At 36.2% G+C, this 70506-nt stretch overlaps 8 protein-coding genes, 1 non-coding gene and 2 pseudogenes across 10 annotated transcripts in view; 4 read left to right on the top strand and 7 right to left on the bottom strand.

Annotated features, from left to right (window-relative positions):
- Window positions 1-10586: 10586 nt before the first annotated feature.
- On the bottom strand, window positions 10587-15299 carry LOC137726349 (uncharacterized). Its single transcript, XM_068465266.1, has 9 exons — window positions 15040-15299; window positions 14626-14829; window positions 13873-14196; window positions 13389-13611; window positions 12850-12993; window positions 12634-12758; window positions 11782-11986; window positions 11077-11330; window positions 10587-10921 (listed from the first exon to the last, which is right to left on the bottom strand). The coding sequence occupies exons 2-9, from the start codon at window positions 14733-14735 to the stop codon at window positions 10753-10755; spliced, it is 1554 nt and encodes a 517-aa protein (XP_068321367.1). The 5' UTR covers window positions 14736-14829; window positions 15040-15299; the 3' UTR covers window positions 10587-10752.
- A 1477-nt stretch (window positions 15300-16776) lies between these two features.
- Window positions 16777-16861, top strand: TRNAM-CAU (transfer RNA methionine (anticodon CAU)). Its single transcript is given in 2 exon segments — window positions 16777-16814; window positions 16826-16861. It is a non-coding gene; the product is annotated as a tRNA-Met (tRNA).
- A 181-nt stretch (window positions 16862-17042) lies between these two features.
- Window positions 17043-22862, top strand: LOC137724495 (guanine nucleotide-binding protein-like NSN1). The gene is made up of 9 exons (XM_068463238.1): window positions 17043-17157; window positions 17341-17582; window positions 20223-20331; window positions 20444-20617; window positions 20728-20945; window positions 21108-21372; window positions 21548-21727; window positions 21836-22047; window positions 22265-22862. The coding sequence occupies exons 1-9, from the start codon at window positions 17139-17141 to the stop codon at window positions 22643-22645; spliced, it is 1800 nt and encodes a 599-aa protein (XP_068319339.1). The 5' UTR covers window positions 17043-17138; the 3' UTR covers window positions 22646-22862.
- A 67-nt stretch (window positions 22863-22929) lies between these two features.
- LOC137724496 (uncharacterized protein At4g13200, chloroplastic-like) lies at window positions 22930-24481 on the bottom strand. Its single transcript, XM_068463239.1, has 3 exons — window positions 24170-24481; window positions 23767-23921; window positions 22930-23406 (listed from the first exon to the last, which is right to left on the bottom strand). The coding sequence occupies exons 1-3, from the start codon at window positions 24384-24386 to the stop codon at window positions 23170-23172; spliced, it is 609 nt and encodes a 202-aa protein (XP_068319340.1). The 5' UTR covers window positions 24387-24481; the 3' UTR covers window positions 22930-23169.
- A 1362-nt stretch (window positions 24482-25843) lies between these two features.
- On the top strand, window positions 25844-30594 carry LOC137724497 (DEAD-box ATP-dependent RNA helicase 51-like; annotated as a pseudogene).
- A 4147-nt stretch (window positions 30595-34741) lies between these two features.
- Window positions 34742-37960, top strand: LOC137724448 (putative vesicle-associated membrane protein 726). The gene is made up of 5 exons (XM_068463190.1): window positions 34742-35093; window positions 36172-36313; window positions 36408-36528; window positions 37345-37407; window positions 37628-37960. The coding sequence occupies exons 1-5, from the start codon at window positions 34904-34906 to the stop codon at window positions 37769-37771; spliced, it is 660 nt and encodes a 219-aa protein (XP_068319291.1). The 5' UTR covers window positions 34742-34903; the 3' UTR covers window positions 37772-37960.
- Window positions 37961-38106: 146 nt separating this feature from the next.
- On the bottom strand, window positions 38107-40434 carry LOC137724449 (pantoate--beta-alanine ligase-like; annotated as a pseudogene).
- Window positions 40435-40552: 118 nt separating this feature from the next.
- On the bottom strand, window positions 40553-43555 carry LOC137724447 (protein SULFUR DEFICIENCY-INDUCED 1). The gene is made up of 3 exons (XM_068463189.1): window positions 43302-43555; window positions 41231-41599; window positions 40553-41132 (listed from the first exon to the last, which is right to left on the bottom strand). Exons 1-3 carry the CDS (start codon window positions 43419-43421, stop codon window positions 40731-40733), a joined length of 891 nt encoding a protein of 296 aa, XP_068319290.1. The 5' UTR covers window positions 43422-43555; the 3' UTR covers window positions 40553-40730.
- Window positions 43556-53175: 9620 nt separating this feature from the next.
- On the bottom strand, window positions 53176-57404 carry LOC137726668 (uncharacterized). Of its 2 annotated transcripts, none has more exons than XM_068465603.1 (8): window positions 57185-57404; window positions 55778-55858; window positions 55527-55615; window positions 55287-55361; window positions 55011-55120; window positions 54761-54925; window positions 54568-54630; window positions 53176-54176 (listed from the first exon to the last, which is right to left on the bottom strand). In XM_068465603.1, the coding sequence occupies exons 1-8, from the start codon at window positions 57305-57307 to the stop codon at window positions 53506-53508; spliced, it is 1377 nt and encodes a 458-aa protein (XP_068321704.1). In that variant the 5' UTR covers window positions 57308-57404; the 3' UTR covers window positions 53176-53505. The 2 variants fall into 2 exon arrangements, with proteins under 2 accessions (XP_068321704.1, XP_068321705.1); XM_068465604.1 differs by having other exon boundaries at window positions 55017-55120.
- Window positions 57405-58016: 612 nt separating this feature from the next.
- LOC137726669 (F-box/kelch-repeat protein At3g24760) lies at window positions 58017-60717 on the bottom strand. Its single transcript, XM_068465605.1, has 2 exons — window positions 59357-60717; window positions 58017-58381 (listed from the first exon to the last, which is right to left on the bottom strand). Exon 1 carries the CDS (start codon window positions 60567-60569, stop codon window positions 59379-59381), a length of 1191 nt encoding a protein of 396 aa, XP_068321706.1. The 5' UTR covers window positions 60570-60717; the 3' UTR covers window positions 58017-58381; window positions 59357-59378.
- A 9567-nt stretch (window positions 60718-70284) lies between these two features.
- LOC137724781 (uncharacterized) overlaps window positions 70285-70506 on the bottom strand; it is a 1550-nt gene continuing 1328 nt past the window's right edge. Inside the window, exon 3 of the mRNA XM_068463477.1 lies at window positions 70285-70506. This exon is cut by the window's right edge and continues 10 nt beyond it. Coding sequence (XP_068319578.1) covers window positions 70497-70506 — 10 coding nt within the window. The 3' untranslated portion in view covers window positions 70285-70496.

Here is a 70506-nt window from a genome sequence, read left to right as displayed (position 1 = left end):
TCAAGAAATCTTTCTTTGACTTGGCGAACCCTAACAATGGAAAAATATACTGATTTTGTTCTTTGCGTTATTTTTCTTTTCATGAAGAGAATTCGTTTACCCTCCCTTCCATTCTTGCGTGCCTTGCACACTCGAATATTCTTGAGTTTGCTTTACATAAATTGCTAGCCACTATAATTTGTAATTTAAAGCCCAAAATTTGTTTATTACAACAAAAATAAGTCTAAAAATTGGTAAAAACCGTGAATTTACAAGTACTATAAGAGAATGAATAAACTCAAATAATTATATATATATATATATATATATATATGTGTGTGTGTGTGTGTGAATGTATTATTGTACGTACTATGTACTTTTTGAAATTCTTATCAAGACTAAATAATATACCATATCCTCTCACATACATATTGTTCTGTACCACTAATGAATATCGTACTTTTTAAAAAAAAAATGGGCGTTTTGATATAGGCACCTCGTTTTTTAATTTTTTTAGACTAAACATACACTCATTTTGAAAATTTGATCAAACATTTTCCTAAAATTTTGGTTATTAATTTCAGTTTTTCACATAAGTTCAATTTTTCTACAATTTTAGTTTTCCACGACTTCTCCTGGGCATTTCGTTTTCTTTTCCTATTATCCCTATATTTATGCATTTATTATCCATCTCTATGCATTTTTTTTATTGTTTGTTATAATTTTTACTTTTTTTTGTGAATATAGTAGAATATTTATAATAAAAAAATTGTCAAATTTTATTATTTAGAAGACCCAACACATAATAAAGATTTGTTTGATTATATAGCTACGTCTAGTTACCTATAATATGGACACATTTATTTTATAGTGGATTTGATTTTTTGTATTTCTCAGTACATTTGGAATGTAAATGCACCAAAATGGTTATTTGATACAGACATTTGGTCTTGTGGTACATTTGGTCTTTTGGTACAATAGGAATCTAAATGTACCAAAAGGGTTACCTGACAATGGGCACATTTGGTTTTATGATACATTTGAAATTTTGGTACATTTGGTTTCTCTGTATATTTGAAATATAAACGTACCAAAAGGGTTACATAACAATGGATACATTTGGTTTCTTGGTACATTTGAAATCTAAACGTACCAAAAGTCGATACTTTTGTTCTCAAATTTACCATAAGTTTTAATTATATTTTTTATATATCTCTACAGGAAAAAAATATGTATTGAAGACTTTTTATTGAGACAATTTTAATTGAAAGAGTTTTTTTAAATAAGGAATTAGTTAATTAATTTTTTATTTTATTAAAAAATGTCATTTAATGCGTAGAAGGGGATTGACGAAATTAAATTCCTATATTATAGGCAATTAGTTGTTAAACTACCTTATGCCTCTATATAAATGCATTTAAATTAATGACATGAAAATTAAATAAATAGAAAATTATTGAGGTGGCAATTGATCGAAGCACCTGAATCAAATCTTTAAAAGGGATGAATGTTTAATCTAACAACTATAAAAAAGATGGAGGGTATTCTAATTTGAATATTTGATTGAATGTAGAGTGTGAGGCAACCCCTTTTGAACCGAGAGTGGGTGTGTGTAGCAAAATTATGGTCTGGTCTGGAAACAAAATAGGAAAAAGCACACTGAAAGCAAAGCATCGTATTGTCTATCATATATACATATTACACATTGCTTCTTCTCTCATGAGTCGTGAGTCATGACTCATATATTTCAGTGTGTGTATACATATATGGATTACTTTATATATTATTATGGAGCATGATTCTCTCCCCTCTTAATCTCTCTCCTCTTTCCTCTCCTCCTATTTGAACGGTTACAGTTAAGCCACGTTAACATCTTATATTGATTTTTTTTATAGAGATAATAAGACAAAAAACAATGTGTGAGAGGAGGGGAGGGAAAGGGATGAGAATAGGAGGGGAGAGAATCCTACTCCTATTATTATATAAAGAGTACTGAAAGAGGCCAAGGACATATTGTATGCAATGTCTCCCATGATAAGTGATGCATGGGTCCCCACGACCTCGGAAACATGTTCAAGAGAGGGATAGTACGTTAAGGTTATGTTGGCAATTTCATATATGCATACATATATATATAACCAATACGTTTATTTGTACTCCAAGTCCCACCAAAATGCTAGAGCTACCTCCCATTCAGTTCAGATATCAGTAAAGAGAGCTAATGTATAAAGACATATTGCTTCCATGGCCGCTAACTGCTCCACGAAGAAAGTAACCTCTAAATTAACCATCTCTATAATATACGGGGTTTTAGACATAAGGGCTTAAGATGACTTTTAAGCAACTAAAAATTACCCCTCTCTCTCATTAACGTATTTCTTGAAGGACAATACTTTCACTCTTCAAAAAGAGGAAAGTCTTCGTTCTATACTAATGTGACATTATTTTTTATCATACAATAAGGATAGTCGGCATCGGTTCATTTCTCTTTATTATCATGATATCATCTCGATAATGTTGAGAAAAATAAGTGTATAATTGCTATATTAATCAAGAAATTAGTGTATAATTGCTATATTAAACAAGCACAAAATTCATAAATTATCATGCAAAGTAAATACAAGAATTTGGTACATACTAATAAACAAAACACAATGCTAATGCACATGACATTGGATTAGAAAAACATGAAAATATGGTCGAGTTAAGAACTTAATTCTCTCTCCTTAAGACAATTTCCGCCCCTAATCTTCGTTGCTCAGCGTTTGTCTCCCACGATACAACGACCATCTCCTAGAAATAGTAGCATACAAAATCGTAAGACTCTAACGAATCACGATTGTGTTGAACTCTCTCAAGGCTCACTTAATCCTAAGAATGATATGAGACAGAACTTGTATGACTTCACTAATTGATTCACAAATGACTCAATATGATGAGGCCTTTATATAGATGTAGAAGTGACTCTTCAGAATAATTATGTCTTTACTTGACGAGTTGATGGTTGCATCTATAGGCAAAGGTTACACCCATTATCTTTAATGGAACAATCACAACCTTATTCAATGGTCACAACTCATTAATATAATTTATATTCACATGAAATAATTTAGTTCATTTTGAATTAAATTTTTCAATAGATAATTCATTCAATTTTGAAGATTGTTTAGTCATTCATATGTGTTGAACAAATCGATGGTCACAAAAAGAATAAACCATTCCAATTTTGACATTTGTACAATAAAATGATGTCACATTAGTAAGTAATTAAAGAAGCTAGAATGAGAAAGCTAGAGAGATTTGTGGGATTGATTGAGTGAATCATGGGTTAATTTGTTTGACTATAACTATGACATGTCTCCAACAATGGTGGAGTACTTATCCCAAATATGTGATTCATGGCAATTATATATGAATTTGATGTTGTGACTCAATTAAAAGTTTAAAACACAATCAATAAGAGATCTTCTTCTTAATTTTCGACAACTTATGTGCATGAAGGCTGTTAAACTGCAGTCATGTAATTAACTTCCTTCATAAACATATTTACTAGTACTAGATAAAAGTAACTTTTACATCTGAAATTTTTGTGTTCAGTTTTCTCGCTTTGTATAATAAAAATGAGAATGAAAAAAGTGTATATAAAGAAAACTATCTAACGGAAATGACAAAAGCTACTTTTCTAAACATAATGCGGCATCAACAGAGATTGATTGAACATGTTGATACAAACTTCTCATCCACCTTATCAATACAAGGTCAAGTTTCAGCTGTTTCCTATTTCTTAAGCAAAGAAAAGCAAAACCGATTATATATAAATAATTTCTGCGTAAGTAATGCATGCCCTTTCTTTCTTTGGTAAGAATAAGAGATAACACATTCACGAAGAAAACACTTCTATTTAATATCATGCTAATTTCACTGGGAAAAAATAGTCTGCACATGCAAAAAAAAAAATAAAAATAAAAAAAAAATGAAAAAATATTGAAGAATAAACATCAAACAAAAAATGTAAGTTGAGGCCATGTGCTGTGTTGTTGGTGTGTATGGTTCCATGACATCTGGGACCAAAACCCAGAAGTCAATTGAGTGGACGTTTGCAAATGTATTTTAGAAATCAGGTGATGCAAGTTAACAACAACAATAAATCTGCAAAAGTTGATTTCAATATCTCTAAGGGACAAAGACAAGACATCCTTCATATATTAATCCTTCTTTTCATTGAGTTAGGTATAATAGTAGACCTAGGGGTAGCAGCAAACCAAAACCAGTACCACACTGCTACTATTGTTTGCTCGAAATGTCAACAAAGGGAGGTAAGCTCTTAACCCTAATCTAATATCGTTTGTGGGTGTTGCCTTTAGCAGGTTTTGCCAATGACAAGATAATTGATGTGTTGTTACAAAAAAAAAAAAAAAAAAAAAGAAAAACAAAAAGGTAATTGATGTGTATTTTCTTTTTTGAGTAACCATTATTGTTTGTTTCTTGGTAATATTAAGAAAACTCAGGGGCGGATCCAAAAAAATTAGTCTTGGGTGGGCAAAATATGAAAGCTCTTAAGTGACCGTAGACAATAAAGACACTTTGAAATTAAACGGTACTAATATTAGTCATAAAAGAAACAACATTACAACTTATGAACTACAATTATTAATGACGTTTTTTCATATCATGAAAATATCGCATAATGATTTCATTAGCAATACTTGTTCTTGTCTATATTTCTTTGTTGGTGGGTGGATTTTCGCAATGGTGGCACCGGAGAGAATAAGAAAGGAAAGGGGGGAAATTTTGAGTGTGGATGAATGAACGAGGAGAAAGGGATTTGAACAGAGGAAATAGGGAAAAAATGGTTGTTGTCATCGAGTAGGAGAAAGGGATCTGAAATCCCCAAAAACCGACATATAGTTTTTTCCTTTTATAAAATGCACATCTTGACTTAAATCGTTGAATTTTGGTAAAGCAGACCCTCACCAAACTACAAGCACAGAGTAAGGGTGAATTTCTGTTTCAAGTAAATTACGGTACGCAAGCGTCAATCTTCATTTCGCTTATTTGTATATTAGTCTTGTTTATTGTCAATATACATAATTGCAATTTGTTTATTTATTAACATATTAATTTGTATATATATTTCGTTTTATTCTTGCAATATATATATACACACACACACGTGCTTGATTGTCATCCATCATGAATCACTGTATTAAGAAAGTAGTTCATCAGAGAAGTAATTAATAATAATATCAAAAAGCCGACCCAAGGAATTATGAACATGCTTGATCACAAGCCGTGTTTCTTCCTTTTCTGGCAGAAAAAGTTAAGTCATACTTATTGTCGATAAATGAGTATGTCTAAGCTCTACAGGCATACATGGAGTTACAACGATATACATATGTATAATCTGTTAATTAATATAGATTCAACCGTCTAACTAGGAATATATTCACGAGATGACTGAGACAATAACATTGAAATATGGCCTCGGCGACACTCAAAATAATTCCTTTGCGGCATGTAAAAAAGATAGTAAAGATGATGGGTTTTTATGGATGTGACCCAAAGAAATGACATCCTAAAGCCTAAAGCAATTAGAATATTATCTGTATAGTCTGCATGATTTCAATACTTGCACAAACTTTATGTATCTGATACTTTATTTCCCTCCTTTATTTCCTCGCCGCTGCTTAATAGTCAAATAATTAAATTCCAATTCTTAGGTGGGAAGCGAATGTTCAAGATAAACCACCTTTTAGCGTAAGGAATCACTTTAGAAAGCATATTTTAATTGCTTCCTATATGATCACAATTCTTTTCCCACTTACATATATTACTACGAACTGACATGCAGATGCAGTGGACAAATTAATGTCCAATTATTCAATGGATAATTGGTGCCAAACTTGTCTGAAACATGATACATGTTCCCATTGTTTCTTTCTCAATCTTCACGTAACACGTAATGAATCACTTGCCACAAATATGTAAGGAATGAAGGCGATCTTGTAACACTTATAGGCCCTCCTTAACGTCACCATTGTATAGGGAATTAGGGTTTATAATCAGGAGCACACACAGCATCTATCTAACTTCTTATAACGTTATATAATTAGCTGTAGCCCAATACATACATACATACATACATACATATATATATATATATATATGCCCCTTATCCGAAGGACATTTCATTTTTTGGTACAAATAAGGACTAGTTGTGGAGCTCACTTCACATCGAACTTCAATGATTCGAACCTTCTATTTTTCAAGTTGCACTTCATAATCATCTTTGCAAAATATTAGTCAAAACAAAAATGTTTAAGGCATCTAATTATGTTCAAAGAAATTGACAAACACTGTGTTCTAAGGCTGGAATTTCATCATGACAATCAAATGGATAAATAGTTTCGGATTGAGTTAAATTTTTACAAAAACAAACTATGAATGAAAACTAAAGAAATAGATGATTCGAATTTTTAAAGTTCGATATAGAATGAACTCTATAATTAGTCCCCATTTGAAAAAAAATGGAAATCCTATGGATAAAGACTCTCTGTCTCTATATATGTATACAACCAGTTGTAATTAAGGTCATCTATTTGGCCAACTGATTAGCAATGTGGGTCATGTTTAATTTCAAAACAGAAGCCCTACCACTATGCATGCATGGCTTTTGATCAGTATTTTGTTTCTTGAGTTTGGGCCACTAGACTGATTGAATCGAAGTTGACATGTTAAATGGTTGAGTGTGTTTAGTATACATGATCAAGCAACGAACATATATGCAATGCAATGAACCAACGTGAATAATTGATGTACACAGTTTGGCTCAGATTTCCAATAATTCAACTGAGTCAATCACTAATACAATTTCAAACATTGCAAATCAAGAAAAGTAGAAGACGGCGTCGAAGAGAATTTTTCTCTTTTAATAAAGAAAAAAGAGTGGAAATTGAAAATATTAATGATGAGAAACTTTAATAGCATTTTGTGATAATTTTTTCAAACCCTAAGGCTGCATTTTGAAGCTTAGATCGTAGAAGCTTAGCATGAACCTTGAACCCATTGAAAGTCTAGGAGTTGCTTATCCCAAAGAATTTGATGAGTGCCACTTTTTGGTGAATCTTCAAATGCTAACTAGTTAGTAATTTAATACGGTATTAATTCTTATTTGGCTTACTCCACATAGTAATTTCATGATTTGAACTCTTCATTTTTTAGGTCATAATTCATAGATCATCATTTTAAAAACACACTCAAATCAGAATATTGCTTAGTTCTCTAATTGTTATTGTGAAGATTTCATTGTTTTCCGACAATATTGTGATTGATCGTCTATTTATTAGGTTAACCAAAGGGCCTCTGGTTCTTGTGAATTTTGGTTGAGATGCTCTATTAATCATAACCTTAAAAATGATCGTTCAGATTATGAGAAATGTTATGTAATAGGATCAGACGAGTGGTTAGCTTAGCGCCATATCTTGTAGCTAATTAACGCTTTAGCTTTCTTTTTTATACATATGAACATTAATCTTGCTACTCAGTAACCAAACAGTGTTTGGTCAATTCATCTTTGAAGGCAGAGGCTATTTATTTACACTTTATACGTCCGAAACAGTTCCCACACATAATTCTAGGTATGGGGCTACCCCTTTTTTCTCACCTTTAATTGTATAAATAAATACATTATATGTGCCACTCGCCGATAGCTACTTTGTAATTTTCTGTGCTCAGCGGCTTATCTTATTGTTTCCTTTTGATTCAATTTCCTGCAATCCTTATATATAGGGAGTATGATACTTTAACTTTTAGATCATCGCAGTCAAACAATTATAGTCAAATCTGCATAGGATTTTTATATGCAGATCAAGGCCTGTCACATCCTGGCCCGGACGGGACCATTTTCCGAGCCCGACTCCACCGTAGCACGATATTGTCCGCTTTGGGCCCCGACCACGCCCTCACGGTTTTGTTTCTGGGAACTCACACGAGAACTTCCCAGTGGATCACCCATCATGGGAGTGCTTTCGTGCGCTACTCGCTTAACTTCAGAGTTCCCATGGAATCCAAAGTCAGTGAGCTCTCAAAAGGCCTCGTGCTAGGTAGGGATGAGAATATACATATAAAGATCACTCCCCTGAGCGATGTGGGATGTCACAATCCACCCCCCTTAGGGGCCCGACGTCCTCGTCGGCACACCACGGGCAGTGTTAGGCTCTGATACCAAATTGTCACATCCTGGCCCGGGCGGGACCACTTCCCGGCTCCGACTCCACCGTAGCATGATATTGTCCGCTTTGGGTCCCGACCACGCTCTCACGGTTTTGTTCCTGGGAACTCACACGAGAACTTCCCAGTGGGTCACCTATCATGGGAGTGCTCTCGTGCGCTACTCGCTTAACTTCGGAGTTCCCATGGACGATGTGGGATGTGGGAAGTGAGAATATACATATACATATAAGGATCACTTCCCTGGACGATGTGGGATGTCACAATGCCTGTGTAAGAGGCTCGCTGTCGATGGTCTCTTTTACATAAGTCCTACTTTGTAAGTTGCCCAGCACTGGAATGAGATAGCTTCCTGTCCCCCTCAACTTTTACAAAGCAAAAGAAAGACTGGTCAAATATGGAAGCAAAGAGAAGAAGGAAAATATGATATAGGGTATTAGGGTGGCCGCTTAGGCTCAGGCTGTCCTCATTGCAATGCATGTCTCCATGCAAATAATTAACTTCAATATCTCAGTATAATATACTTATTTTGTCTTTGTCGGTGGTAATATTTACCTTATTTATTTAAAAAGATGATAGATTTAAAAAATTAAAATTAAAATTGGGAGAGTGATAATCTTGCTCCTCTCTTTACGTTGCTACGATTTAATTTTCAGAATTCCTTCATGCTCATGTTTGTTAAAGCTAGGTCGCTTACAAACTCTAAAGTGAAATTTTTGGCATTAATCAATGATCAGAGATTGTCAACATATCGATAGCACAACTCTAAATATATTTCTCTTATTTTTCCTCTTCTTGTTTGATTAGATCACTTGCACATCAAGATTCATACATAAACAACGTCAAATAGGTATGTAAGTTTTTTTTTTCACCAGGCAACCAACGTTTTCTTCATAATTGTCCAATCTTTGCTAAGAAAAGGTGATTACTCTATTCTATGATTAAGAGAGATTCATTTGTTTGTTACAATAAAATATAAACAAAAATAATTAAATAAATAAATTAGGTTTTTTAAATTTCATATTGTTCACTGCTCAGTAATGATATTTGTTACCATCAAATTATGAATTTTTAGATTCGACTATCATAAATGACAACTTTGTACGGGTTAGCTCAATACTTTACTTCCTTAGTATAAATATAGTATAAAATAAAATATTCTTACTGTTTTGCTTGGATAGTGACGCTTCCTCAACCCCCTTATTCTTTTTTGTTTTTAATCATGCCTTTTTCTCCTCCCTTGTTGTGTTATTCCATTTTTCTGTGCCCATCTTGTCCACCAGGCCTTCTCAATGAATGAATGTGGCCAGATTATGTATGTTTTTGCAAAAGATTTAGAATCTGGATTGTCTCTCCTTTCCATTCCATATCCATCTCATTCTTCTTTATATTTTGTGATCATAGTTAAATCACGTTAATATTTTATATTGATTTTTTTATAAAAATAATAAGATAAAAAACAATAAAAATATAAAATATTAACGTGACTTAATTATAATCATAGAAATAAAAGGAGATGAAAATAGTATGAGATGAAAAAAGTAGACAATCCAAGTCCCTTTCTAGACCTCAATCCAACAAGGAAAATGCGGCCCCAGTGGCCCATTAGTACGTGGCGGTCTCTCAATGGGGCTCACACACGTCAAACAAAGAAATACCGTCACACATCCCAATGCAATTGACAGTAGCATAACTCAAAGCCAACAATTGCATGGCTTTGAGTGATTGAGTTGTTCCATTTATGCATATGATTTTGTAGATGCAAAGTGCATTATAGTGCAGAGTAAGCGTGGTTTTTCCATTAAGTAACCAATTTTCTCAATAATGTTTTCTCTTCGTAATTAGGTAAAGGCTAAAAGTGGGAAACCCTGCTTTATATAAAGGAGTGGACACCACGAATTGTTTAGTGTCTAATAAGAAGTTTCTAACAAGAAAAAAAGGATTAGGATGTAAAGATGATAGAAGAGATTTTTCAATGTGACCGTCACGTGAGAGGGTACATCACGTGTGCTTATATAAATGGTGGAATATATATGTTAAAAGGTTAATAATTTAAAAATTAAAAATTTTCACCATTTACATAAAAACACGTGATATACTATCCGTGTTCCCATCACAAAGATTATCTTCTGACGATTTAAACTTTTGCTTTTGTGATCTTCTGAAAAGTAAAATCATTATGTGCCAGTCATTTTCCAACTATTTTCTTCATCAACATTAAGGGATATAATCACAATTTCAAAATCCAGGTTAGACATAATAGTTTGCGACATATGGAATATGGCAAGACAAACCCGATCGAGTAATTCTTCAGTATGACAGTCACTTGGCTATTCGATACCAGAAAGATGGATTGAAAGAGAGACCAAAACTTTTGCCAAAATTTAAATTCATTGTAATTCTCAGATTGTTAACAAATGTGGTTTAAGGAGTGCCTCAAATGGCCCCAGACAGATTCGAATTACATTCTTCAGTTTCTTCTAACCAACTCTTCCCTAACAAAAAGGTAAATTGCAATGTACAATGGAAGGGAGTACCGGTGTATCACTTCCATCGTAGAGACTGTCTAATTCCGGTGTAGATAAGTCCTAATGACCTTCCAATCAAGCATTTTAGAAAAAAGGAGAGACCCTTGCTGACGCTGTCAACAATTGCTCTAATAAAAGGCAAACTGATGTCATATAACTCAAGGAATAGGCTGAAGTAATACCTCCTGCAATAGACAAGACAATAACAATGGATGAGAAGGCAAATCATATTCGATTATGTCAAGATTAAATCCGGCAATAGGGTGATGGCCAAAGATATTTGGAATGCAGAAGATGGAAAGAAAATAATAATAATGCGAGGCAAAGGGAAAGAGCGTACCACCCCGTAAGGGCCCTTAATTCTTTTGTTCGCTTTACAGGCATAGAGAATTGACTTATCACAAACTGATGTAATGTTGATGATGCGGTGTCAGATTTTTTCCCGGTAAGCCACTTCCACCAATTATAATTCTCAGTCCAGCTATTGTTTGATTCCTCGATGAGCTGGCTCTGAAATGTCCATAAATCAAATCGATCCTCATACATTGATGCAACTGCCTCCAAATTTTGATACAACCATTGGTACAAAGCTACCTGGTAAAAATGGCATGTCTTGGTGAAAAATTGGGATTTTGTTTCTAAATGTCTAACATCAAACTGAACTATAATACAGTACGTAAAGCCCACAAGCTCTCTACGTACAACCACCTCCGGAATACATAGGCAGCCACTAAAGGAAGTATAGCATGCCCAATCAACAGTTTCCTAATTTGTGACCAGATAACATTTAAAATAAAGTTCCAGAAAAATCGATGTAAGAAACTAAGAATAAAACTATGAGGCCTTTGATAAAAACTCAGTGGTGCAGCATTCAAGATAATAAGCAAGCAAACAGCTTGATTGATGATAAAGCGATCCAGTCCATCTCTGCATCAAACATTAGTATGTGGGCGTGGAAGTGAGAGAGAGAATTAAAAATAATATGCTTAAGAATCAATTGTCATATTTATACTAGTAAGCTACAGATGAAATTGTCAAACTGTACCTCATTTCGTAATCTTTGAAGTGCTCGTGTTGACAATGTACACAATGTCAAAGGCAGGTTATCCATTTCATCTGAGAAATTGCTGTCAACAGAAATAAGCTCCAAATATATGCTTACTATCCCATCTGCTAAACTTATCACCAAATCTTCCAGTATGGAAACTCCGTGTTTCTTAAACAGACTACCGTCATAACAGCATCCCTCCCTGATGAAACAAATGAAGGTACAATAAGTGTCTCAATAAGATGAAAATTAGCAGATTAATATAGAATGCAATGCATGAGAAAGCCATGATGCTAATCCACAATGTAATTATGTAACACAAATGTACTTACTATGATTACAACATGAAATGTAACACAAACATGCCACAGATTTTAACTCTTCATCACCAATAATAAGTACCATCTTGGTAACTGGAGTACATGATGAAATTAAATAAAGTATTATAGTTAACCACACATTAAACACACCTGTCGAAGTCATACAATAGAGCCTAATTGACCTATTTCTCGTTACTAATACTACCTAGTTTCTATTCCTCAGTGAGCCTATCAATTATATGGCAATTGCTTTACAGCAATGTGTTTCTTGGAGCCATATTATGAATTTATGACCCATGTATTAAGAAATTCAAAACTTTCGTATCCAATTATGCTAAGAGTAGTAAGCTTCAAGTGCTTGTTTCCATTGACAATAGAAGATACGATTTTGCATAGTTAGAGAATCTAAGTTTGCAGAAGAAATCTGAAACACCAACAAGAGAATTCAAACATGGCAGAAGCCAGAAGATTAGTAGACCAGTTCTCGAGAAACACAGCCAAGATAAAAGACGATCATAATTGAATTTACCTGAGAGAACCGAAGCTGAGAAAGCACATTAGTTCTGCATAAAGGTCTTCCTTGCCTGAGTTCCTGATGTTCTGTAAAACAGTATTGTCTCCATCTAACTTTCCATCCATCAGCGTGACAAGTGCCTGGCCAGAATGCATAGCAGAATAAGAGAATTTATCTAAATGTGTAAGTTGCGGAAAAAACATAGAGGGCAAGATTTTCCATCCAACATACCTTGGTAGGCTTGCTGTTTAAAAGATGAAGTTCTGTTTCTAACCAGCTCATGCAGACAGGCTGACACGACTTTCGTATAACATCAGAAAAATCCGTCAAGCACTCATCCAATTTAGAAATTCCAGAATTTGAGATATTAATCACCTATAAAACAAGTTTTAGAGAAATATTATCAGAAGACTGAAAAATAATTCAGGCAGTTCAAAGAACTATATAATTATAATCTGTTTTATTACAGCATTCAATGCGGAATGTACCAAGTAGCTCCTTCATAAAAGCATGTTTTTAGTAGTGCAAGGAAAGTTCTCATAGATGTATCTGTTTGACTCAGTTAATCAAATGCAAAGAAAATATATCAAAAATATAAATGAATTTAATTGAATAACCTCTGAGAAAATGGAAAAGAAGAAAACTTTATCCCATAGCACTTTCAAAACCGCAACTGTGTTTATTCAATTAAACGAGATGCCATATTTGTCTTAAAAAAGAAGGGGGAAAAACAAAGTATAGCAAAGCAGGAGAAAAGAGATAGCACTGACCTCTTCCTCAATTCGCAGAAATGATGCCCAGAGCAATCTTAATCTTGGACCATCAGCAACAGCATTCAAACTTAAAGGTCGCTTTGCAGTGTATCCTTCACGTTGAAGGACCCTGTCTCCCAAATTACCCCCAAGTTCAAAAGCTTGGAGTGAATCTGAAAGTTTCCTTTTCACTGAATCCAAGGCATAACCTGAATTTTCTGGATCATCATTCTTTCTCCCACTGCAATTAGAGAAAATACACCTCAGCTAACTAAAATAAGCCAAATAAAAAAAACCATAAGCATTGCAGCTTCAGTTTTAGACAAGAAACTTGTCATTCATTTTGAAGAAACATAATTGAATGCCAATATATTTTGTACTTGATAGCACTTCCTCCCCTTGAGAATAAGGTTGGAAGGTAACTTCCAGGGTTAATTTAACAAGAAATATTTTAAATGGACGAAGACTTCAACCTCCAAAACTTGGACATGCTTACCCTTACCTACCAGAAGCGGTTGAGGTTTCACAGCCCACATTGTCTTTGGAAATGTCCTTTTGAAAAGTTGGACTAGAGCTACGACCAGGAATTACTCCAGCCATATATGTGAGAAATACACTGGCTGTCAGAAGCACTTGATCAGCAATAGGTACCCAATCAGAGGCTTTTGCACCATCAGAGCCTACCAAAGACCCCAAGCAAGCACATTTCGAGGAAGCCTCAGAAAAAGGACCAACTTTCACATTTGAAATGCCAGGAGCAGTGAACTCACACATTCTCCAGGTCGGAAAAGGAACTGTCTTGCAGCTTCCATACGAATACTTCCTACTGCAACAAATATAGTAGAGGGGTGAGAATCATAATATGAAACATAACCCCCGAAGTGTTAAGCCAAAATTGACGTCAACACAATTTCTATACTTTTCTGGGAGACATTAGAAATCATTAACTGTCACATAAGCCCAAAATAGCTGCAGGGCAAATCTTACTCAACAACTGGATGCAGAGGGAGAAAATAAGTAGAGAGAATCCCATTCCAACCTAAACTGTAGCATGGAGTCACTAGAAAGACATTACTTTCCCACCATAAACGTGTACAAAGTAATATGTGACTATCATTCAATAAAGACCATTGTTAACCCACAATTCACAATTTGTTCTTGCTTGGTGCACTAACCCCTATTCTCCAAACAACATAATGCAAATTACAATACTATAAGCATAAATGTAAGAAACAATTAAACACCACGAGTATACCTTTGCGCTTTCTTCAGACGTGAACTCCAGTGTACAAAGCCTTTCTCTGCAACATAAGTTCTCTGCATCTGCAGCTTCATACATAAAGGTGAAGCCAGACATTCCGCCATTCGAATCAAAATTTGCTCTCCCCTCAATCAGCACATTGTAATAATAAAACCAGCCGATGAGAAAATTCGAGAATTTCAGCTACCTCATCAAATTCTGCAGATAACACCAGCATACAATCACTTTCCATTGTTTCCAAACTCAAAAATAACATTGACCAATTAATCAGCTAGCATATTTACTCATAAACCCAACAGATATAAGAGCATAAACCAATGTCGAACTGCTATACAACATCCCAAGCCTCAAACTTTACGTACACACATATATATACAATCGAAAATTACAATCAATTCGAGCGCTTACCCAGTACAATACATGAATTTATGAATCCGGAACTCCAGAATTGTAGAGGAGCAATGGGGGAATTAGGGTTAGGGTTTGGGAATCTGGGAGATGAATTGGGGGGCTTTGAGAAAGGAAGAAGATGGCGAAGGCAAATGGTCGTTGGATATAATATTGGAGTTGTTAACGGCTCAAATTCAGAGGGAACCAACCTAAACAAAATCAAAGTACTATAAACTCCGTCGCTGATTGGTCAGCGCTTCTATGCCTTACACTTTCCTTTCTTTTGGAGGGCAGATTGTCAATCTGCGCTCCGTTTGAGTGTTATTTTCATTTCTTTTTATTTATGCGGTTATGGTTATGTTATGTTAATATTTTATATTTATATTATTTTTTGTCTTATTATGTTTATAAAAAATCAATATAAAATATTAACGTGTCTTAACCGTGATCGTATAAAATAGGAGAGAATGGAAAGGATACCCAAACAGGAGGGCAAACAATATGCCTTCCTTTCTTTTTCCTCCTTTTGCTTGTTTTCTTTTTCTTTTCTGTTGAATTTGTATTTTATTATTTAATTTCTAGTCTTTTCTCTCTATCTGCATTTACAAATGCAATAGACAGATATTCTCTTTGAATCTTGCGGTCTAGAGTCGATGAATCGAAAATCTAACTCATTCATTTTAAATTTTACAACCCGTATTAACCTATTTATTTGGTCCACCTCACACAAACTAAGAGTCTATTTCTTTTTCTCATTCTTTTGAATGATCCAGATTTTTCAGTTCATCAGTTTCGGACTGCGAGATTTGAAAATAATCTGAATTCCATTGGATGATGGATCCAACTCTTTTTTTTAATACATTTTAAGCTGGATTCTTTTGTACTTAGGTGATCATAAACTAGCAAATGAAGCAAGATACTAGTAGTTTGATCATTAGATAACAATAACTACTACGAGATAACCTATAAATTGAGTTAAATGTACTACTCAACCTGATCGTTTCAAATATTTTGTTCTCCGTATGAGATATTGGAGCATGCCTTCCGCTTGGGCTTCACACTATGGGTTCGCAACAAATTTTAATCAAGCATCGTGGATCGGCAATTTTTATATGTCATGAGGCTAAATTGTTTTTATAATATTTTTTACTTTTTTTTTTTTTGTCATCTGGAAATCGTTTTTATCAAATTTAGACTAAATGTGGCATTTAGGCCTTAACTGAAGATGACATTAGTTTTTATAAGACAAGTTGAATATACTAATCATACTCATACTCATACTCAAAGATATTGTTCCATGGTTTCTTTTTTTTTTTTATAAGGTACACCACATTAAATATTGTTTCATATGTTAAAGTATTTTCTCACTTCTAATCCTACTATTTTAAGAAAGATTGGAATTGGTAAGTTTTCTTTTTCAGGAATCATTCTCATACTCCTAAGTTCGTAACAAAATTTTCCTTTCTCCTTTTAACATATGTTTTTTTTATAATACAACGATATATTTTACACTAAAGCGATGGAAGAGTTCGGCTAAGTAACACAATGGGCAATCTAATTTGGTATCGAATTAGCCATCTACGAAATTTGAACCTAAGAGACCTCTCAATTACAAGTGAAGAGGAATACTACTAAATCATTGAGTGGCTCTTTTTAACCTACGTTAAAATTAGCGTCTTATCCATTTCAAATGAGATCCTTTGTTAAAATGAGGCCAAGAGTTATATTTCATAAAAACCAAAGTTTGACAACATCGGGGTGGTGGCGCAGTTGGCTAGCGCGTAGGTCTCATAGCTTCTGAGTGATCCTGAGGTCGAGAGTTCGAGCCTCTCTCACCCCAAATTATTTTTATGCTTTCAGTTATTCTAGTTGGGCCTAGACCCGGTCCAACTCTGGGCTCCACACTCAGTTAGAAAATCTTTCGGGTCGGCCCAAAGTCTCCAACAACTCCACTGCGACCCAAATTAGATAAACCCTAAACCGCATCAGGGCTCCGTCTTCTTTCACTTTCCGCCTAAACCCTAAACCGATTCAGGGCCTCGCTCTCTCTCTCTCTCTCTCTCTCCTCTCCTTTCTCTCTCTACACCCTCTATATTTCATTTGAAGGACACCCAACGATGGTGAAGAAAAGCAAAAGTAAGCCTCTTAATTTCACTACAAATCTCTCATTTTTGTTAAATTTTGTATTTTTTTTTTTTTTGGATTAATCGGAATTTGAATAGAGTAAGCCGCAATTTTATTATTTTTGTTAATTTTTTTGATAAATTTGTTTTGTATTTGTTTTCTGGAATTAATTGGAATTGGATTAATTGGTTGCAGAGAGCAAGAGTAAGAGAGTGACGTTGAGGAAGAAGTACAAGGTGATAAGGAAGGTGAAGGAGCACCACAAAAAGAAGGCCAAGGACGCCAAGAAGCTCGGCTTCAAGAACAAGAAGGTCGAGAAGGACCCGGGTATCCCTAATGACTGGCCCTTCAAGGAGCAGGAGCTCAAGGCTCTCGAAGTCCGTCGGGCTAAATATATCGAAGAAGAAGAGCAAAAGAAGGCTGCCCGCAAAGAAAGGGTACGGCTTTAGTTTATTTGTCAAGCGTTACCCATGTTTTCTGTTTTTGTGATTGATTGTTGTTTGAATTATTTTGAGTTATGATTTACGAATTAGAGTTTCTCGAGTTTTTGAGCAGTTGGATGTGAAATATAATTTCTCCCTTTTAGACCATCTCTAATGGTGACCTAAAACCTAAAAATATTTAGCCCAAAAAATTTAGATTTTAGCCCAGAAACAGCTTTTCTACTCCAACCCTTCTGGCTTAAAATTTTAGCCCCAGATTATCAAAGAATGAATTAAATTTTTTTTTTTTAAATTAACTTTTTTTTAAAAAAAATTTATGTTGACTATTCTAAATTAATTTTATGAACATTTTAACCTAAAAATATTTAAATTCCGATAAATTTTGAAAAATCACTAAATCAATATATGAAAATCAAGATAAACCACATAAACTTAATACCAACGACATTTAATAAACCACATATACTTAAAAAATAAAAAAGACAATTAATAAACCACATAAACTTAAAAAATAAAAAAAAAACAATTAATAAACTACATAAACTTAATACAATCGAAAACTCATAGACTACATAAACTTAATAATGATATTCACCATCTTGACTTGGTGATGGACTTGGGTGATAGTCTTGAGATGAATCATCATCTTGAAATATACTCCTTGTGGCATTCCTTCGTAAAATTTCCTTTTGCTTACCACGTAAGTATCTCTTCCTCTCTGGAGTGTATTTGTCGAGGTTCTCCATTATCAAATTAGTTTCGTACCTTTCTTGCTCCCTATCCCCTTGTTCCTTCATGGCCAAAAGCATTTGGGCCGATTCTTCTTGCCGACGGCACTGGATTTCGTTCATTATTGCCATTTCGCTAGCAAATTGTGCACGTGTCGGATCTTGGGACTTCCTTTTTCTCTTTGCTTCCTTTTGCTTATCTCTACCCGGGGGCCTTGCAAAAGAAGAAGTTGGGGTCATTTGTTCGACACCTTCATTGTCGGTAAAATTCACACCTTCATTGACATTATTTGGGGGTGGGGCTTCATTATGAAATAATCTTCCACATTGTTGGTTCGCATCAGTTCCCCATCTCGGACAATCCTTGAGGATGTTCAAAGCATGATGCAACTTAAAAGCTTGATTTTTTGGTGTAGTTCTTGTCTTGTAAATTGCCATTGCTTTGTCACCCTATGCAACAAATACATAAAAATAATTAGTTGCAAAATACTATTATGTACATTATGAAATAATCTTCCACATTGTTGGTTCGCATCAGTTCCCCACCTCGGACAATCCTTGAGGATGTTCCAAGCATGATGCAACTTAAAAGCTTGATTTTTTGGTGTAGTTCTTGTCTTGTAAATTGTCATTGCTTTGTCACCCTATGCAACAAATACATAAAAATAATTAGTTGCAAAATACTATTATGTACATGACAACTAAAATATCAACAAATAAACTCACAATTTCTGAGGCGCCCCTTCCACTAGGCATGTCAACCATGGCTCTCTCCAAGCTTCCTTTCCACAAAGTGCACGCTTTGTTGATAATCTTCCACCGATCATAAACACCACCAACTTCCCTTCGACCGGCGTTGGAGTTTTCATGGAACTTATCAACGATTTTACCCCATAAAACCTTTCTATTTTGATTGGTGCCGACGGCACCATCTTCACTAATCGAAATCCATGTCAAACATAAAGCAATATCTTCGTCGAAGGTCCAATTACGACCTCTAACATGCTCTTTTGCCATCTTGAAAATTCTAGAAATGAGAATAAATGGTATAAAGAAAAATTAGAAGAATTGTAGGAGAAAAGTGAGTTTTGTGTGGATGTTAATACATAGGTATTTATAGAGTTTTTGGTTGAATTTTAAGTTAAATAATTTTTTTAAATTATTCTAGCCGTTGGATTTAAATTTGGACCGTTAGATCTTTTTTTTTACCGTTATATTTAATTATATTTGATCTAAGCCGTTGGATTCAATAAATACATAAATATAAAACTAAAAAAAAAAAAAATTGAACCTGGACCGTTGGATTAACCAACGACCCAGTTAAATGCACCGTTAGATATAAAAAGTAGCCGTTGGGCTACCTTTTGGAATGATTGCTGAGGGAACAGCCCACGTGGGGCTGTCCGCTGGAGCAGAAGCGCCTGGCGCGTGCGGCGCGTGGGCGAGTGGCGGAAAGGAAACTGGGCTTCACAGCCCGTGTTTCACTCACAACAGGTAGGGCCCATAATGACTTTTGGCCTAAAAACGGGCTGGTATTTGGCCTTCTTTTAAGTTTTGGGTTTTAGGTTTTATTTAGCACATGGGTTGGAGTGGGTTTTGGGGGGGAAAAAAGGGGAATTTTAGGTTATAAGCCATTGTTGGAGATGGTCTTACTGATGCAACTGACATTCAGCTTGGCATTTGAATTTGGGTTTAAAGTTTATAGCATATGATGCAATGATTGCTGAGAATCAATGAGTATACTTTTTCGATAAAGTACCCTTGTTTGTGCATTTGAAGTTTCGATGTTCGAGTTCTGATATAGATGCTGCAATGATGCAATGATTTAGATGCAATCACTTCCGTGAGTTTAGTGCACACTTTTAGCCGTATCTTATTGGTAAGAAAACTCTTTATTCTGATTCAGGCTAAGAAGAGGAAGATGGGGATTTTAGAGGATGAAGATGTCCCCAGTTCAGAGGAAGTGGCAGAAGAAAAGAGTATTGATGATTCCACTGGATTCGGGAATAATAGGGGTATTTTGTTACTTGGTGTTTTATAGAATGTGTTATTGTGGATGGTTCAGCTTGAATATCACCTACCTTTTCTATCCTTAATTGTTCTTAAAACGATTTTCTCTCTGTACAGATAGCTCAGATAGGGCTTTCTACAAGGAGTTGGTTAAAGTTATTGAAGCCTCAGATGTCATTTTGGAAGTCCTTGATGCTCGAGATCCCCTGGGTACTCGATGTATTGATATGGAAAAGATGGTGATGAAATCGGGCCCTAACAAGCATCTCGTCTTACTTCTGAACAAAATTGGTAATACATTTCATGCTCTCCAGTATCTTAAAACATTGATATGCACTTTCATTTATTTTCTTGTTTCTAAACGTTAACCTTTAATATCTGTGATGGTTCTTGGATCTCAGATCTTGTCCCGCGAGAAGCTGCTGAGAAATGGCTGACTTATCTTAGGGAAGAGTTACCAGCTGTTGCCTTTAAGTGCAACACCCAAGAGCAAAGGTCAAACTTAGGGTGGAAATCATCTTCAAAGAAATCAAAACCAAGCAGCCTTCTCCAGACAAGCGACTGCCTGGGAGCTGAAACTCTTCTAAAATTGTTGAAGAACTATTCCAGAAGTCATGAGGTACTTGTATCATCTGTTTTAGGAAGCAATGCCATAATGTCACACACACAGAGGCATATTTTATTTATCCCTCTAAAATTAGGGTTTTCATTGCTGGAATATGAGTAAGTTTGAATAATTTCATCACTTTCCGGTGTAAATGTGAGCTTTTGGCTTTCACAGATCAAGAAATCAATTACTGTGGGTGTTATCGGCCTTCCTAATGTTGGAAAGAGTAGTCTGATTAATAGTTTGAAGAGAAGCCGTGTTGTAAATGTTGGTTCTACTCCAGGATTAACAAGATCACTGCAAGAAGTTCAGTTGGATAATAATGTCAAATTGCTGGACTGCCCTGGTGTTGTAATGCTTAGATCTAAAGAGAGTGATGCCTCTATGGCACTTCGAAACTGCAAAAGAATTGAGAAATTAGAGGATCCAATTGCTCCAGGTATTTACCCATTCTCTGATTCCTCATTTAACCCTCGTAATCTGCTTGACTACCCTAATCATGCATTGGTCTAACATGGAATGATTAGTTGGTCCTAGTGTATATGAAACTTACTTGTATTGCAATCCTTCTTGAATTTAGTTGAGATTTACTCACTTTACCCTTTGTTGAACAGTAAAGGAAATTTTGAAGCTTTGCCCAGAAAGACTTTTGGTGACTCTATACAAGCTCCCAAGTTTCGATTCGGTTGATGACTTTCTGCATAAGGTGGCTACAGTTAGGGGTAAGCTAAAAAAGGGTGGTGTTGTTGATATTGGTGCTGCCGCAAGAATTGTGCTGCACGACTGGAACGAGGGTACGCATTGACCTTTTTTCATTCGACAAGAACTCTGAAATTTTTTTTGTAAAGAAGGTAAATGCTGAAAAAGTTGATAATTGATGCTAAACGTTCAATGTGTTTCAGGTAAAATTCCGTACTACACTATGCCCCCAGTTAGGAATCAAGATCATCCTTCAGAGGCAAACATTGTTTCGCAGCTGGGTAAGGCGTTTAACATTGATGAAGTATACAATGCAGAATCTTCATTCATCGGAAGCCTCAAGTCTGTTAGTGATTTCCATCCTGTCGAAGTTCCTCCCAGTTGCCCGCTCAATTTTGATGAAGATATTGAAGAGGTTTGTGATCTGTGCTAACCATATCACTTATGACTGCTTTTCTGTTATTCAGTTTTTCTGTAGCCAAACTATTGTACATTGAATAGTCTGTGCATGCTGTTTACAGACACGTTCAATAGTCTTCTAGGAAACCGACTGATTCACATTTGATTTTTAAAATCTAGTGGACAATTATCAAATTCTGAATGTAGTTTGATTTTGCATTATCACGCACCAGGTTGATACGGCAGAAGGACCATCAAGTCATGGTGATGGAAGTCCTGAAGATATGGTTGACGGTGACGATGACCAGTCCATGGCATGTGAAGAAGATGATGCTGGCAAACCCAAGGAAAAGAAAGCTACTAGAACTATCAGGCAAAATGAGAAATTGTATACAGCTGAAGGTATTCTCAATCCTAAGCTAAATAAAGCAGAGAGGAAGAAAAAGAAAAAGGCCAAGTCAGCTGCTGCCTCAGTCGACGCTATGGACGCTGACGGTGACTATGACTTTAAAGTGGATTACAAGAACAAGGGATCCGCTATGGATGTTAGGGATGGTCAACTTATAGGAAAGGTTCCGATGTCTGGTACTGGGTTTGATGAACCGAAGGAATAGTCGGGACGGTCAAATATAACTGTAGCATCAAAGGCAGTTGAAGATGCACACCAATTTCAGTCTTGAGCTAGCCTTTTTTTTGTTCCTTTAAAGAGAAATTATTTATGAATACTACTGGTTTTCAGATTTTTGTACGGGCAGTATTTATATCTGCCTAACAATATAAAAGCTTGATTACTTATCTGCATATTTAACCTGGATTCAGCTTGCACGCTCTACAAACAATAACAAAACCTTATCCCACTAAAGATCGTGACTTTCACAGTCACCGTCACTGAAACGAGTTGAATCTGAAATGCGATTGAGATCAAGTCTTACCAAAATCAGATTACAATTTCCCAACGGACGACGTATAAGTAGCTAGCATCAGCATGTGCATTTGCAATCCAAGTTTAAGCCCCTTCTCTAAGGACTACAATAACTTATTATCGAAGTTATAACGAGTGATCTACACCAGATTAAAAACCAACTGTATTGGCTGGAAGGTGTAAGATATGCTAATACAGGAAGATGGATCTCAATCATCAATCGTCACCCAGATCTTGTTCGTCCTTAGTTGTTGAGGGAGCTGGTTCAGACAATGAGGATTGATTCACAGGAGTGACCACAGTCGTGGTGGTTGTCGAAGATACTGCTGTAACGCCGTTGGTGGTTGTGACTGGTGTTATGGATTCTGTAGTTGATGTCACAATTCCTTGTGCCTCCACGGCCTCGCGTGCTGCTTTCTCTTTGGCCTTTTTGGCTCTTTCCAGTACATCTTCCTGTGTATAATTGATAAATTAGCACAGCGACTAATATCCATTATGCTCAATGCAGACTATGTAGTTGTTTTGATTCAATCCCTCACATCACTAGCAATATACAGTTCAACCCAAATCGAGAACCAGCAAGAGAACTTTGTACCGTCCCACGCTATTCACTATAATATGGTGTTGTCTATGCACAATGATCTGCCTTAAACTGAAGTGATTTAGAAATTATCTAAAACAAATTTCACTTTTAGCTTCAATCCATGAATTCTGGAAATGTTGACAGCAAATTTGTAAAGCAGAAAGTTCACAAGGAGGAAGAATTCATCAATGAACTGAACCCTAATAATGCTAACAACTTGAAGTGCTCACCTGAAACTCCTCTACAAGCTTCTGCTGCTCAGCTTGTAGCCTACCAATCGTGCTCAAAAACTCGCCTACGCCCGACTCAATGCGGTCGTTTATAGCTTCAGCTAGAGCTTTCCCCAAGAAAAAGGCATCCAGAACACTCCTGTTATCGCCCTCACCTGCAACATTCAGTTCCTCAAATCTTTGCAAATTCCAATCCAAAATTTACATTTATCCGAAAGAAAGAAAGAAAAAAAAAAAAAAAAAAAAAAAAACTGAGATTTCTGGAGAAGGGTACCCAAAGGTTTGTTCTTTCTTAAATTTAGATAAAAACCCAATTCATACAAATCAACAATTTCCACATCAAGATTCATTCAACAAACACCAAGGAATTTACAAATTGAAGATACAGAGGTAAGAACAATACCAAATCCGGGCCCACCAGGATTTGCACTGCAGTCCAATCTGCTTCTCTGAGACCCAATTCTTCCATAAAGTCCAACGCTTTTAAGCTTCAAATCTGTATGAACACTTGCAGAGCTTGAAGACGACGCAGAGAAAAAGCTGCTGCTTCTGGGTTTAGAAAGCAGGGAAGAAAGTGCTTGCGGGGAAGCAGAAGCAGAAGTTAAAACCCCACTAATCATTTTTTCACTTCAGATTCTCAGAATCTGTCACTTACTCGGTGTTTCTCGCCTTTTCTTGTCGGCTCAACAGAACAAAAATCTTCAGGTTTTGCCGTCTACAGTTGGGTTCGGGTCGGGTTTTCTGTTTGTGTTAATGACGTGGGCCTAAGCTTACACACACGTATGTCGAATGTTCCGGTCCACCCGAACCATGCGTGGTCCATATAAACAAGTGCAGTCTATGCTAAATTAGTGCACCTTGTCCCACACATCTCGCTATCAAAACTTAAGATCTTGAATTTCATGGTGATTTGATTTGACAACACTACAAGCTCAAGGTCATCTGTTTGTGGGATTTTTTGTGTTATAGTATTTGCTATGGTCAGTCGTGCTTTCACACTTTTTGATTGAAAAGATGTATAGATCAACGATTTGTAAGTGCATGAATTGAGATTAAAAGTTAGGTTTTGCCAATTTGGTTGTAACATAGCATAATTTGTCACCTGGACCGTTGATGTGTATCGCACAGAAAAATCCACTTAAAAAACTTATTCCTTGTAGAATTCTCATTGTGTTTTGGAGAAGTGTAAGCATATAATCAATTGATATCGTTTGACATTTTACTCAATAACGTTATAAGATAAGTGATTCTATTACTCTATCGACAACCCAATTTCTCTTGCCACCTATATTTCACTTTTCAGTTTCTTTGGACACTCTAATATCTTTGGAAACAAACCAAACCCAACTTTTGAAAAAACTATGATTTCATTTTGCAGGCTATACGTTTTTTTGAATACAACGTTATATTTAAACCAAGATGTAAGAAATTTAGAGAAAAACATAAGTTGATTCTAAATGAGTTCAATCAAAGAGTCAGAACCAAACCAATCTATTCATCTTCAATCACTTTTCTTATGAGCAAGTAACAAATATTATAAATCGTTAAGGTAACTGTTATTGGTACTCCAAAAATCTCATTATACACTCTTTACGAGTATATTTTTCTTTCTAATTATAGAAAATTTGAAGTGCCAAATGAGATTTTTGGAGTGATAATGACAATTCTCTATGTTAATAAGAGCATGATGGCATTTGTTATGTGACGATTGATTATCAAAGTTGACTGTCTCAACATTTGCTTGCATTTGATGATCGGTTGTATGAAAGAAAAATTACAATTCAACACGTTTTTAAACCTTTCCCATCATTTTTCTTAGTACATGGTTATTTTCGTTTAATTTATTTATTCTGATGACGAGAATTAAAGAAGAAAGTTTTTTAAAAAGAGAGTTTTAACAAAATACTCCCGATACTAAATAATAGTCACTACACCTTTATTTGTCATTTTTTATTAAAAAAACTAAATTTTTTTTTAAACTTTTTGTAAGTTTTCGTATTTAAAAGTCACCTCCCTAATTTAATTGAGTTGGCTTGGCCCTCACTCAATCATAGTCAAAACCCCAGACTTCCCCGTGGATGGTAGTCAGAAGCCTAAACCTCCGCTTGCTAGTACAATCCAGACCGGAAACCCTAAATTGCCAAATTCTATAGAACCAGTGGCCATGGAAGGCGCAATGCTTGCTCGGAGGAACAACCGGAAGAGAAAGAGAGCGAAGAAACTGTCGGAATCGACTGGTACGATTGAAGAATCAGAGCCTCAAAACCGTAAGGAGGACCAAGAAGAAGAAGACAAAGGGGAAGATGAGAAGACGAAGAGAATGAAGGTAGAGGAAACAGCGGGAAAAGAGGAAAACGAAGGCGTAGAAGCAGCGAAGGAGGAGAAGAAGACGAAGGTTAAGAGAGGTGGAGGGTCTGGGATTATGACCACAGAGTCTTTTGGATCACTGAATTTGTCTTCCAACACTTTTAAGGCCGTTCAAGATATGAAATTTCAGCACATGACTCAGGTAAAGAGTTAAATTCCGGGGTCGAATTCAATGATTTTATTAGCTCCTTATTCATTCATGGATTGACATTGCCATGCTTCTAATATCAAGGCTTTTTTGGGGTAGAATTTGTGTAACTTAGTGTATATTTTTCGGGTGAAATTGGCTTAACGCAATTTACAAGTAAATTCAACTGCTGCAGATTCAAGCCAGAACAATCCCACCACTATTGATCGGAAAAGATATACTGGGAGCTGCAAGGACAGGATCTGAGAAAACTTTTGCTTTTCTAGTACCAGCTGTGGAGTTGCTATATCACACAAAGTTTACTCCTCGTAATGGAACCGCTGTTGTTGTCATTTGCCCTACACGGGAACTTGCGATTCAGGTGAAACAAACCCCGGAACATTCTTTCTTTGTTATTGGTTTGATATGTTACAGGGGTCGGTCTTATTTCACTGGCTCCAATTGAAGATCATTTTTTTATGCCTGTTACATATCTAGGTTGAACATAAAGGCCTGCCTGTATTTGAGTGATAATTCCATTCTGCAGAGCAGTTTTGTAAAATTGGCTTGTTAATGGAGTTCCTCTATATTAGCGGGCTGAAATATGGCTTGGTATTCATATTTGCATGATATGAAAGTTAACATGCTCAATAATTTAAGAAATTCACTTCTTAGAAAGAAGTCCGAAAACGGAAATGTTTATGTAAAATTTTATGCTTCACAAAACCAAAGAAATTGTGCTTTATTAGTCGATGTGCTGTCGCATTATGAGTTTTACGATAAATCATCTTGATTCTTCCCTGAATATTTTCATCTCAATAATTCAGACCCACGCTGTGGCAGAGCACCTCCTCAAGTATCACTCACAGACTGTCGACTTGGTTATTGGTGGTGCAAATCGGAGAAGAGAAGCAGAAATTCTTGTAAAAGGAGTAAATCTATTGGTTGCAACCCCTGGCCGACTTGTTGACCATCTCCAGAATACCAAGGGATTTCTATATAAGAACTTGAAGGTTCCTCACATCTCTTCTATGGAAATATTGTTGTAGTCTATCAAATAATATTGTTGTAGTCTATCAAAATTATTTGTATCTGGTTATTTTGTAAAGTGGGGCTAATTTCTGCCGATGGATTTCTCATTGAAAGATGATTCTACGCACGATTTCCTTAACTCTCTAATATTCTGCAGCGGTTAATATTCCCTTTACTGAAAACTTGTTAGTAGTTTCTGACCCTTTTCTCAATTTTGGTTGTTATGATAGATATAAAATTTAGCCTCTTGGTCTGGTTGGACTAAACATGTTTTATTGAGATGTAAGTTTGCATCCCGACATCATAACAATTGACCATCCCTGGTTTCATTGTTCTATTGGACTTGCAGTGCCTTGTCATTGATGAAACCGACAGGATTTTGGAAGATAATTTTGAAGAAGAAATGCGACAGATTATCAGACGTCTACCCCAGGTACACTATACGATTCGGCATTCTAACTAGCGTTACAAATACTCAACACTGAACAATAGATGCATCCAGCTTGCAACATATTCTTATTTTCTTTTGTTAGATAGAGATAAGAATGTAGTGAAGTGTGTATGATTATATTCAGCATTCAGCTTTGATGCGTTATTTTTGTTGTTTTAGTTGCAATTCAAAATGGATTTTACATGGTTATTCCCTTGACTTATTAAGTAGCTATTGAATGTGCAGGAAAGGCAGACAGCTTTATTTTCAGCAACCCAAACCAAGAAGGTTTGTGCATTATATTCATGTCCTTATCTTATAATAGTCAATCTTTTGCTTTCTGCATTGTGTTTATCTATTTTAGCACGAATTAGTAGGCTGCACATCGACCAGTTGTTCAGTTATTTTTCTTGCACTGAGTTTACTCATGTGTGCGCGCCCATATGCTACATGAATTGCTTTGTTCTGATAATACTTTTCTTGTTAAACCTGTAGGTTGAAAATCTTGCTAGATTGTCACTGAAAGATCCTTTTTTGATTGATGTGGATGAAGGGAGGACTAAGGTAGGAATCCAGATGGTTTCATGTATTCTTTTAGTAATTTACTTGTGTTAATATCTGTCATGCATTTAAATCTACTTATATGTATTTAATACATTCTTTGTTTATTTTGATATAGCTCTAAATCTTTAAAGTCTAACAAGATTATGTGCACTGTAGGTCACTAATGAAGGGCTAAAACAAGGCTATGTTATTGTGCCCAGCGATAAGAGATTTATTCTCTTCTTGTAACAAGATTATATACTTTTCTGAAGACCACTCGTTCTAAGAAAGTGATTGTCTTCTTCTCTTCTTGTAACTCAGTTAAATTCCACTCTGAACTTCTTAAATACATTAATGTGGAGTGCTTTGATATCCATGGAAAGCAAAAGCAACAGAAGAGGACAAAAACTTTCTTTGACTTTTGCAAAGCAGAGAAAGGAATCTTACTTTGTACTGATGTTGCTGCTCGTGGGCTGGATATTCCTGCCGTGGTATGTTTCCTTCAATTGTTATGTCTTGTTTGAACTTCATGCTATGCCAATAAGATTCTGCTCTGTCACATTACCAATACTGCAACAAACAGTTGTTCACGGTAAATCTTATTCTTCTTTTTTCGTTTGCTTGTAGGACTTGATTGTGCGGTTTGATCCTCCGGATGATCCCAAGGTGCCCAAATTTTCTCTACTAATGTATTTCAATTAATTTTTGTATCGAGTAATTTTTCTTTATCCATTATTAATTCAGGATAAGAATCCAATTTCCAATTGGAGTTGATATCCCAATTAACCACGGTTTAATATGCTTGGTAATCAGGTTCTAGGACTAGATTTTCTAACATGCCTTTCTTGTGGCTGTTTAAAGAGCTTTGCTGGTTTATAAGCATAAGTAAGCAAAGAGAGAATTCAGACTTCCACTCTTAAGATGGTGAATGGGAATACCATCCAGAGAGAGGAGTGAGAGGAACTCAAGGAGTTAAAGTGACATAATATCGAAGGGCAAAGTGTCTGAAAGATAAGAAAAGATATACGGGTGTTTCCATATTTCTTGTTCTTTATGGCTCATCGAGTCTTAAATCTAGAGGCTTGATAAGATAATTGGTTGTACCCATTATCGATATTGTGAAGATTTGTGTTTGTGGTTTGTGGACATAGGCATATAAGCAAACCACTATAGTTCATGTTCTTTGTTTTCTTCCGTATTTTCTTGGGCTTTCTGAGTTCATTTGTTTTACCCATTTGTAAAAGATTTCACAACAATGGGATATCTTTGTGCAGGAATATATCCACCGTGTTGGTCGAACAGCTCGAGGAGAAGGTGGAACAGGAAAGGCATTCCTTTTCCTCATTCCTGAAGAGATGCAGTTTATTCGCTATTTGATGGTATGGTTAGTCAAGAATAAGAAACGAATGGAAGCAGCCAAATCTAAAAAAAAATGCCATGCTTTTCAGAAGGGTGTCTGTTTAAAGCAAGCTTGATTGAATATATGGCCTTAAGCTTTTATTTAGGTTGTTACGCTTTGGTGCTTGTTCTCCATTTCAATTGCTTATGTTATTATGTGTTCAGGATGAAAAAGTCCCCGTTGAAGAACATAAATACAAGGAGAGTATGCTGAAAAATGCGCAGTCGCAACTGGTAATGTTCTGTTGTTCAATCGTAATCTACTACCATACAACAACTGTTTCCAAGGAACCTTATGTGTTGCTCTGTTTGATGCAGGTGGAGATGGTTCAGCGCAACGATTATCTCCGCAAATCAGCAAAAGAAGCATATAAATCTTATCTATTAGCCTATGATTCACACTCTATGAAGGACATCTTTAACGTCCACCGACTTGATCTGCAGGTACTCAACTTTTTCTTTCTTGATTGATGTTGCAGAGGAAATTAATATTTATCTTTTCATCTGAATTAATTGGCAAAGAGACCCTAACTGGAATTGGACTGTGTGCAGGCGGTTGCAGCTTCATTTTGCTTTCTGAGTCCCCCCAAGATGAATCTGAACTTAAACAGCAATGCTTCGTTCAGGAAGAAGATGGGCAAAGTACGAGGAAATCGAAATGGATTCAGCATGAGCAGTCCCTACGGAAGGCAAAAAGGCGGAGATGAAATTCGACAATTTGTAAGACATAAGGGAGTCTTGAGCCAAAAGAAAGAATCCACATTAACTTGTGTAAAAAGTGATCAAATGGTTAAGATATGGAAAAGTGATTTCTGCCCTCTTTTACCTTAATTTTGTTGATTGATTCTCCTCATAGTGTTGTAGGCCAAAAGCAGAGTGCCATAGAATATTCCCTTTACCTTCCAAGAAACAATCTGATGAATTATATGCATTCGATACCTTCAAATTTATTTGATACATATAAATTACTAACAATCTCTAATTCGAATAAATTTTTCATAAGGAATATAGATATGATGATTACGACGAAATTAAACAATTCCAATTGTTTGTATCGTAAAAACACGTCCCATCATAATAAAAGGAAAATTAATGAAAAAAGTTTGAAAATTTTGAGTTTTAACGATAAAGACAAAATAAAGGGTAAAGTGAATAGTACCAGTTTGACTTTTTAGTGTAAAAATGCGATTTTTCGTTAAAATGAACAGTACCGCGAACTTTTCGTTAAAACTTCCCATAATAAATGAATAAATGGCACAACCATGCGATGAAATACACGTATTATTCTTGCAATATAGTATCAAAAAGTAGGCAACAAAATTCGTACTTCTTAAAAAATATTATAATTCTTACTTTTAAAAAAATATTATGAATAAATAAATTCATAATCTCATTGATAAACATGTTCAATACTAAAGTATTCCCTAGCGTTTAGCGTACATAATATTGTTGGTTTTTTTTATTTTTAAAATTACGAGTCCAATGCGATTTTATTAGCTCCTGACTTATGGGATGCATCTCTGATGTTTGTGTGCACTATATCAATAGGCGAGCAACGAAGGGCAAGGGGTGGAAGTGGAACAAGGCTATTATATTGTGCTTAGTGAGAAGAAATTTATTCTCTTATATTATCTTCTGATGGTGAATCAAAACTTCTTCGACACGGTGTCACATCAATTGTTCAGTTTTTAAGACATCTTTTAACTACAACATAAAACACCAATATTGTAATACCTACAAAATATGATTGTTTTGACATATGTTTTCGCCCAATTAATTTTGTTTAAATCAATCCATGATCCGCGTATCTCATCACCATATGGTACTTTATGTATATTTCTTCCCACATGCACTATTGTTGTTACTGCAATTTAAATTTCTCCATCAAATCGGTTGGATTTTGTTTCTAAACTGAAATTCTCTGGGTGTTGTAATCCGCAACTCTAGTGGAGGATTTATTGGGGCTGCCTCATTTAATTTCTAGGAGGTGTTCTCTCCTGCTCAAATCGAAGTGTTGGTGGTTAGAGTTGGCTTGATCGAAAGGGGTTTACAAAATATAGTTTTTGAGAGCGATTCAGTTCAGATTGTTTCCACATTGAATGATTCTTCTACTAATTTGTTGACTATTGGACTTATCATAGAAGATGTCAAGCTCTTTATGGAAATGATTGTTGAAGTTTCTATTGTCTATGTTCGCCGTGATGCCAACTTTGTAGCCCATAGAATTGCTAGGTTTGCTCTTCATTCGGAGAGTAATTGTACTTGGTTTGGCAATCCTCCTTTGTTTATCTGTGATCTTCTGGAGGAGGACCTCTTCTTTTCTTATATTGTTTAGCTTGGCATTGGAAAGAAATATATCGTCTTTTTATAAAAAAATAAAAATAAAAAATCTCTCAATTGCAAAGTGTCCTTGGCATTGGATATAAGTACAGGCGGTTGCAGCTTCATTTTGTTTTTATAGGGCCCTCAAGGTGAATTTGACCGCAAAGTGTCCTTGGCATCGGACAAGGTGACGGCAATGCATCAAAGTTGTTCAGGGAAAAGGAAGATACGCATATTAGGAATTAATTTGATTTTTCGTTGATGTTTGGTTGAGTTAAACACAGCATTTCAATCAGATTCTTCTAATTGACAATAATAGTAAGCATTACTATCATAGGAACAACAAAAACCACTAAAAATAAAAGAAAATCACAAAACCCATGAAATTGAAAAGCTGCAGAACCCATGAAATTGAAAATAAAATTTGCAAAACCCTTGAATTGAAATTGAAAAGAAAATCTATAGAACATGAGAGAAATTACCATGAGACTAACCTTGCAAAGGAAGTCGTGGGTCGAGACTCGAAACAACAAGAGGAAGTCGCGGGTCGCGGGTAACGGGGATGAGAGACTGAGAGTGAAACGGCGACACTTGCAAATTGGTGAGATGTGAGAGACTGACTGACTGAGAGTGAGACGGGTCGCTAGAAAGGAAAAAGACAAAGACTGATTGAGTTGAGAGAGGGTGTGTGGAGCGGTGGAGTCTGGGAACTAGGAAGGAAAGGAGGGTCCAGAGGGCAGAGGCTAACAGAGGGATCAATGTTTAGGATTAGGGTTATAATACAAACGTAGCAACGCAATTCAGACTGAAGAGAGGAAGAACAAACGACGTTGTTTCAAGTAAAAAGCATTAATTTATAATTAATTATAAAACAACGTAGTTTTGACAACACTTCAGTTCGGTTCGTTTTCCAAACCCCATAAACCGAATTGAACCAACTAGAATCGGTTTGATTCAGTTTTTTTCAACCTCGGTTCAATTTTCGGTCTAGTTTTTTTCGATTTTTTATTTTTCGAACCCACCCCTATTGAAATCACCAAGTAAACTTTGTTTAATTCTTGTATTTACAACTCATTACCACGAAGTATGAGTGCATGTCATTACCATGAAGGTGAAGGCGTTGGATTATTGAGGCAATGAAATAGCATTCATCAAGTCTATCCAAACAAAATTTAAAGAGCAGTGCTACAATTACCATCACATGTCGGTTTTATAGAAAGATAGTAAAAATGATCGTACAAATAGATAATAACAATAATATATTTCAAAACGAAAAAATAAAAATGGCAGTAAACTACGTACGGAAATTTCAATCCTTGACAATGATATATAGATAAATATAATTTTATTTCCCTATTTATAATTGGTTGGCGGATTTGTCACGCAACAATTAGATGTCAGATTGAATAGCTGCAAAATGTAATGTTTTTGTCAAGTACGAGCGAGACCGGACGAACTTTGTCTACTCATTTTTATCTGGCTTTGCCCAAATTCTTGAAGATCCAGGAACCAATACACACTTATCTAATATATTTTAACATTATCCACTTGAAACAAACGAAAACAAGAGCTCCAACATATCGAGCCACGCATCTAGTAATGCTAGAGCGAAAATTCACAATTCATCTTAATTTTTAGCTGTCAGATCGAACAAATCAAGAAGATTAAAGGACATAATTAATAAAAATGTGTGAAAAATAAAAGTATCTAGATAACACGCACTTAAAAATTATTGTTTTTCTCATTATGCGAATATAAACGGATAAAATTGGGATTATCATCCGGAGATAATTTTACCTTTTTTTTTTAAGTGGATGTTATTGAAGCTATAAACTTTGTCAAGATCCCAAATTAAACGAATGAGTTTTAACGAAAAGCTCTCGGTATTGTTCACTTTAACGAAAAATCATATTTTTACTCTAAAAAATCCATCCTGATACTATTCACTTTTAGCACATTTTTGTCATTTTCGTTAAAACTCAAAGTTTTCAAGCTATTTTCATTAGTTTTTTCTTTTAAACAATGCATGGAACATGTTCTGGTAGTTTTAATTGGATTATTTAGGGTTGGGAATTAAAATATGGTCATGAAATTGGTTTGTGCTGATATTAATGAATAATTGGCGGCAACTTTCAGGTTTCACTTGAGGAAATTAGTTCTTAGGTCATATGTTTCCATTGAAATACAGCATGGTTGGTGGAACACATTTCAACTTCAAAATAATATTTTTTGAAGAGAAATTGTTATCAACACTTTAAATTTTAATTTTGTATTCTAAATTTTTTAATATTTAAAAATAAAAATATATTGGTGAAGAGTACAAAATAAAATTTTCAAAATATCAATAACATGCTTTATATTAATATGCAATGTAACAACTTGTTTTCGAATAATCGTAGTGACGTCGGTGCACAAAGAATATCTCCGTTCTTCAATTTGCTCTAATCTAAAAAGAAAATAATAATTAAAGTCCAAAAAAAATTAGAAAAAAGAAAAACACGTATAGGATGAGGTCCTTTGATTTGAACGAGTTTTCAAAATTCTGGTTTCTAGAGGGAGGGGCTCTGCGCGTCTTCTTGACTTTTGTAGGAAAAGAGCATTCAAATGTTTCCAAAAAATTCAAAATCCGACAGCAGTTCAGAGACTGCGTGGCATTTTCGTTATTTCCAGTCAAGTTGGAGGGTAGCTTAACAAACTCACAACGAAGACCCCCTCGCTACCGTACCTAGCTTCTCATCTAAGCAAAACTCTCTCTCCTCTCTCTATCTCTCTCTCTCATCACGATAAAACCACCGCGACTTTGGTTCTCTCTCTCTCTCTCCAACCAAAAAACCCTCAAACCCTCGGCTGCCTCTCTCTCATCCGCAACCGGAATCTTCACTTCCTGTCTCATAGGGTAGGCTTCGGGGATCGAATCCATGGGGCAGCAATCGTTGATCTACAGCTTCGTGGCGCGCGGCACGGTGATCCTCGCAGAGTACACGGAATTCACTGGAAACTTCACCAGCATAGCTTCCCAGTGCCTCCAGAAACTTCCGGCCACCAACAACAAGTTCACCTACAACTGCGACGGCCACACCTTCAACTACCTCGTCGATAATGGCTTCAGTAATTCCTCTTTCTCTCTCTCTCTCGTCAGATCTCCTCAGATTGATTTTTTTAGTTTCCGGTCCGATCCGCGTATTGATCGTGGATTTGATGTGCCGATTTTGCTCGATTTGGATTTCCTTCGTGGTTTCTATGCTATTTTTGGAAAATCGTTTATTATTAGTTCGATTGGCATAGATTTTCTCTTTGAGGCCGTCGGATAAGATTCGTATAGATTCTCAAACTCGTAATTTCTTTTCTTGTGCGTTTTTCTCGGATTTTGTTAGGCTGTTTGGTAGGTGAGAAAATGTTTGTGAATAATGATAAAAGAGTCAAGTTTGTGCGGTGAAAAGGATTGATATGAGTGTTGAATAGGGATACGAGAGGAAAAATTAAATTCACGATCGAAGTTTTTAATTGGGTTTTGAATTTTCTGGATTCAGTTAGTAAATACTATTGTATCCGAATTATGTTAGTTCTAGATTTCTTGAGCCGAATGAGCATGGCTTTGTGTCTCCTCTGATTTCGTAAAGCTTATTCACTTGTGCATTCCAATGGCTTTGGAACTGTTTTTTGTTATCAGATTTAACCAACGAAAAAACTCTCAGCTTAAATAAGTTGAATGAGTAAGATATTTTAGCTTCTAGTTTTCGTAATTACTAGATTAAGCTTTAGGAAATATGGCAAGAAGTCGTTAATGTCAAATCTGAATTAATGTTTTATTGCTATGTATGTTTCTACCAAGTTTTTCAACATTACCGAAACAGAATAGGTTAAAGGAGTTGAACAGGAATGATCTCACTTTAAGGAGCCTCTGGAAACGTAGTGCCACCATACGCCACCGTGAACAGCTCTTATTAATTGATCTGTCAAAATCGGTTCTCTTACATTAAGGCATGCACTAGAACCTTGAGTTTCTGAAGTTTAAAGAAAACAGCCGCGTAAAATTACTTTTCAGTCGAAAAACATTTCAGTTTTAATTATGCATAGTTGGATGATGGGATTTTTTTTATTCGTGTTTGTTTCACTTTATTCTTTTGAATTTTGATACATTTCTGTCTGTAAGAGTTGAACTAACTTTACCCCTTCGATGCTACAGCATATTGTGTAGTTGCAGTTGAGGCTGTTGGTCGACAAGTTCCTATTGCCTTCCTTGAGCGAATCAAGGAGGATTTTACCGGTAGATATGGTGGGGGAAAAGCTGCAACAGCAGTTGCAAATAGCCTAAACAAGGAATTTGGGTACTGTTGTTTTATCTTTTCCATTTATTGAATTGAATGTGGTTGACCTTTCCTATGATGTCTTCTAATCTCGCAAATTTTGGTGCCAATATAGGTCCAAACTGAAGGAGCACATGCAATACTGTGTGGATCATCCCGAGGAGATCAGCAAGCTATCAAAAGTGAAAGCACAAGTCTCAGAAGTCAAAGGAGTTATGATGGAAAATATTGAAAAGGTGAGGCCTGGTGATTTGTTTAGATCTAGAAAACCAATTGTCTTTGTTTAGTTTGATATCTAATTCTTGTGGTCAGGTTTTTAGCTGGAACTGATAATTTTGAAACCTGGCAATTGCTTACACGACCTTTTAACCTAATCCGAAATGACACGAAATAATGGGTTTTGGGTCAACACGTTAACTAATCGGGTCGTTATGGGGTCACACATTAAGAGCTTGTTAAGAACGGGTTCTTAACAGGTTTACCCGCGGGTAACCTGTCTCAACCCGATAAAAAAAGTTAGTTTGATGATTTTAAACTACTAGAAAACCTTTCTACAATAGCCATAGTATTTTTCTCACATAGTGAGATTAAAAAAATTCCAAACCAGTTTAAAAATACATAAACTATAAATTTAAATTTAACCGTTGATTGTCATTACGAGTGTTTATATATATGTATGTATGTATGTATGTATTACATTTTTCATGCTTCTACAGTAATTAAAAAAACCTTACTACAACAATTGCCACAGGATTTGATTTCACATAAGTGAGATTACATCCTTACCGTTGGATTATTTGATCTGACTTACGTTTTTCATTTGATCATGTATTGATATAAAATATAATTTCTTTAACGGGTTGGATCATATTAATTGGTTGATTTCGGGTCGGGTAATATTACCCATTTTAACTACACAACCGTTAAGATATCGGATATGTCACGAACACGGAAACCACGACACGAATGCTAGGTCTAATTTTTTGTAATAATTATTTCGAGATTGGTATCAAAGTGGTGCGAGATTATTTGATTGATTATGTTCATTGCAGGTTCTTGATCGTGGGGAGAAAATTGAACTTCTGGTTGATAAAACAGAGAACCTCCGCTCACAGGTCAGCAATTGATGCCATTTTGTTTTACCCTGCAATAGCCAATTCAATTACATATATTGAAATTGAACCGTATGTTGTTGGCTTTTCATTAGTATCAGTAAACCCTTAATCACTGTAGGCTTGGTGTAATTATATTTGTCTTTTTGCAGCTTGAGCGTTCGGATTTTGTGTAGTTAATTTTCTTATGTATGCTGTGTTACTGATTGGTTTGGCGATGCAGGCACAAGATTTTAGGCAGCAGGGAACCCAGATGAGGAGGAAGATGTGGTTGCAGAACATGAAGATCAAGCTGATAGTTTTGGGAATCTTAATCGCTTTGATTCTCATCATCGTTCTATCCGTCTGCAATGGCTTCAAATGCTGATGTGTCTGTAGACTCTTATCGGGCACAGGATGGAGTTTGTTCGTCGCGCTTATTTCTGGTCTACGTATATTTATTCTTGGTTGCACATCCTACTTTCTGCTATAATTTGTATTGCCAGACTGTTTGTATAGCTTGTATTCGTGATTTTTTTCTATAATAGGCTCTGTCGGATGTGTGAATCGTTCTTGATTCCTTTTGCTCCATGGAACTTATGTTGTAGAACTTGCGACTGATTCTAGATTTGGTATTCAACGGTTGAAAAGTGTCGAATGTGCATCTTATCGCCTTTGCAAGAACCGTAAAACCGCCCAAATAACGTGAAGCGAAAAAATTCACGGGAAATGAAACGTGAGGGAAATGTGCTTTTCGCTTTCATTTGAGAATCGAAAACATGAGGGAAAACGTCCCTTAAGATTAATGTATGAAAATGGCTTTTGCCAAACGGAAAAACAAGTCCAACCTTTTCGACATTCTTCTATGTATGTTGTATGTACCATGAAGTACGAAGTAGGAAGACAATGATTCATTTGTTGATCTCCATGTTGTGTATCAGTCTGACTTTCCCGAACCAGGCAGCAACACACAACACAACCGAACGTCTGATCTCTTCTACTGACTCCAAGCTTTCTTGGTCGACAATCTACCGGCAAAATTCACAAACAATTACAACATTTCGAGTGAAATCTTCGTCAAGTTTTCTGACATAATAGCTTACAAGGTACTTGTCCCTCGTCTCCCAGAAAGGTGGAAGAAATTAATCAAAGCTATCTTGAACAAGTATCAAGCAATTGTTCCATCTTAAAAGCCAACGTTGTAAAACAAGTTAGTTCTGCGATGCTCACCTCAGCCTAATCGACTCTTCCACCGGCTTCACAAATCGCTTCGACGACCAAGTCTCTCAACTCTTTACAATTAATTTGTCCCCTTTCTGCAGAAGATTTAGCTTTTGACAATGACTTGCTTATAGAAAGTGCCTGTATATCACCAAAAAGAACATATTAATAATTGAACAGAAGACACACTGCATGAGCAAAAACGCCGCAGAACTCAGAAGTTCTACATTGGCAAATAGCAAGATAGGCTTAAATGCAGTAGCAAACCTTTCCCCGTTCTTCAGGTGAGAGGCGCACATTGCGTGAACTCATTGCCAGGCCGTCATTTTCACGCACTATTTCAGAACCTATCACTCTCGTAGAAAAATCAAGATCTCGAACCTGTACAAATTCAAAGAGACCGATAATCCATAAGCAGCTTCCTACAAATGTAGCTAACATCACATCATCAGAATACATCATGTCTAAAACTACTGCAGCAATTAGGTTTGAAATGGCCAAATGAAATAAATCAAACAAAGTTTTTGAAACCGGTTTTAACCCAAACCCGAAATTTATGCTCTGCAACAATTTTCAATTCAATGAACACAACATTGCCAATCTATTTTTCGTTCCTCAAAAAATGAGCACACCAAACATTCTTGCATTGACAAAGCACATTAAATCAAAGACCAAAATCGGGTTCAAACAACAAATTCTCACACCCAACATTTTGGCATTCCTTGTATGAACTCCGTTAAATCTACCCTCCCATGTGCCGCACAAGTGACATTTCGCACAGTTGACACGTCCTCGAATTCCAACAGTAAACAGAATGCAACCAACAAAGACAAAAATTCGATGCAATTGAAAATGTAGGGACAACACAAGAGGTCTAAATCACGTTTTGGCCACCACTTTTCCGACAAAATCTTCCGAAGTCTTACAATTTCATGCTCCAATTCATGAACTTCTAGAGGCTTATGGCGCCGCGAAAATGCCACGAAAAGAGATTTCATCACACATTTTGAAAGAAATTCGCAAAACCGATTAAAAATCAATCCAACAAGAACTTACCATCCGCTGAATAATCCGCCATTGCTGATAATCCTTCTTCCCAAACACCGCAACATCCGGCTCCACAATGTTTAACAGCTTGCTCACCACCGTCGCCACCCCTCTGAAAAACACCGGCCTGCTCCGCCCGCACATCCCCTTTTCCAACCTCTCCACCCTCACCTACGTCTCGTGCCCCGCCCCCTTCTCCTCCAGGCAGGACACCGTTTCACCGCAACATCCGGCTCGCACGTGCCCCATTACTCGCTGGTGCTTTTGCGTCCGTGTTAGTTCCATAGTCGTATAGGTTGTGGGGGTTAAAAACGACGTCGACGCCGCCGGGAATTTGGGTGAGCTTCCGGATGTCGCCGTGGAAATCGGACGGGTATGTGGAGAGGTCTTCGGAGGGGGAGACTGACCCGGGTTCACGTAGATCGAGACGGCGAGGACGTCGGCGTGGGTGCGAGCTTCTCGGATGAGGGACACGTGTCTGTCGTGGAGGTAGCCCATTGTGGGTACTAGTCCGACGGTCTTGCCTTGGGATCTCATGGCGCGTGACCACCTCCGCATCTGGTCCTTGTCTCTGATTATCTGTGGCTCTCCGGCCGCCATTGGAAGCTGGGATGTTGGTGTTTCGAGAAGGAGGGAGAGAGATAGCTTGGTGGAATTGGCGAAGGCAAATAGCAAAATTCAAGTGAGGAAGAAACTGCTTTCAATTTTTGTCTATTTGATCAAATAAACGTTGGATTAAAGGGGAGTATGAAATTTTATTTTTGACACGACTAATTACCTCCAAGTTGTTGCTAAGACAATCTCCTTCTATTTTTTATAACTCTAATTCAAATTCTCGTTTGTGTCTCTTGTAATTGATGTTCAGTTGTAGCTGCAGTCATTAGAAAAATCCAATAATGGATTGTGTTTCAAACCACCAAGGAACTTTATTTCAATTTTGAACTTACCCACACACCCTCAAACAAGACAACTTGATTCTGTGTTTGTTTGTGTGTTGCCCTTTTGTTGGGACTATATTAACACACCTACATATCAATATGAACAAGTGAAACAACACAAGAAAGTGCTATTTTGGACTATTAACATGCCACTTGATCTCTAAATTGAGAGATTTCTTCAAAGATTGGAAGCCTCTTGGATCTAAACGGACCCCATTCATTCATCAATTGCTCAAGCCCCTTCACAAAATCATCATCCAGGCTCAGTAGATCCAATGACTCTGGCAAACAACTCGTCGACCTCAATTCCATTAACAACTCGTGGGCCCGTTTCTTCGACTTGCTTTCCTCGGATCCTGGAAGTCTACTCTGCACCACGTCTTCCAGAATCAAACGGGCATCTTCGTATCGACCCTGTTTGATTAGGCACAGGCCCAAGTTACAGGCCTTGTTCGAGTCAGGGTCGATCATTTGGGCCTTTTGATACACGACCTCCGCCATCATGTAGTTACCCTTTTGCATATAGGCCCAACCCAAATTGCCCTGTAAAATTTATCGCATTACTAATGTAACATGTTACCAAAATTATGAACCTACGCAACTCAACATAACATATCATATAGATATCTGATATATCATACCAGTAATCTCGAAGTCTCTTGCGTAACTGAAACTTGGAACTTCTTTCCGTGAGAGCGCGCAGTTTTAGTCGGCCTTCCGTTGAAGGCGGCTCCTTGGTATATCAACCTAAGCTTCCTCTTGAGCAAGTCAATTTGCTCTTCAATTTTGCCACATTTCTTGTACAAGTCAATGAGGACATTGTCAAGAGAGTCTTGGGCTTGTTTGGAGCAAAGGCCTCTAAAGGACTTAACAGCTTCAATGGCCTCCTCAGTTCTATCCAATTGCTTCATCACCACAGCCATGTCTTTTAGGGCACTATCCACCCTGTCTCCTGCATTTATTGCCTTCCAAAACAACACTATTGCTGCCTCTGGATCCTTTGCAACTAGCTGAAAAATATTACCAAAAAAAAAAAAAAAAAAAAGGGGTTTGGTAAGACTAACAAATTGGGCTCTGATTTGGGCCCCCAAGAAAAAAGCCCATGTAAATAATCGAGAACTGTCACTCCTCTCCATGTTTTTCAGAGTGGTCCAGACGAAGTGGGCCAACACTATTAAAAAATACAATAAATATTTTGCATTGCATTTATATATATATATATACTTTTTTTTTTTTTTTTGAGAAATTTATTTTTATTTTTGATGAACACAAAATCGTTTTCTTTTTAGGATACCAAGTTGACATCATAATTCAGAGTCCAGATCCAACATCCACGTGGTTCTTGGCCCCCACATCTTTAACAACAATTTAAATGGAGTTTTCATTTTTGTCAATTATTTTATGGGTGTTCTGTCTTTTAAATTTTTATGGACTGCAAATAACATCTTAATACTCAAGTTATTATTAAGAATATAATGTTATTCATCTTGTTGCAATAAGGATCGTTCATGCAATTAATTATGATAAATAATATAACATTTCAAGTGGTTTAAACTTCTAAATTATATACACAACGAAACTAGTTAAGCTAATTAGCTAAAGCAGCGTGTTTTCCTCTTTATATCCAAGTTCGATCAATTTGGATAAATTTAATGAAAAATATTCGCTTGTGTGTGTATATACATATAAGATCTACATTCTACGAACCCAAAGTTAATTATTTCACGAAATTAAACTATTTGGTTTAACTCAAGTACGTAATTTTCAAATCATTTACAACCTAATTTATTAACCAAAGATGAGATCTGATCCTGTGAAAGACATTGAGATTTGATTTTACACTCAACTACAGATAAATTATAATTCACCCAATGAATTATAAAAACTAGCCATAAAAATGATTGGAAAAGAGGTCGATCGATTGCATGGTAGGCAATAATCAGCTTCGAATTTGGGAAAAGGAAGAAAGAAAGTAGGTTTGAAGTTTAAGCCTCATGCTCGAGCTCTAGTGTTTCTTCACCAACATTTTACCCCCACTTAAGTCAACCATTCGTCCAGAAAAATTAATAAAATAATGTACTAGCTATTCAATTATTGGGGTTTTTGAGTTGGGAAAATTAAGGAAATATTGAAGCATCCTCCAAACAAAAATGATGGATTTGGTAAAACAATAATCTCCATGGTAATTGGAAGACGCTTGAGTAATGCCAAAAGGGTGCGCAAAACCAAAAAAAGATAGCATGAGAGAATATTAAGGATGGATCATATCTCAAAGCGAGCAGAACAACCTAATTGTAGACGGCAGTTTATCTTTTATCTATTTATTTATCTCGTCACGTGACGTATAAAACAAAGAAGAAAATGTATTTTTGTTTTCAACTTAATGAAGGAGAACAATGCAATATGCAGGTACAAAAAAATACATCTTGGAGAAATTAAGCATGCAATTCAAACTCAATCGCTACTAATCAAACTCATCGTATCATGCAAAACCAAGATATGAGTTTTTATGACATGAATCAGCTTCTTATAACCCCCAAACGAAAAAAACAAACGAGATCTTAGATTTGGGCATCGCGAAGTTAGCTAGACTGAAAGAGCAACATCCTCATCGAAGTTCAAATTTCTCTTCCCGTTGTTTTGATTATATCGCGTTTAATAAATAAATAAATAAAAACTAGACTGCAGGAGTATTGAAGTTTGGGGACGAACCTGAGCATGTTTAGCTCGAACATAAGGACCATCACCAGAAGGAACCTTATGAATAACATGATAAAGATCATCTTTCTTCCCCTTGGTGCTGCCGCTGTTCATCTTCCAACTCCCCTCCATTCTTTTTCTTTTTTCCCCCTTGATGTCTCTGGATTAATTGGCTGCAATAATATTAATAAAAAAAGAAAAGAAAAATAAATAATATTTGAGGAGCTAGGCCTACTCTCTCTCCCTCTGGAAATCGAGGAGGAGAGATATTAGAGTCCAATTTATACAAGCGAACATCTGATCATATTTTCGGTTTTATAATATGGTCAAGAACATTGTGCTATATCACGACTCGATTCATCCTTTGTTGGTTTATGTTCACACGAACAGCAAATCAACAACCTTGCCACGTGTCGGGTGGGACACGTGTCGCGCTGAAATTCAACCATTCTGGGATCCCTCTCGCTGGTTGCATTATTGGGATACACTCATGACCTTTTCCTTTCTCGAACATGATAATGTTAAGGATATTAAATTTGCAGGTTAAATTTTGTAAATTAAATTTTATGAAAGTTGATGATTTGATTATTATAAGCGTGTTAATTTTCTATTAATAACACATTATTTAGTTTACAAATTTAGTTTCCCTAGCATTACTTTTATATATAATTAACAATACACTACATTTTTTTTTATTTATATAAAAGGTTTTTACTGAAAATATAATGTATTTTACTATAAATTGATACGTCATTTGACCCCACAACAGGGCCCTAGGGTTTCTTGTCAAATGTCAATGCCATTAGTCAAAATACAGCATTGTATAATCCCGCTTTAATCCTTTTGAATTGGGATAATGTAAACTATTTTTCATATCATTAGTAAAATTGATTGTAACTTATCGCATATAACAGATCGGTGGTCATGCCCTTTTAGCTACTTAATCATAGCCAGGTAGGGTGAGGTTTTCACACTACCTAATAAACATATAATTCTTCCATATCCTATATATCTCAATTTTCGGATGATCGATTATGTTGAGACTCTTCTAGCACAAAGCGTCACGTGATCGATGAAAGTTATAAGAATGTTACAAATATGTATATATTAGGAAAAATTCTTATATATATAGACGACAACACATCCTCTCTGTTTATGTGTCTTATCCAATCTCCTCTAATGCTTTCTTGTTAGAAAGTTAGACGGCTACGAGTCTAGCTAAAAGGAAGATAATCTTATCAGTAGACGTTGGTTTGTAGGTTGTACGGGTGAACCTGACCCTTAAACCGGTCGGGTTCAGTTAGAACAACTAAGAACTAGATTTGAACGAGGATTTCAGATATATCCCGACTCCTGAGCACTAAATTTTGTTGCTATCTTTAAAGATTAAAAAAAAAATTCTAGACAAGTACTTGTATAGTAAGCAAGCAAGCAAGAAAATGGCGTCAGAGCAAAACTGTTGGAGCACTGTGTGAGGACTGAGGAGCTTTGCCATATATGGATGAACCTGGACATGTTCAGTGCAATAGTTAGGAAAAATGTTTGTATCTATAAGCACCGCCTTATATGTACAACATTTGATTCGTCGTGATTGATTATAACTTGGAAGCTATTATGTGCTTCGTTTCGTATGTCTCCCGGGTTTGATCTCATCTAAATTTATTGAAGAGAAAACGGAAGATATGGTTACGTTAATACTCGGAGTGTAACCCAATGTCTTTAACTAGAAACAACTCTAAAAACGTATTACTTGTTAGTTAAATAAACATGATTAACTTATTATCTTCTTTTTTTTAATGGTATAACCCTAATCTTCAAGTGTTTTTCTTTGTAGTATTTTGTTTATTCACAACAAATGCACTACCAAAAAAACACCCTTTTCAAACGAAAGGATTTTGTCGGGTCAAATAAGGTTTCATCACCTAATGTTTTGTCTGACTGATATTCCTCGGGCAAATTTAGTTGGGCAAAAGTCATTGCTCAAACGTTTGCCCGACGTAAAATAAAATTTTGCCGGGTGAATACTATTTGCCCAAAGAATTATTCACGACTATTTTGTTGCACGAAGTGCGTTGACCAACTTGACCCGACAAACCTAACTTGCCCGATGATCGTATTTTGTCATCTCTTGCATGTACAGTCAAAAGTTATCCTTCTGCTGGTGCACTACTTCATTTCGAGCTTCTTCTTGTTGGCGTGCAACTTCTTCTTGATGGCGCATGGCCTCTAACACCATCTCCAACTACTACAGTTTGGAAGACGACCACTTGCAGGCTAAGAACTAGATGAAGAAGATCTCCTGAGGTCTCGAACCCAACCAGATCTTAGGCCATGGAACTCTTGGCCTTCTGTTGCCCACCCCTGTCTATGAACAACTATAGAGACACATCTGGATCAGGTGTTAGTTGCTTCATTGGCGTGTCCGATTGCTGCTAAGAGAGGTTGGTGAGGTATTCATCATTATTTTGAGACATAGAAGCCTACAAAAAGAAAAAGAACCAATTAAGATTATCGATCATAATTTTATAAAATTTAAGTGTAATGAAATTTGAAGTTAAAATGTTGGATGGAATACATACATAAATATTGTCAACTACCTGTTTGCCATAATTGGTGATGTATATTTAAACTAACTTAAACAAATATATTAATTTAAACCAAATTAAACTCGCAAGCGCACGAATTAATCGTAGTACTATATGCAAATACGAGGTCACTCCCACAGGGATTGCTTTAATACCAATTTAACTGATTAATCACGCTAGACTTCATTAAACAAACAAAGGATATATTGAATTGAATAATTGAGTAATTGATTAAGACTACAATTAACAAGAAAAAGAAAATATAATTAATTAAAATAAATACACGACACAAGAAAACATAAAGTTATGAATTCACCAATAACAATCCTATTTACTTTTCCTAGAGCCAACTACTATCCAATTACCATGCCAATGTTAAAGGTTGTTCTTTCTAAGATATGAATTAATCCGTGGTCAGGCATCAACTTTTGTATCTCTACATGATAATTATATCCTATTGGTTAGGCATACAATTAAACACATAAAAATCCATTAAGCGTAGAAGAATCATGTCAACCAAGTAGGACTATCTATAGCTTGATATTGGTCATCCTCACTAGTTTGTCTACTCTTCTTAATCTTAATTCCAATAAACCTAATTGATTGGTCATCCTCATAGATTTATCTAACTATCTAGATGCAAAATTCCTAAAGGTGATCAGTCATTAAAAATCCGAATCTAGAATAAGATACCCACAAAGATTAAGAATATAACATGACATATAATCAGATAATAATTAACAAAATACTTCGCAAATATTCATGTTATGACTTCATCATAAACCTTAGAAAATAATTTAGTTACACATAGAAATAAAAATAAAAGAAAGATAGAATCCGAAATCCATAGCAAAGCACGTCCCTAAGCTCTTCTTCACAAATTGCGGAGATGGTGAATGGTAGTATGGATGTGGGTGATATCCGGGGTATGCGGGGTATGTGGGGGTCCTCTAGAGATAGCTTAGGACACCTTATTTATACTAGAAAACCCTAAAAGGTCTGAGAGAAACTCTCCTAAATAAAACAAACTCCTAAACAATTAATAACACAAACTTGGAAAGAATCCATCTTGGCTTGGGAAACACGTCTTCTATCTTGCACATCAAATTTGGGGTTGATTTATCTTCTGAAAAATTCTGTAAAAATATAGGAAACGTAGCTTGATTTCTTATCTTTTCAAGCATATATTGCACGCCACTAGGAAAAATCGGGAAGGCCTTCTTCATTCTCCCACAGCTGCACAATTCTTTCGGGAAAACAACTTATGCGAGATTGATTTGTAAAATTGGAATGAACACCTCCATGGAAAATTATGAAATTTGAACATAACGATCAACCTCTTAGCTTCCTTCTCCAATTGGCCTTGCATTAAAACTCCTCCGGAAAGTCGACTTATCACAAAAAATGTTCTAAGTGCACAGAATGGCTGAAATTGAGAAAATGAAAGTAATAAGGCTCTTTTATAATGAATTCCTTAACAAAATCTAGGGATAATTAATATGAAATTATGATAAATAATGAACCTATCAATTGGCATGTGTATCCCCCTAGGCGTTGACTTCCAAAAAAAATGAACGTTTTGCACGCCATTCTTCGACTCGTAGATGAGGAGTCGAGCACCAGAGTGAGGGAGGTACTACTTCGCTTCCCAGTTAGCCTTATTTGTCGTCGATTTTCTTTGTGAAAAAAAATTAAATTAAATTAAAAAAACTTTGAATTAAAAAAAAAACAAAAAATTGAAATGAAATATACAAAAACTTACCAAAAATTTTGGGCTCTGAAAGTGACCGTATGTGAAGTTAGTGTCACTTGCCCATCATTTATACATAGGGGTGGGCACAGTCCGGTTCCACCCTCAAAATGGAATCGGAACAAGAAAATTTCAACGGTTCGGTTCGGTACGGTTCCGCTTAAATTTATAACTAAAACCATATGGTTCGATTCATGATGGTTCTGGTTCGATTCATGCCGGTTTACGGTTCTAACTAAAATTATATGTTTTTTCTAATTTTCTACTTCTAATATCAAACACATATTTCAACCACAAATTCAAGTAAATTTGAGTTTCCACTACTAGATCTACAAGATTTGTGACCAGATGATAGAAAGTGTGCATATAAATATAAATCAAAAGATAGAAAGACTCATATTAAGACCAAAGTGTAGATCTTAAACTAAAACTAAGATGTACATAATGCATAATATACTAGAAAAGAATGGAGAAAAATAATGTAGGGAGAGAAAAGTGATAAAACAACAAAGGAGGGGGAGAGAAGTGAAGAAAAATATTGGGCTTACGCACATGGTCTTCTTGGAAAAATGTCTTATTTATATAAAAATAATAATAAAACAATAATTTATATTAAAAGCGGTTCGGTCTGGTTCCTCTGGTTCTTAATATTTCCAAATCGGAATCAGAACCGTTTGAAATGGTTCAGTTCGGTTTTTGTTCCAGTTTTGACTTTTTAGGTCAACACGATTTTTTACGGTTTTTTTTGTCACGATTCTATTCTGTTTTCCGGTTTGGCGACTTTTATGCGCACCCCTATTTATAACAACTTTGGGAATAGATTGAACAAAGCTTCAGTAGGAGATGCACAATTCTCATAGTTTTTGTGCAGCTTGTGCCTCCACTCCTAGAATCGATCGGTCCACACCTGGTTTATGTACTCAGACACACCCTGCTTATCCATGTCAATCTCCAAGTTGACCTAAAATAGACAAAAAATAAAAACTAGTGTTAGTTTGAAAAATGCACTAAATAAGTAAAATTAAACAGGCACATTTACCGAGATCTCATCCTTTATCTCGAGGCGAGCTTTTTCCATGTAAGGACTTTCATAGGGCATTTGGTGCAAATGATGGCTCTCATGTCGTGAGTCAACAGACTGTTGAATTTGGCGTTTGCTCACTAATGTTGTGAGTCGTAAACGACCATGATCTTGGCTTGCATTATGCGAGTCATCTCGTTCAAAAAGAAGCTTCTATAGGTCGCCCATACTTTCACCTTCTTCACACCCCAGCTGGAAGTTCTTCGTCTCACATGGTGATGGCCGCTGAATTGAAGTCAACCTGTGCGATATCAATAATGGGGGTCGAGCTGGCACAACACCATGTCATTTCCGACTGTAAATAAGTCGAGAAAAATTGGAGCTCCTAGACCGACAAAGCTGATGCAGTGGGCCCAACCGCTGACTTGGCGGTGGTCGCCTGGTACCTCCAATGAAATATTCGCCATATCTACCGCCAAGTCATTCTAACCCGAACCGAACGAAGAGCGACGGCCACAAGTGATCAACAACGATGACATATGAGAAAAAAAATAATTTTAATTTGCATTAATTTTAATAAATTACAGTACTTTCTAAAATATATTAAATGACATTTTACAAAAAGAAAAATAATAATTGTAAAGAAATTTTCTAATATTCCTACAAATTATACAAATTCTAATTTCCACCCGGAACCAACCCGCTCCCCACCCTGGTCCCCTTTGAGCCTGAACCACCACATCGTCTTTCTTGTACATTCAATTCACAAATTCAAGTATATTCATGATATTTCTAATATAAAAAATAAAATAAAATAATTTGAAAACACATTTGCTCGACGAATTTTACAACATTTCATCTAGCAAGCACTTTATTATGGGGGAAATTTTGAGTTTTGGGAAAAGTGGAGAAATTTTGAAAGTTTGTCCAACGAATTTAGTATTGTTGCTTGACAAAATTTACCAATGTTGTCAGGCAAACACCAAACATTCAAAATTTCCCTATTTATTTATTTATATATTTTCAAGCGGTTACAAGATCATCAAATTTGATGAACAGATCAATTCGTGATGATACGTTTGTAACCATCCAGCCTTTCGTCCCATTACTTAATCTCTGAAAGTTTGCTTTTGGTGATTTTTGGCGTATGCAATTTTGTACTATTTACAAACAAATTTGACGGTTGGATCGTGAAAATTGATTTCGTAGATTGTGTATCCCTTGAAAACAATAGATTTAACGAACACTTAAAGTTTATTTAATACTTTTGTAAGTAGAATGTAAGATTTTGTGATAACCAATAGTGTAAATATTTTAAATTGATGAAGGGGTCTGTTCACTGTATTTTTCTACTGTCAGGGAATGTAGTTGTTAAAAATTATCAAAATCGGAGCTAAAAAAATTGTTTAATCGTGATGCTAAGTTTCTAATACTCGAAGGATTTCGTCTCATTACCTAATCCCAAAAGCTTGCATTTGGATGATTTTTGGTATATGCTATCTCGGAGTATATACCAACTACATTGACGGTTGGAGTGTTGAAATTAATTTCCTAAACTGCAAAAATCATCAAAAGCATTGAATATGCGAAAATGTCCCTCACCTTTGTTAGGCAAAACATTTCCTTTTGCCTGACAAACTATAAACTATAAACCCTAAATCATAAAATATAACTTTGCCCGATGAACTTCTTTATGTTGGGCAAAAGGTAGCATAATATGCGCCAATTTTTTTCCTTGCCGCGAAAACTTTGCCTGACGACGTTTACTTTGCCCATCGAAATGTCTCGCTGCCTAAAGTCTTTGAAAAAAAAAATACAACATTAACTACTTTTGCCTAACAAAACTTGATTCGTCCGGCAGATTCTCGTTGGGCAAATGGTAATTTTTGGTTGTGATTCTTAATTGGGTGCAAATTAACTAGTTATACTAAAAATGAACTGTATGGTAGTTTAGCTGCTAAAAGAAAATGTTGACAAAAATGAATAGTATAATTGTTTATGAATAGTGCTCGAAGAAATTGTGGCATGTGAGAAGAGATTAGGTCTGAATTATGAAAATTAAGTCCTACCATGTGTTTGTTTGTTTCCCTATATATCTCTATCGACAGACACATGATTGATTAAAACCTTGTTTCAATTGTCAGAAATGAGAAAAAAAAGATCCAAGTTGGCTCTCAAACTTCAATTTGTGGAGAGAACGTTTAGGCATGGACACGGTCGATCGTGTCGCTTTAAGTTAATAATACAGTAACATATGAGATAAAAAAAATTATATATAACATTGTACTATTAACATGAAATGTTGAAATGACACGCATATTTGCTATGTAAATTCTTTACCAATTTGTGACTATTCTCATTTTTCACACTATTTGCTATCATCTTTCCCGTGTTAATTTTATTACTTTCTCATTTTACCCTCTTTTAAGAATTAAAAAAAAACTAAAATTACTTCGTAATAAGATGATAGAGAAGAAATTAAAATCACTTAAAGTATGCTAAGTGAATACGTTTTTCATCCTTTTTTCCTCAAACTAAATATTAAGGCGCTTTTGTACAAAATTTATAATTACCGAAGTGTTTTTTTCTTTAAATTTACTATTTTCTTTTAATACCAAGTAAAATTTGAGATTTAAGGTCTTCCACAACGTGGCAAAGACAGTGTTTAAAATATCAATATAGGTGGAAATATCTATATTCAATTTTATAGAAATATCGAAATTGATATTTGCATTCGACGAAAATTATGGAATCTTACAATGCGGTGTGTCTTTATCAACTTTTTCAGATTTAGTTAAAATTAGAGAAAATTTTCTCAAAAAAAAAAAATCAAAAAGTTCAAAATCTACAATGGATTTTGCCAAATTTTCTGTAGTGAATCAGTAAACATCATCGATATTAAATTGATTTTCCTATATCTCACTGATATAGGTTAAAGTTTGCCGTTCATCCCTTCTTTCCATATCGATCCTTAATTTTTCGGATATTTCGACGAAAATATCGACAGTTTCATAGATATTTTAAACATTGGGTGAAGATAACAACTTTTATGAAGCGATAGCAATGTAGTCCTTGCTGGCTGACATGATGATGTGGCATTTTAATGCAATTTATTGCTCGGGCTGACCCTAAGAATTTGGGACCTAGGCAAGTCTTTGAAATGGGATCCTAGAGTTGTCTGACCCTCAACCCTTGTAAATTAATATGTATAAAAAAAAAATTTGCTAAATACATGAAAAAGTTTATTTCTACATCAAATATCATTACAGTATAATATCAAAAGAAAAAAGATATACAAACATTACTTAAATATTACACGTCTTGCATTTTTTAGATGCAAATATACTAAGTAAGTTTACATAATCTAATATTTCAACAAATCCTTTTTCAGTTGAAAAAATAGCTAACTCATTCAATATTTCTTATGATATAGTTGATTGAAGATAAAATTTGATCAACTTTAATTTTGAAAAACTTCTTGCTATAGAGGCAACTGTAATAACAAAATTCAATAAGAAACTCATGCATTTGAGAAAAATCATCCATTTATCTCAAATAGTTCAACACTTTTATTGCCTGATTTATTTTATTCGGTAAAGTTTCTCTCAAGATTCTTAGTTTTATAAATAAGTCTTACAAATGTTGGGCTCAACAACCATCTAATTGATTATATAAAACAATTAATCTTACAAATGCTAGGGTCAACCGCTCAGCCTAATGAGCTATTGTATCTGTAAACATCTTATTTGAACAGACACAAAGTTTGTAATATTAATTTATATATATAAAAATTGAGGGCCGGGGGTCCTAAACGGTCCGCCTACTGCAGCTACCCTCAAGGTCGGTCCTAATCTTACCTTCGTGTCACATGGCATATCAACGTTGCATTGTATTGAGCACATTGACCACATTTCTGACAGAGGTACGTAGTCAATGTGGTTAAAATACCATTTATTCATTAGACTTTGAAAGTTGAGTGAAACACTCGAGTCAAATCGCTTGATCAATTAGCCGGTCAGATCAGTCAATATCAACAAAATATATGCACACAGTATTGATTAGAATTGTCCTTCATATAAATGATGATGTCGATACTGGGATTGTCAATATCGTGTCTATATGTTTGTCAGTGGGAGCTTACTTTCCATGTAAACTTCCACTCACAAGCATATAGATGCGACATTGAAACTTTAAAAGTAATCGGAATACCAATAGTATAGATAGAACGATAACATGTCAATATGAATACTTTATCGAGCTAGGTTTTACCTATTTGGGAAGTCCGTTGAAACTTGTTTGCAAAGGCAAATAACCAAACTCCAAAAGGCAATTTTGAAGGGTTCTTAAACCTATGGAAGACGGCAAATGTCATCATCGAAGATTTTCTATGGTACTGCAGGAAATCGCAATAATCTTAAGGTAGCATTCAATACAAAATTTATCGGAGAAGTGTTTACACATTTCGAACTGTGATTTGTCGAGAAGGAGAAATGAGTTGCAAGGAGCGAATGAGTAAATAGGAAGAGAACATTGGTTTCAAAGAAATGAAGCTATATTTTAAGAAAGCACTAGATACAATAATGTCAAAAGAATTACAGCAATACTAAAACTGACCCCTTTTTTTCACTTGGCTGCTAAATGCTAAATGCTAAATGCAAAACCCAAAACAAGGCTGCCCATATCCACAAAAATATAAAGCAACGCAGGAGGAAAACATCAACATAGAAACTGTTTAAACAACGCCAAATATCGAAGGGCCACATTTCACGCCATTGAAACAGTAAACTCATAAAAACGCACCCTCACGGGCAAAAGGGCACATGCATTGTAGCTGAAGCAAAAAATATCACCTACTTTAAATTATGCTTGGTTTCCAGTTCCACCACCCCTTGTGCGCTCACCTGTCCGTCCTTTTCCCCGGTTGTACCCTCTGCCCCCTCCACCTCTGCCACCTCGTTCATATCCACCAGCACCTCTCTCGTATCCACCACCAGCACCTCGCTCGTATCCACCAGCACCGCCTCTCTCATACCCGCGAGCACCGCCTCTCTCATACCCGCGAGCACCGCCTCTCTCATACCCACCAGCACCGCGCCTCTCATACCTACCAGCACCACGTCTCTGATACCCGCCAGCATCGCCTCTCTCATAACCTCCACCAGCAGCGTCTATCTCATAACCCCCACCAGCACCACCTCTTTCACCACCTCTTTCATAACCCCCACCAGCACCACCTCTTTCACCACCTCCTTCATAACCCCCACCAGCACCACCCCTATCACCACCTCTTTCATAACCCCCACCAGCACCACCCCTATCACCACCTCTTTCATAACCCCCACCAGCACCACCCCTTTCGTAACCCCCACCAGAACCACCCCTTTCGTAACCTCCACCAGCACCACCTCTTTCGTAACCTCCACCAGAACCCCTTTCATAGCCACCAGCACCCCTTTCATAGTCACCACCATTCCTTTCATAGCCACCACCATTCCTTTCATGGCCACCAGCATTCCTTTCATAACCAGCACCTGTAAAAAAATAACATGCTTGTAATAATTAGTCCGTTGCTTATGAACCAATGACCACAGGCAAATCTATGAAAGAACAAATTGATATCTGAAGTACACATCTTAAGCTGTTAAGTACATCCACCAGACTGAGAGGTATAGGGATACTATTGAATATATGCACACAATGCAAACGCAAAGACATAATGATCGAACACTCCTCAAAATAGTGTAATATGCCAACCCTTCAAATATGGCCAACTCTTTAGTAAACAATCCCTCCTAATTCCCCAACCCACAGTGCTGCTCAGGATATTTTCCTTGTATAGGTACTTATTAAAAAGAATGCATTAGACTCGTCCACAAGTTTGATTATCGCATAGACCTTGTATAGGATGTTAAATAAACTTACCACGGTTACCCCAACCTCTACCACGTCCACCACCTTGTCCCCGATTTGAATAGCCATCATTATCTACCATAAAAGAAGTCCACGTCAAGGGCAGATTTATATTATATAAAACATATATAGTGTAGGCACTTCAAAAAACCATAATATGAGTACTTAAATCCCCAATGACTAGTATGTCATTTCATTATTGTACCTTGATAGTTTCTATAGCCACCTTGATAGTTCCCATATCCACCTTGATGGTTTCCACCTTGATAGTTCCCATATCCGCCTTGATAATTGTCATAACCTCCTCCCCTGCCCCAATTCCGGCCTCTTCCTCTACCACGTCCCCGTCCCCGTCCCCGGCCATATGAATCTAAGAACCAAATCAAGGAAACATGTTAAAACTTAAACATTAAACCATGCTTAAAATAAAAGCTACTTGATACGTTGTCATTTACCATCACCTTCATTAACAGCATTGTAAGGAACACGTGCTTGCTTTGGTTGCTGCTGCTGTTGGTAACTCAGCTGTGGCTTTGATTGATCCGCAGCATATGGGGCTTGATACCTATGGAAAGGGATCATGTAGAAAATATTAATGTTAAAAGCACCAGAAAAGGAAAAGGAAACACTTTCCATAAGCTCAATACTTTTATGCGCTTACCGCAGAAGAATATCAAACTTAATCTAAAAATTCAACCTTGGTGAAGACCCCAATATATTTTAGAACATACCCAGGAGAGTTTGTGTTTAGCTCCTTTGTTGATAATGTGATTGAAATCATTGAGACATGACGAGTCGTTTCCACACTGCAACATATGTTTATGTTACATGCCCATTATTGATTAAGCAGAAGGAAAAAAACACCAAACAGAGCATACGCAAAAAATCTGTTTTAAGTCATAAGTCATTTCCTTACTGAATGAATTGATCACCATAAATATATTCATGCATACAAAATTTAAGACACTTACGGGAGAAGACCTTCTTCCATCGGTTCAAACACATCAGTTATGCTTACAGAGCTGATGGCGGTATCCTGATGCAACCAGGAAATTCTCTTCTGTTTTCAAAAACAATGACTGGTTAATGTGCGTGCATGGAGAGAAAAGGGGTTTTTTTTTTTTTTAAGAAAAAGAGGAAGAAAGAGGTGGAGTGGAAGAGAGAAGAGGAACAGAAGGGGGGGGGGGGGGGGTGTGGTGATTAAAGAGAGCAAGATAGTGACCTTTATAATTTCAGCAATTGCAACTGTCTTGTTAATTGCCTGTCCCATTGCCTTCAAGACAATTTCTTTTCCGCGCTTATCCTAAAATATCCAAAAAAAATCAGACACACGGATGGATGAATCACCCTTATGTACCATATATGGCACTGTCCTATAACATTAATCTTAGATTACCAGCTGACAGAAAAGAAAAAAGGACGGGGAGAGAATAAAGTTAACATTGGGATTCTAGAACATAAAAAGGCAAAAGAACAACAGATATAAGAAAGAGACATAGTAAATAGAAGCTCAAGAAAAACTGATACAAACTGATCTTACAGCCGTAAATAGATATGAATTCTTGTCCATCCTCAGATTAACTATCATTAATAAAACTATCTGAGTAGTTTACGGAACACGCACTTTTTATTGTAACAATTTCTTATCATGTCAATGTGTTTCGAGTCAGGCATCAAAGATATATTCACTCATAGAAAGGCTGACCCCTTACTGTGACTAAAAACAGTAGACAGCCTTGTTGATAGATTTTGCCAAGTACATTAAAGGAAACCCTTCCCAGGTGGAGAATCCATCACAAAAAGGAATAATATTCACACCAAAAAGGGCCTTGTGCACTTGTTAGAGAGAAAGGATTGGTATTAAGAAGCGACCATGATTGAAGAGTTCACTTTTGTCTTTGCAACCACTTTTGTAACATTGACCGTCCCTTTTCAAAGCTCCAGCAGTCATTGAACTCTCGGCCTAAATTGGTCTATATAATCAAATGACATAGCATATGATGTAAACAAGTACAGAAATAGATTTGCAAAGCCGCATACAACATGAAATGTTCGGTAAACTGAATTGTTAACGCAAACGTGCAAACTAAGACTAACCACCTCCTCGCTGAGGTCAACAGTCATATTCTGATGTAAATAATTGATAAATGGCATTCCCAATTCACTAACACCACCAATGGCCAATTTTACAGTCCAGACCTACCAGCTAGCATCTCCGACACCAACACGAATTAACAATCACGAAGGACTTTCTGTATATGTACATCAAAAACTTATCCGAGACCATCAATATAAACAATAACAACAGCTACATTCATGTGATTCAAGTTTCAAACATAACCAAAAACCAGAAAAATCCATAAAGCATAACACAAATGCATATTATCACCAGCATACAACCAACACCCGTAAAAAATACCCACATATAACAAAATGGGTCAGAAATCCATCAGTATTTGAAGCAAAAACAATCCAATAAACCGAACGGACAAAACCCAATACAAAAGCAAAGACATGCAAAAACACCCAGAAACCAAAAATACAAAAAACACCAAATTATGAATCAATGGAAGAAAAAACGATAAAAAAACGAGAACATAAGAGATGATCGAAGAGAGAGAAGACGAACCTGAAGCAGAGTGGTGGCATAGCTGATGTAGTTTCTGATAGAGCCTTGGGTGGTGATTCGGATCTCGTTCTCATTGATGGGCACTTCGGGCCTCGGCTTCTCGACCTTCTGAAACTTTTCCATGGCGTTTCGGATTTTTCGGATTTGGAAGAAACAGAAAACCCTAAAACCCTAGAGGAGGAGCGAGACAGTCAGAACACTGAAGAGAGAGAGAAGGGAGAGTGAGAATGAGAAGCTGTCAAAAAAAGGGCGAAAATTTAGTGAAAATCATTTCCGGCCAATCAAAAGCCCAGGCCCAATTGGATTTCGCCCCATATATTTCACAAAAGGTTCCACACACCATTTTTTATTTCACACACATCTTTTTAATTTTCGACCGACGAATCGGATAAATCGAAGAAAATCAAAGGGCATGAATTAATAAGAGTGTGTGAAAAGTAAAAAATAGTATGTGAATACCACACTCATTCACAAACTGACGTCCAGGGTTTGGAGAAATTTGGTAGCTTACGTGTTTTGACTTATCGTTGCCTCCATGTATCACTGCACAATTGATTAAAAAAAAAGCTAAGTGCAGATAAGTACCCAACATTTAGAGCACCTTCACCTCACTAAGGCAATAATTGCCCCGTCAATTGGGTAAAAACAATTACTATCTTAATGAATAATAATTGTTCAAGTGCAACTTCATTCTGTAAAATGAATTGTCCAAACAACTAGCTATAAATTTTTTTTCTAAAAATATTTGATAAAAAATTAATATTATTAAATTATTTAAAAATAAAAAATAAAATTCTAAACCTAATCCTCTCGCTGGCTCGAATGCTCCACCTTAGTACACAAATTAAAGATTTCATTGAAGCCAAGATTATCAACTTCCAAAATGTTTTACACACAATTACATCACATCGTTGGAAATGGATATACCACCACAATGCTAACAGTACATATCTTACAAATTCTGACAAATTACACCAAACAATACAAGTAACTACGATGTCAACAACCGAGGCGAGAGCGTAGATAACGCCAGAGGACGTTGACAGTTCTCCTGCTATTATTCAATTTCTCTGTCTGTTGTGTGGAAGATTCTTAAATACTAAGAAACGAGACAATACTGGAGCATCATCTGCACAACTGAAACATGTTTTTTCCCTAACCGAAGTGTTTGATCTTGCATCTCTGTCATGTGCATTGCTGTCAAACATGATGCAGACAATGAAATGTTAGTAAACCATTCAAGGCCTCATTCGATCTGACTTCGGAGACCAGGATTTATTTTTTGCTCGGTTGTAAATGCACATGCACTTGATGAGGGAAATGGAATGCACAAACACAACGCGGCAATGCCCCTCAAAATTTTTTCGGAGGTGATCATGCGTCGACGAGAGAATAGATTTTCAACAAGAATCCCAAAAATCAAATTTATCCAACGGCACATAATGTGAGCATAGAGTAGATATTCAATGCAAGACTCAAGAGCGGAAACCTCCACAAGGTGATTATATTCCTTATAAAGATGAAAACTGGTAGATATTCAATCACCGAAACTTATGTATCTTATGGAGCACAGAAATGTCAAAAATTAAGATGTAAACCAACACTTTTCTGGTAGAAACTTGAGAAAACTGGATTTATAAATCTTGCCACGTTAGTAGAAGAAGCATATATGGTAGAAACTTGAAAATCTCAGCTCATTAAACCTCTGAACTTTACTGTCCCACACTACCATTCAGGAACATGTCCAACACGTAATGTTCTACCATCACCAAAAGTAACTTCAACAAGATTCGAACCTAAGACCTCTCACTTCCAAAGTGAAGAGAAATACCACCAGACCGTATTACGGAATGACTACCATGTTTTCCACTTAAAACGGGTAATTAACACTAATCGATCATGCCTGAACTAGTCACATAAATTTAATAAGTACCCTGATTTGGGAGTTTCTCTATGTAATTTTACTTGCATCTTTAAGGATATATTCACACATGTCACCTACTGATCTACACTGAATTTGGCATAAAACCCCTTGTTAATTCAATCAAGAAACGTCACAGCTAATTAAATCCTACTTAACAAAATCAAACCCACCAAACTTCAATTGCAAAATCAATCAATCTTAACATGATATCAACGAAGAACAAATTAAGAAAATTGATGAATCCATACCATGAATCCGCGGAGCGCAAAATCAGTCCAACATAGGCTGCACATTGACAACACCGTCTCCTTCGCCCTCCCCTTCGCCACGAAGGATATTATGCGGGGAAACTGTCGACGAAAAGCTGATGACTTTATGGAATTTATTAACAGGGGATGGCAATTGGGGCATTCTCCTCCAGCTACACTTCCCCGAAGGTCCGCCATTGTCATCGGAACCAATCTCGCAAACACAAGCCGGGTACTTCTTATGATACTCCTCATTGAACACGTATATAAGGTTTCCCAATCCCACACATTTCAAGCTTGCAAACTTGTCTTCCTCATCGCCGTCGAACAATCCATCCAACAAGTCCTGCGGCATGATGGCGATCTCGCTGAACTCCATGGTGGCCTCCTCGATCTTCCACAGGTTGAATGACGGACCGATAGGGCCGTTGCAGATTCCGGCGAGGACGAGGTGGTTGGTGGAGGCAATCAGGAAGGAGAAGACGACCCCGGGCGGGCGGAGGGTCTGGACTTCGCTCCAGGCGTGGGTGCGGAGATCAAACGAGGCAATAAAGCAGGAGTAGATTCCGAAGACGTAGAATCGGCGCTTGAAGAGAGCGGAGGAGAGAGATTCTGACGAGTTTCCTGAGCGGAAATCGGCGGGGAGCGGCGGGCAGAGGAGCCATGAATCGGAATCGGGATTGTAAATCTCCACGGCCAAACGGTCCTCGATGTCGACCAAATTGCCGATGAATCGGACCCCGCCGACGACGACAAAGCTAGGGATTGGGGAGGAGGAGGCGGAGGAAGACGAAGAGGGGGGAGAATCGACGCCGACGAGGGGGTTGACGCGGGAAAATCGGAGAGGGGAGGTGGAGAGCCATTGGCGTTTGAGGATATGGGAGAAGGTGAAGAAGGGGGCGGTGACGAGGAAGAAGCCGTCGGCGCCGAGGAAGGAGGAGGACTGGGAGGGGAAGGTGGGGGAGGGGAGGCGGAACCAGAGGTTGGAGAGGGGGTCGAAGGCGAAGCACTGGTTGAAGTTGGAGGAGGTGTTGTGGATGCCGAAGAGGAAGAACCAGGGGTATTTATGGGAGAGTGGGGAGGAGAAGGTGGAGGAGGAGATGAGGGAGTGCCAGTGCTTGCAGACGGCGGAGGCGCGGATGAGGGTGGGGATGGGGAGGTAGGAGAGGATGAGCTCCGTCACATCGGAGCTGAGGGTGCTGATTTCCGCCATAGTGGGGTGATGAGAGAGAATGGGGAGAGAGAAGGAGGAGAGAGGAAGTTGGTTGAGAAAGGAGGAGAGGGTGGTTGGGTAGTTGGTGGAGGAGGAGTTTGACTAAATCGGAAGATAACAGGAAATTGCATCCTCCCTTTTCCCTCCATATTTTACTACCACCTCCACTGTTGTTGCCCTGTAGCTTGCGCCTTTCACCTTCCAAATCTAGAAAACCTTTAAACTTTTTTTCCTTTTATGATAATAATAATTTACGAGTAATAGACCAATTCTACTTAAATGTATATGGTAATAATTGGTAATTACAGTAATTAGAGGAAGTAATTATAGACACATTTTAAACAATTACTGTTATTATTTTCTTTTTGGTGAAGAACAATTATTATTATTACTAGCATTTGCCTACATATTTTATGTGTAAGAAGTTAAGAACACGTTTTTTTTTTAGAAAAATAGGAAGGAGAGAGGGAGAGAAAGAGAATGTGGGTGGGAGTGGGAGTGGGAGTGGGAATTTTTTTTTATTTTTTCATTTTAAATATGGAAGATATTTTAACATTATCTATAGGTGAGATTTTAATAAAAAAATAGTAAAATTTGGTCTTATGAAATTATGTGACAGCCCGTCCCGAGGAATTTTAAAAACGTACGTGTGAAAAGACGATTTTGCCCCTAGTTCGATTTCATTACGTTTTGTGTCATGTTTGGGGTTTTGTTGGCATGTTTTGAGCCACACACACACTCCCACACTCCACACCCTTTTCTCCCTTTCTCTGTGTTTGTCCCGAGTCCCCATTCGCTTCCCATTTTCTTTGAAACGTACGGACACACCCACACACCCATCAAACCTTCACAGATCGAAGAAACCAAGCACATATTCAGGCTCGTGAGGCTTGTAGGAGTCCAACCATACCCATTTCAGGTAAGAATACCTTCGTTTTCACGTCGAACTCACGATGCCCGATTTTGGTACTGTTCATGCACACGTGATTTCTCACGTTTTAGGGAATTTCAAGCTTGTAGGAAGCTTGGTGAGGTCCCTAGGAGGCTCGGGGTGGTTCGTTTGAAGGTTTTGGACATCGGGATCACGAGTTTCGAGGTTGGCCGGAGTTGGGGTGATTTTGCAGGTGAGATTTCATGAATTTTAGCACTTGAAAGTGGTATGATTGTGTTCCTCTCGTTGTAAGCTTCATTTTGGTACCAATTTTGTGAAATTTGGTTGAAAAATGAAGAAGATAGGACGATTTGAAAAATTCCCAGTTTTCCGGCACCGGCGACGGCGCCGGAGGCTCGCCGGAGAAGACGACGGAATATTCCTAACGCCGTTGATGAAATCTGTTAGGGATAACGGAATATTCCTGACGGCGTCAACTGACGCCGTCAGCGTGCCAGGCACGTGCCTGCTCGTGGCCGGCGCGTGCGGCGGTGAAAAATTATTTTAAAAATATGGGGATGTTCCTGAGGTTGAGTAGATCACGTTGGTGTATTCATACATCCCATTTGAGCATTGTATGAGAAGTTATTTCTAAAGGTTGGTTATGTGCTTTAAAATTAACGTTTTCGTAGTGGTTTCGCATATAGGTGATACCTATCCCGAGGACGAGCGTGGTCCCTCGAGGCAGGAGGGCTACGACCCTTCCACATACCAGTGAGTGGGCTTTTGGTTTTCCGTATATACCTATATACTTATATTTTCCCAGAAATTGATTTGAATTGTTAATTGCCATATGCTATGCATTATATTACCGTTGTTTATGCATCGTTAGTGGCATTATTAGTCGTTTATATATATATATATATATATATATATATATATATATGCATATTTGGTGCTGCCAACGCACAGGTAAGTGCCAGGTAAGTGTTATTCATGTTTATATTCAGTAGTGATTTGAGATGCTTAAAGAGCTCATAACCTGCACCCCCGGTGTTAGTGCTCCCGCCCAGAGTAGGGCACAGTCCTTCACGTGATGTTCACCTCCCGCACCACACGCTCAGCTTGGATCCAAGTTAGGTGCACAGTCCTGTCGTACAGACCACTCTAGGTGGTTCCGACTCGTAGGTGACCCGCGATTATTCGCCCAGCCTTCATGTGATCGTAGCACTTGAGCGTATATATATGTTACACCCAGGCCTGTCGTACAGACCACTTTAGGTGGTTCCGACTCGTGTGAAGGTTCAGTTAGTGAGATTGGGATTTGAGCTCTAGATTCAGCCGTACAGGTCACGTTAGGTGACTCCGGCTGCCAGATTATATGATAATGATATGATTATACCTGAGCACTTGCATTTCATTTTGAGATTTTGGCATGGCATATTCTTGAGCATGATTGGTATATATATGTACATCTATTTTCTGGGAAGTATACAGGTTTTACGGCGAGGGGTTAGAACTTATTTGTTAAATGGTTTTCGAAAAGCTTTGTTTTTGCCCACTCACGCTTTTGTTTTGCGTCCCTCCACGTTCTAGTTGACTAGCAGGTTTGGTGGTTTCCCAGAGGACTTTCCCGGCATTTCTGACAGACGATCACCAGTGTAGGACCACCTTCGGGTGTACTTTGGTTGCGTCATTTTCATTTGGACTGCCTTAGGCTTTATGCTCTGAACTAGGCGTTGCACTTATTATTATTTTATGTAAAACCAGTTTTTATTTATTCGTATTACTATTTCCCTTATTATTTTATTAGCTTCCGCACTGTGCACATGACTACGTCACTTCCACGTGACGGCCAGCACGCCCTGATCTAGGTTGGGGTGTGTCAAATTACATTATTGCCCTCTTTTTTTTTTTTTTTTTTTTGGTGATACTAAATAGTCTTTTCATAATCTTTTAGTTGACAAATAGGATTTTATTAATAGATAGTTTAGATACACATTTTAATTTACTATTTAATAACTTTCTCTAATTACAGTAATTAGATGAAGTTAAACAAAATTAATAAATTAAAATATGTATAATAATAAATTTAAAGTCACTCAATACTACAGTCAGGTGGTATTCCTCTTCACTCGGAAGTGAGAGGTCTTAAGTTCAAATCTCGTGGATGGCAAATTTGATACCAAATTAGGCTACCTATTGTGTGGTTTAGCCGAACTTCCCCTCCTCTTAGTGTAAAAATATCGATGTACCAAAAAAAAAAATTTAATTTAATATGGAGACATTAAATAAGATATCCATTGGATATTAAAACAAAAATATAATATAAATTTGAATTAGGTACACATTAAATGACTAAAATCAATATGTAATAGGATGTGATATCCACACACCATTTTTTACTTCGCACACACCCTTCTAATTTTCGACCGTCGGATCGAAAGAATTGAAAAAGATCAATGGACATAAATTAACAAAAGGTATGTGAGAAGTAAAATGAGATGTATGGATAGCACACCTCTATGTAATCTAAGGTTGGAATTTTATTGAATTGAATCTTCTTCAATGAAAAAAAAAAAAAAACCCAATTTATAATTATGTGATTGTCACTAATAAAAAAATTATACAATCGAAATCCAATCATCAATAATCATATCATATGATTGATAAAATACATATATATAGATCTCTTCCTAGAACCAGGATCCTCGCCGAATCCATTCCCTAGGGATGCTAGGGATCACGCAATCGTATCCGTTCAACATATATCGTGCGGTCGTAAATCATTTAAAATTTAAAATTTAAAATTCAAATATAAATAGTATCTAACGAAATCTGACCGCACGATATGATCCTAGGATCCTTAAGAAATGGATCCGGCGAGGATCTGGTTCGTCTTGCTAGCTTTGACCATAACGTGTTTATGTATCCGCACAAGTGGTTGTCAGTATGTGACGTAAATGAGTCTCATAACACATCAATAATTAATGACAATTTATACATGCGTCAGTAGATGTTGATGATATCTTTATATCTCTTGTCAGTACCATGTTACTAGACTGTGTATATTGACAACACAATAGGAGCTTAAATTCATAATTTAGCAAGACAAAGTCATGCGAAGAAAGTTAAGGTTTTCATCATAAAATCAATTTATAATATGAAGAGTAGTCCAATTACTTATAAGTATATATAATATTTTTTTTTTTTTAAAATGTGAAACTCATACACTTAACATAAAAAATACCTTATATTACTATAATGCGTTAGTGTACAATTTGTCTCGTACTCTTTTAGTTTTGATTGTTTGCAGTCAAATTAATGAATGTAAAAATTATACCTTACATTTTGGGATGGGAATTCGACTTTTTACAACTTAAATGCATGAAATGGAAGGTAGTTTATTGTATGAAAAAAATTAGAAAACAACCGGAGGGGCCGTTCATTTCACTTTACTTTTGTTTTTGGGATATGCTATTCAGACATTATTTTTTACTTCGTACATACACTTTATTAATTTTTGTCTTTTAATATTCTTTAATTTAGTCGATCTGACGACTGCAATTTATTATGATGTGTATAAAGTAAAAAGAAGAATATAAATAACACACCACTTGTCCTTTTGTTTTTCTTTGTACACAGAAAGAGACAAAAGCTTGAATTTCCTTCTAATGGAACAATTAATACGTACTAGTACTACACTCAAGAAATCACAATCGCCTTGAGGTTCCTTCTAAGGAGACAATTAATATGCACTTGTACTACACTTACGAAATCACAACCACAAAGCAACGTTGTTAGTGTACTAATGGCTGAATGACTAAAGAGAAAGGGGTCCAATTTTGGTGGTGTCTAAAGCAGGTCCGCCAAACAAAAGTTTCGCACTAATAAAGAATTGTGGTTGAGAAAGTCGGTTGACCATATACAAGTTTGTGGGACGGTGGTACATATCATATTTAATATAATGTTAAGAAAACTAAATTTATAAATTAAATGATGTGTCATTATTAAAAAATAAAAATGTTAATCAACGCTTAAATAATAATCTAATCATAAATTTTTATATCATTTAATTTTAAAAATTTAATCGTTAATATTACCCATCGTATCTCAGCGAGGGAGCGAGTAGAGCATTTGGTTGATCATCGTCACATTCATGTCGCATTCTAGTGGGCAACATATGGTCCCTTCTTTCCTGGGATTTTTCACTTACTTGCCAGTTAGATTGGTACAGATTTCTTCTAGAAACATGAACTGGTCCAGTCGCCAGCTAAAATATGTTGTACATATTCTTACATATTTCGGTGGTGGATTCCGCTGCTCAAATTTACATCTCTCAATTGAAGATGCTTTGATTTTTGAAAATAAATAATGTGCGAAATAAGCTTGTGAATGTCTCGACCCTGGAATGGAGTTGCCACCTCTCGCTCTAAACTTTCTTCAACCAAAAAAATAAATTGTGTAAAAGGTGGTTCTTATTTTCCTTGTAGCATATAACGTGTGCTAAAGTCAATCAAATTTATTTTGTGCATGAGTGTTGTGCTGAAACTTTCAACTCCCACGACATTATTCAATAGCCCGATTATTCAACCGTTAACCCACGAATTTGTGGCCCAATATCCAACAGTCACACTAGCTGGAGAAACCCTTCGTTAGATATTTAAAAAGACATTGCTGGAACCAAAGACCGGTGGGTTGGAATGGGCTACCGGTCGGATGGGGACCTCGGGCTACCGGTAGGTTCAATCGCAAACATGTTTTAGAAATTTGAGAAAAGATTTAGACCATCTCCAAATTAGATGTCAAATATATTAAATATGATTAAAAGATATTTAAGTGTTCTTCAATGTATATGTCATATATGATGTGGCATGTGAGTCATTTGACTTCTTGTTTTTCAGCTGCACCTTTTTTTACAGCAAACAAATAAGGAGTCAAATATATTTAATTTAAATTTTTAATACATGAGTCCCATTAACAACTAATAGAATACAAACTAAAACTAATTTTGATTATTTTTTAATAGTTAATGTAACTCTAGGTCCAATAAAATAATAAAATAAATATTTAACACATCTATTGGAAAAGAACAAGATTTAGCACTTGTATTTAATTTGCCATATCAGCCATCAAATAAAATTTTGACATACTATATTTGACATATCCTTTAAAAATGATGGCCGTAAATGAGTTAGTTTACAATTTGTCTCGTACGCTTAACATAAAAAATACATTGTATTACTAAAATGCGTTAGTTTACAATTTGTCTTGTTCTCTTTTAGTTTTGATTGTTTGCAGTTAAAATTATACCTTACATTTTGGGATGGGAATTCGACTTTTTACAACTTAAATGGAAGGTAATTTATTGTATGAAAAATTAGAAAACAACCGGAAGGGCCGTTCATTTCACTCCACTTTTGTTTTTGGGATGTGCTATTCACACATTTCTTTTTACTTTGCACATACTTCTTGTTAATTTTTGTCATTTGATATTCTTTGATTCAATCGATCCGATAGTTGCAATTTATAATCGTGTGTATGAAGCAAAAAAAGGTATACGAATAGCACATCACTTATTCTTTTGTTTTCCTTTGTACACAGAAAGAGACAAAAGCTTGACTTTCCTTCTAATGGGACAATTAGTACATAGTAGTACTACACTCACAAAAGCATAACCACCTGCTTGTTCTTTTGTTTTTCTTTGTACACGAAAAGAAACAAAAGCTTGACTTTCCTTCTAATGAGACAATTAATGCGTACTAGTAATACACTCACAAAATCATAACCATCTTGAAATTCCTTTCAATAGGACAATTAATACGCACTAGTAGGAGGGAGGGAGGGAGAGGACGACACTGAACACGGACGTGATACAATTTTGTCATCACCCGAGACTTTTTTGATCAAAAACTGAATTTTCATTTCTGTAAAAATAACATAGTACAAAAAATTTGGGGAAACAAAGGAAGCACGTTCAAATGGAAAAAGGGTTTGCTGCTATTTACTATATGCAACATCTTAAGTTTGATACAAAATCATAATAACCTTAAAGTTCCTTCTATAGGACAATTAATATGCACTAGTACTAACGAAATCACAACCAAAAGCAACATTGTTAGCGTCACTAATGACTGAATGACTAAATAAGAAATGGATCCAATTTTGGTGGTTTCTAAAGCAGGTCCACCAAACAAAAGTTTCAGACTATTTTTCACGATTTTGTTTTTTTTTTTTTTTTTGTAAAACGATAATGTTAATGATTTGAATAAACGAAGAAAATCGGTATTATTAAGTTTTTTATTTTATTTTTTATTTTTTTTGAAAAGGCATATATAAGAATTGTGGTTGAGAAAGTCGGTTGACCGTATACAAGTTTGTGGGATGGTGGTGCATATCATATCTAGGTAATGGCTAGTGAGATTAAATTTACAAACTAAATGATGTATTATTACTAAGAAATAAAAATGTTAATCAACGTTTAAATAATAATCTAATTATAAATTTATGTCATTTAATTTATAAAATTTAGTCTTGTAAATATTACCCATCATATCTCAGTGGGTAAGTGAGTAGAGCATTTGGTTGGTCATCGTCACATTCATGTCGCATACCCTTTTACATACTTTGCTAGTTGTCAGATTTCCGGCTAAAATATGATGTACATACTGTTTTACATATTTTGATGGTGGATTCCGCTGCTTAAATTTGCATCTCTCCATTAAAAATGCTTTGATTTTTGAAAATAATAATGTGTGAAATAAGCTTGTGATATATCTTGATCGTGGAATGTGGTTGCCTCCCCTCGCCCTAAACTTTCTTCAACCAAAAAAAACAAATTGTGTAAAATTGGTTCTTATTTTCCTTGAAGCATATAATGTGTGCTAAAGCCAATCAAATTTATTTTGTGCATGATTGTGCTGAAATTTGCAACTCCCACGACATTATTCAATAGCCCAATTAATCAACCGTTAACCAAAAGGCTATACTCTATATTACGAATTTGTGGCCCAATATCCAACAGCCACACTAGCTGGAGAAACCCTTTGTTAGATATTTAAAAAATATTGGTGGAACCGAAGACCGGTGGGTTGGAATGGGCTACCGGTCGGATGGGGACCTCGGGCTATCGGTAGGTTCTATCGCAAACATGTTTAAGAAATTTGAGAAATGATTTAGACCATCTTCAAATAAGATGTTAAATATGTCAAATAGGATTAAAGAACATTCAAGTGTCTCCAATATATATGTCATATATAATGTGGCATGTGAGTCATTTGACTCTTTAATTTCCAGCTGCTTTTTTTGACAACAAACAAGGAAGGAGTCAAATATATTTAATTTAATTTTTTAATGCATGAGTCCCATTAACAACCAATAGAATACAAACTAAAACTAATTTTGATTTGACACATCCATTGGAAAAGAACAAGATTTAGCACTTGTATTCAATTTGCCATATCAGCCGTTGAATAAAAATTTGACATACTATATTTAACATATCCTTTAGAGATGTTGGACGTGTCTTTTTTGAAGTGGTGCGTCTTGATCAAAGGGGCAAACCAATTGATATGAGGCTTTGAATGATAGTTTAACCATTTCAAAATCCTTGAGAAGAAAATAAGAGTGAAATACACTACAAAATCCTACAAGTATTAGAAGAAATAGTCTTCTTATACATCCACCTTTTTCATTGAAAAACCAAAGTACGAAGAACAATTTTTTGCATATTTTGTTCTTGGTATAAACTTGAGTGTTCCTTGTTATCTCTCGTGTGTTTGGGTTTTCTTATTAATGTGCAATACTTTGACAAACAATAAGGTAAGTCGGGCTTCATTGTATCCACAAGTCTTATTCGCATATCCTCTTTTGCACACTAGATGTGGCAAATGGGGGCAAATAAAGTCTGAAAGATAGCATAGTTACTATGTGCATTGGAGTCTTTCATCCTCTTCATAACCATTCCCACATGTATTCATAAACTCTCTCTAGCACTCTTCTTTTCAAGTTCTTTCAAGGTCTTCCTTTCAGAAAAATTCTTATGTGCGGCTTGGCGAGCTCTCCCATACTCACCAATACTGGTTGAGTCAGCTTTTGGAGAGACCCCACTATTGAGAGTATGAATCACACATCGGAGAAAGAATTGATCTTGCATATGCTTATAAGTAATTGAGTTACTTCTGATACTGCCAATTTGTTTTATAATGGAATATCAACTTTCTTCATGGTATTAGAGCAGGTTGTCTTATATGTGAAGCTCATCGACCACGCATGCTCCACGTTACCTGATTTGTCTTTTTTACGTTCTAGGCTTGAGAGTTCGCCATATGTGATGGGGCATATTGACAATATCAATCTCCCATCGGAAAGAGTTACCTTCCATTTGCTTATAAGTAATTTATTCCCCATGTTGTTAATTGGTTTTATGATAGAATCTCAACTTTCTTCACCCACCCCTTACCCCTTATGAGTGTGTTGCTATTTATAGCCGCCGGATGGCACAAGTTTGCTTCGTTTATATTAGAAATCAAATCTTGTTAACGCATGTTTTTCTTTGCATAATCTTGATATTAGGTAATCTCTATCATCTTCCAAATAGTAATGTTTAGCTGGAGTATGCGCTAAATCTGAAGAAATATTAATGTAATTTATCTTAACATTTTGGTTAACCAACCGATTAACTTTTAAGTTAGGAACATCCTTCTGTGTACTTATCAACTGAGTTTTATTTTGTTGATCTGTTTGAAAAGTCAAAAGTAAAGTTAATTGGTGTGAATGTAAAATTAGTTTTTGGCTTTGTTTTATGCAGTATGCAGGCAGACAGAAAAAATGGTATCAATTCGAGGTTCGCTTATTTATGCTGAATGACTATTTACATGAAATACTAATGATAATCGCATTGTTTTAAGAAAATTACATAAACATCCTTTCCTTGCATTGATTTTGCTTTTCAAATCTTAAATCTCTCACAAAATTTAACTTCTTCAATTAATAATTATGATACAATCACTAAGCAGTTGATCGATATTCCGGCCGTCGATGGATATGAAAGATCTTCATAGCTCT

Source organism: Pyrus communis, chromosome 2, assembly GCF_963583255.1.
Source record: "Pyrus communis chromosome 2, drPyrComm1.1, whole genome shotgun sequence".
Taxonomy (NCBI): Eukaryota; Viridiplantae; Streptophyta; class Magnoliopsida; order Rosales; family Rosaceae; genus Pyrus; species Pyrus communis.
Note: the sequence above shows the minus strand (reverse complement) of the source record. Positions and strands in the feature narration are given on the sequence as shown.

Excerpts from the sequence above, each read along its gene's own strand:
- LOC137724496 (XM_068463239.1), bottom strand. The coding sequence starts at position 24,386 with ATGATTAGTGGGGTTTTAACTTCTGCTTCTGCTTCCCCGCAAGCACTT. Across the intron at positions 23,922-24,169 it reads TCCTGGTGGGCCCGGATTTG|GTGAGGGCGATAACAGGAGT; the intron begins GTATTGTTCTTA and ends TGAATGTTGCAG. Across the intron at positions 23,407-23,766 it reads AGCTTGTAGAGGAGTTTCAG|GAAGATGTACTGGAAAGAGC; the intron begins GTGAGCACTTCA and ends AATTATACACAG.
- LOC137726669 (XM_068465605.1), bottom strand. The coding sequence starts at position 60,569 with ATGGCGGAAATCAGCACCCTCAGCTCCGATGTGACGGAGCTCATCCTC.
- LOC137724495 (XM_068463238.1), top strand. Across the intron at positions 21,373-21,547 it reads AGAGGATCCAATTGCTCCAG|TAAAGGAAATTTTGAAGCTT; the intron begins GTATTTACCCAT and ends TTTGTTGAACAG. Across the intron at positions 21,728-21,835 it reads GCTGCACGACTGGAACGAGG|GTAAAATTCCGTACTACACT; the intron begins GTACGCATTGAC and ends AATGTGTTTCAG.
- LOC137724447 (XM_068463189.1), bottom strand. The coding sequence starts at position 43,421 with ATGGAGGGGAGTTGGAAGATGAACAGCGGCAGCACCAAGGGGAAGAAA. Across the intron at positions 41,600-43,301 it reads TTCGAGCTAAACATGCTCAG|CTAGTTGCAAAGGATCCAGA; the intron begins GTTCGTCCCCAA and ends AATATTTTTCAG. Across the intron at positions 41,133-41,230 it reads AAGAGACTTCGAGATTACTG|GGCAATTTGGGTTGGGCCTA; the intron begins GTATGATATATC and ends TAAATTTTACAG.
- LOC137726668 (XM_068465603.1), bottom strand. The coding sequence starts at position 57,307 with ATGGAAAAGTTTCAGAAGGTCGAGAAGCCGAGGCCCGAAGTGCCCATC. Across the intron at positions 54,631-54,760 it reads TGGCTATAGAAACTATCAAG|ATAATGATGGCTATTCAAAT; the intron begins GTACAATAATGA and ends CTTTTATGGTAG. Across the intron at positions 54,177-54,567 it reads TAGAGGTTGGGGTAACCGTG|GTGCTGGTTATGAAAGGAAT; the intron begins GTAAGTTTATTT and ends ATTTTTTTACAG.
- LOC137724448 (XM_068463190.1), top strand. The coding sequence starts at position 34,904 with ATGGGGCAGCAATCGTTGATCTACAGCTTCGTGGCGCGCGGCACGGTG. Across the intron at positions 36,529-37,344 it reads TGATGGAAAATATTGAAAAG|GTTCTTGATCGTGGGGAGAA; the intron begins GTGAGGCCTGGT and ends TGTTCATTGCAG. Across the intron at positions 37,408-37,627 it reads CAGAGAACCTCCGCTCACAG|GCACAAGATTTTAGGCAGCA; the intron begins GTCAGCAATTGA and ends TTGGCGATGCAG.
- LOC137726349 (XM_068465266.1), bottom strand. The coding sequence starts at position 14,735 with ATGGCGGAATGTCTGGCTTCACCTTTATGTATGAAGCTGCAGATGCAG. Across the intron at positions 12,994-13,388 it reads TTCTGCGAATTGAGGAAGAG|GTGATTAATATCTCAAATTC; the intron begins GTCAGTGCTATC and ends CTTGTTTTATAG. Across the intron at positions 11,331-11,781 it reads TTCAAAGATTACGAAATGAG|GTAGCTTTGTACCAATGGTT; the intron begins GTACAGTTTGAC and ends CATTTTTACCAG.